At 40.3% G+C, this 72,089-nt stretch overlaps 4 protein-coding genes across 4 annotated transcripts in view; all 4 read right to left on the bottom strand.

Annotated features, from left to right (window-relative positions):
* The window catches only part of LOC306903096 (2-hydroxyacyl-CoA lyase 2-like), a gene marked incomplete at both ends in the record, with an annotated part of 7,831 nt that extends 3,011 nt beyond the window's left edge, over positions 1 to 4,820 (bottom strand). The window contains 8 exons of the mRNA XM_079472048.1: positions 1 to 11; positions 941 to 1,038; positions 1,256 to 1,355; positions 1,467 to 1,578; positions 1,744 to 1,882; positions 3,770 to 3,897; positions 3,984 to 4,185; positions 4,797 to 4,820. The exon at positions 1 to 11 is cut by the window's left edge and continues 126 nt beyond it. Coding sequence (XP_079328174.1) covers positions 1 to 11; positions 941 to 1,038; positions 1,256 to 1,355; positions 1,467 to 1,578; positions 1,744 to 1,882; positions 3,770 to 3,897; positions 3,984 to 4,185; positions 4,797 to 4,820 — 814 coding nt within the window. The remainder of the gene's footprint in view (positions 12 to 940; positions 1,039 to 1,255; positions 1,356 to 1,466; positions 1,579 to 1,743; positions 1,883 to 3,769; positions 3,898 to 3,983; positions 4,186 to 4,796) is intronic.
* A 2,175-nt stretch (positions 4,821 to 6,995) lies between these two features.
* On the bottom strand, positions 6,996 to 17,297 carry LOC306903090 (leukemia inhibitory factor receptor-like; the record flags this gene model as incomplete). Its single annotated transcript, XM_079472038.1, has 17 exons — positions 6,996 to 7,052; positions 8,201 to 8,497; positions 8,591 to 8,663; positions 8,791 to 8,872; positions 9,968 to 10,120; positions 10,262 to 10,420; positions 10,837 to 10,938; positions 11,363 to 11,539; positions 11,633 to 11,837; positions 11,912 to 11,988; positions 12,414 to 12,564; positions 12,775 to 12,908; positions 13,856 to 14,016; positions 14,775 to 14,976; positions 16,234 to 16,327; positions 16,459 to 16,598; positions 17,279 to 17,297. 17 exons carry the CDS (start codon positions 17,295 to 17,297, stop codon positions 6,996 to 6,998), a joined length of 2,283 nt encoding a protein of 760 aa, XP_079328164.1.
* A 21,328-nt stretch (positions 17,298 to 38,625) lies between these two features.
* Positions 38,626 to 46,426, bottom strand: LOC306903081 (2-hydroxyacyl-CoA lyase 2-like; the record flags this gene model as incomplete). The annotated part of the gene is made up of 15 exons (XM_079472024.1): positions 38,626 to 38,804; positions 39,237 to 39,342; positions 39,641 to 39,712; positions 39,858 to 39,928; positions 40,025 to 40,194; positions 40,319 to 40,433; positions 41,210 to 41,344; positions 41,465 to 41,601; positions 42,545 to 42,642; positions 42,860 to 42,959; positions 43,071 to 43,182; positions 43,348 to 43,486; positions 45,376 to 45,503; positions 45,590 to 45,791; positions 46,403 to 46,426. 15 exons carry the CDS (start codon positions 46,424 to 46,426, stop codon positions 38,626 to 38,628), a joined length of 1,788 nt encoding a protein of 595 aa, XP_079328150.1.
* Positions 46,427 to 48,098: 1,672 nt separating this feature from the next.
* Positions 48,099 to 58,364, bottom strand: LOC306903071 (leukemia inhibitory factor receptor-like; the record flags this gene model as incomplete). Its single annotated transcript, XM_079472014.1, has 17 exons — positions 48,099 to 48,155; positions 49,316 to 49,624; positions 49,718 to 49,790; positions 49,918 to 49,999; positions 51,095 to 51,247; positions 51,389 to 51,547; positions 51,860 to 51,907; positions 52,385 to 52,561; positions 52,655 to 52,859; positions 52,935 to 53,011; positions 53,442 to 53,592; positions 53,805 to 53,938; positions 54,849 to 55,009; positions 55,832 to 56,033; positions 57,299 to 57,437; positions 57,524 to 57,663; positions 58,346 to 58,364. 17 exons carry the CDS (start codon positions 58,362 to 58,364, stop codon positions 48,099 to 48,101), a joined length of 2,286 nt encoding a protein of 761 aa, XP_079328140.1.
* Between the last annotated feature and the right edge of the window lie 13,725 nt (positions 58,365 to 72,089).

The raw sequence follows: 72,089 nt of genomic DNA, 5'->3' as shown, positions 1-72,089 counted from the left end.
CTAGGGCCTTTCTGTAAGACACACATCCAAAAAGAGAGTTCAAACTTCAACCATGAGTTACATGTCCGGGTGCTATAAATCAATAATTGTTGCCGTTTTTGGCTCATGCTTACACAACTAAAGCATTATTCTATATGATCAATTTATTCAATACATACAGTAACTGTGTTGGTTGCATATGGAGCATAAAAACCCTTTGGACCTAAAGCAGTGGTTCTCGAACTGGGGGCCCCAAGATTGATCCAGGGGGACACGGAATTTGTATCATACTTTTCACGCAATCAAACACTAGAAAAATAACCAAAATTATTTATGTTTCAGCATTGTATAACTGAATATGTTTTTGGTTTCTTAAAATTCTAGTTTAGGATTATGCGACTTTATTTTGGGGAGGGTCGAAAATGCACTGTTACAACAAGGAAAACGTTTGAGAACTACGGACCTAAAGGGATAGTTCACACCAAGATTTAAACTCTTTTTTTGTAAGAAAAATAAATATTTGTATAAGATATTTGTTGGTAGCCAAACAACACCGCCCCATTGACTTGGCCCCAAAATGATTTCTCAACATATTTTCTTTTCCACATAAAAATGAACCAGAAGTTTTGAACCACATGAGAATATAATTTTTTGAGAAATTTTTTTTTGAGTGTTATTTTATACTTCTAATGCCCTTTATTGCAAAGAAAAATAAATAGTAAGCAGGTCTAAAGTAGCAGAACGGGTTTTTTCACGATATGATTTAAAAAAATGTAAAGGTGTCAACCAGTATATGTCAATATTAAATGTTTAATGTTTACTGTTTAATGAAGGAGGGGTGTCTTTAAATATCTAGACTGGCACCACAAAGACAATAGGTTTAATATCCAGAAGGGGATTGATGAACTACTCCATGAACGAGTATGACACAAACTGGGTAAAGACAGAATGGCTAAATGACCTGACATCATCTGCAGGTGTAGGCGGCAAGGTTGCTTGGCTGCCCAACAGTATGACGGGTTTCTTGGCTCGGCTCACCAGTTCCACACATCTTTGAATCTGGAAATGAATGAAACAACTTGAATACCGAGTCATGTAAATAAGATCTAATCTGCCGTGTCTGAAGTAAAAGTCACAGCTTTCTAGATCATTTCATTCTGCCCTGTTATGGTTCATGTTAAAGATGATGAGAATCAAATGAGATCTAATGTGACGCAACCATAAAAGCAATTAATAATACATCTCAAATGGCCATTAAATGATTGACAGGTCTCACCTCATCCTCTGTGGCCTGCGGGATGTGAACGGGAAGTGGGGAGGGATCACGGTTTTCCCAAGCTCCAGCAAATAAGTTAGATAAGTGATTTTTAAGATACCTGGCGGATAACAAACAAAAACACTTTCAACGTAAAAGTGATTGCCTTTCCTTTAATAATGAAATAAAGCGTAAGAAAATTGGAGGAAATAAAAAGTGAGAAATGTTTGACCATGCAGTGATTTTGCCCATAAGACCTTTGGGAGTGTTTTTAGGGGCAAACTCTTTTTCCACCACATGGAAAGGGTACAGCGTGTCTATGGGAAGCTCGATAAACACTGGGCCTGTGAAATTGTTATACACATCAAACTGTACTTATGCACACAGAGTCAGGTCATGTACTCTCTAAAAAGTGTGATTCACTATATCTTAACTTAAAAGTGACATGTTTCAATCACTCACAAAAATGATAAATGATTAAATGAAAAAATGGTCATTCGCAGCATTACCTGGTGTGCCAGACTGTGCCACGGCCAATGCTTTTCTCACAGTAGGAACGATTTCTCTCACTGTTCTCACTGAAGCACAGAACTTACAGAGGGGTTTAAAGAGAGACATCTGGTCAATATCCTTCAGGGCTCCTCTACCCTAAAAAACACAAAAATCGAATGTCAAGAGGAAGAGTGGTGGGTTATTCTTGTACAAATTTAGATTTTCATATTTATAACAGATCACAAAACCATCACATATGACACACACTTAAAATATTACTGTTCGCTGTATTAACATAAACAATTAATGTCTTAAGCTAGGATCTCTTCTACGTTACACACACGACTCAACAGAATGTTCATATCAAATGTATTTTACAGTAAGATATACTATGTCTGCAACTTTTCAGCACCAATGAGAATTTATGGGATCAGATTGACAACACATTCTTAGGAGGACAATACTCACATATTTATATCCACATCCTAATTTTATTTAAAAAAAGGAGTTTTATGTTCTTGCCATAAAGATCATCAGAAGTTAGAATAGCTTCACAGATGTTTTATACATGGGTCGAAATAAATTGATAAAGTGATTTTGTGTCCATAGAAAGCACATTAAATGCAAGTAAAATGTCTTTTTACTTACAACGTAAAGTTTCTTGGACAATAAAGTCACAATTTGGTTGAAATACTGTTACATTGTCATTCAGCGTAACACAATATGTACAAATTCAGAATTTTACTTATTAAAATATATAAAATAATTAGGGGAGCATTTACATTTTATTGTGCTTTAAATATGTAAAAAAGATTATTGACCATTGGCCGAATTTTTTTTTTTTACAAATCATTAGCATTTAGTGTGAAAGTAACTATTCTCTTTTTATATGTGATAAATAGATTTTTGTGATAAATAGACTTATTTATTTTATGCTTAAACCCTTTTTCGTCAAAAATATAAATTATTTTAGCAGTGCGGAATTTCATTTGAATATAATGATGATGATATAATGACATTCTTGTTCAGAGCAAGTCGAAACATTGAATGTCACAAGTATTCCGACAAATATAAAGTAACGACTTTATAATACAAGAATAAGTGTTCACAACATCATAATGCTAGCTAACAGTTTACTTTTAATAGCTTATTGTTTGGCATCATACGTCTTCCAGAAGGAAATATTATGCGCAAACAATGGTGTCAGAGACTCCTCTATATTAAATTATGAGCGAAAGAATCCCTCCACAATAATTGATCATTAATGTCACTCAACACATCGTGTTAATATATACATGAGAATGCGATGTGCTTGTTACACTGAAAGGTTTGATAGATAAGTATACTGTAAGCTCTTGACCGGGCAAGTAGAAACAAAGCATGTCATTTTATTCTTAAGAAAAAATGAAGCAAACATTGAAGTTTCTTCTTTAGCTCCGTTCCTTAAGCTTCATCCCTGTACACCTGTTCTTCTGTTCATACTGAAATGAGATCATTTGCTTTGTTATTTTCTTTCTAGTGCGTTTCTTCTCTTCAACATGCTTCGTAAGATCCCGGGTAGAGCGGTTCAATAATAATATAAAAGTAATTGCTGACTTATTTGCTCTCTGTGTGTACACTTGTACTGGGCGGGAGGAACCAGGAGAGTTAAGATAAGCCTTGAGGTGAGGTGATGAATACACATCCAGTTTACTGTGTCAGAGATACATGGAGATAAAACCCTGTAATTTCATCACTACCACAATCTCATGAGTGCAGAGAAAGCATGTTAAGCATTCTTATACACACAGTTGTTGACAGACTCAATATTAAACTCACAACTTGCGCATGAAATGTTATATTCAAGTTTTAGAATTAAATTCATAAAATGATTTCTACTTTCAGAGCCTCACTGTTGCGGTCAGGGGGCTACCTCTGTGACGGACAGTTACCTGATATAATCTCACACCAATAGCGATATGAGGAACAGATAAGGCAGAGGTGTTCCAGCACGCCAGGCTGAGCAGAGAGTATGTAAAGTGCACCTTGAAGTAACTTTCTGACCTGCAGTAGAGTAGCAGCTGCACCACCGATGAGAAGCAGAGGAGATTCGGCCATCTGAGCGTTCTTCACCGCAGTGACAGTGTTGGTCAGTCCAGGTCCGGCCGTGACTGCAGCCACACCCACTGTGCCTACAGGGGCAAAACACTAGATTATCACCATCTAACATCCTCATGCAACACGAAGGACCCTCTTGCTTTCTTAGATTTGTTCTTACCGGAAAGTCTTGCCACGGCATCGGCTGCAAACACAGCCGTGGCCTCGTGCCGCGTGTCTACGATGCGGATGCCCAGTTTCTCACAGGCCACCAGGATGGGCGAGATGTGTCCTCCCACCAACGTAAAGACGAATTTGACCCCGTGAGCCCGCAGGACCTCCGCCACGCTCTCTCCTCCATGCCGGGGACTCTTACTTTCTGTCTGGGTGTCACAGACGTTGACAGTTAGAATAACATTCCCTGGTGTATAATGCAACAATCTTTGTCACTGCGAGGGGAGGAGAATACGCCTCAAGAGAATAGAATAATAGACACATTGTCGGATTGTGGGAGTGGTGTTTCCCTGTCCTGATTTATGGATATCTGCCAAAACAGGTGTTCTGCACGAACGTGTTTACATGCAATGTTGCAGTAAAAACTTGCAGTGTTGGCAATACAACAAGAATGCTTAAGTGTCAAATAGGCGCATGAGATCAAAGACAGCAAGGCTTGTGATGCAGTGAGCTGCGCGTGCACACCTGTCTGCCATCCCCTGGGATCCAACCCACAACCTTGCGATGTTTACACAATATCTTCCTCTTACCACTGAGATACAGGAAAGCTAGATGCAGCGAAACCAGTTTACCGGTTTAGTCACGTGACATTGGACATATACCCTAACATTAGAAAACCAAATGCCAAGTGCTGCTGTGAATAGAGATTTCCCTCTTCTCCCTAACTTTTGTCTGTCTATCACCATCTATGTTAGAAACTAAATGTTTAACCGGCTGACACGAGAGAGCGTGAATGGCTGAGGTACAGACTCAGGTTTACCGGGAATGTCTTGGCTTCTCTCATGATAGATCCGACTATATGCTTGCAGATCTTATAGATCCAAACTCCAGTTTGGCTAGTTCTCTCTTCGTCAGGAAATGACTAAATCAGAAAATATGAATACTGTGAACGAACCACCAGGTAGATACAGAGATGAAGGGAAGAACAGCAGGCAGGAGATGATGTGATGTTGAATAAAATGAAAATGATTTATTTAATAATCTCAGTTGTGCTCAGTCTCTGACTGCACAAAGATTCAATAGGTATTATTATATGAACCTAATGTATGTATGTTTCTACTCAGACCTGTCACTCACCTGAGCCAGAAGAGGAACTTCACACCATGGAAGCACATTCAGTTCCTAGCATTGTAGAGTCTGTCGGTCATCAGGGGCCTGAAGTGATCCTGGACAGTATGGCTTTGACGGAGGAGGAACGGAAGGCCATTCAGGAGGCAACAATCGGTCAGCGCGACAATCCAAAATGGCTTTTATTTAGGAGAGGGAGGCTGACTGCCAGCAACTTTGGAGACGTCCTTATGTCAAGTGATGTGACTGGTTCACTTCTTGACAAGGTGTTGGGAAAGCATCAAGCCCTGGAGGGTAATCCAGCTGTACAGTGGGGTATTGAGAACGAGCGTAATGCCATCCAGACATTCACCACTTCAACTCAGAAGCAAGTCCAGGAGTCCGGCTTGTGGCTTTCTCCGTCAGGAGTGTTGGGAGCGTCTCCAGATGGTCTGGTGGGGTCATCTGAAATATTGGAGGTCAAGTGTCCCTACAATCCAAGAGACATGACAATAAATGATTCAGTGAAAATGAAGGGCTTCTGTCTCAGTAAGAAAGGAGATACTAACAGCTTGCGCAAAGACCATCACTACTGGCACCAAGTACAGGGGCAGCTACACCTCACTGAAAGACAAACCTGCTACTTCGTTGTGTGGACCACAAAAGACCACGTCATTATACCCGTAGCCCGAGATGACGCTTGGATGTCAAACCTGCAGGTCCTGGAAAACTTCTTTAAAACCAAGATGCTTCCAAAGATGATGTGAGAAAAGTCATTTTATAATAAATATATAGTTTAGAAAGAGTCCCCGTTATTAGAGAGTTGACTCAAATATGATTATCATAAAAATGTATGTAAGGTAATGTTATTTGGGATATAAGATGGTTATTGTTAATAGTTGGTGGGTGGAGTCTCCTGTTTGTGTTGTCGTGTAATCCATTTTGTTAAGATTAAAAAAAACATTTAAAAAAATCTGAATAAAAAAGCTGTTGAATGATAAATACACAATGTTTACTCCCCTGTTGAAAAATGGTGAAAAATAAAAGATGTGAAATCAGAATTCAGCTGTCAATCTCAATATTATAGTGGTTCAGTTGTGCAGTAATATGCTGTAAAGCATTTTCTTATATATTATCATGCAGTTTGATGACCAGTCACAAACCAAATCATAGTTTTTCTCTAAAATATTCATAATAACTTTTAACCTTAAACCTTGATGGAAAATACACATAGTGTTATGCTTTAGCTGGCCACGTGACATGCGTGTGAATTTCAGCGCTCAAGTGTGAACGGATCACATGTGTTTGGTGTTTGTCTTTAGTTCTGTTGTGTTTTAAGAGTTGACTGAGGTTCTGTAAGACTGAACCTCTCTTCACATGTTCTACAACATGACCTTTGACCTCACACACATACACCGGTTTCATGGTGTCTTTACGTAACCTTAGTTTTTATCATCATTAATAATCTTCAGAGAAAGTAAAATAAAGGTCCCCATCACATGCTTTTAACCATGATTTTTCCAATAGTACACAATGCACCAAAAAACATGGTTCATTTCCGTAAGGTTTTAAAACATTTAGTCATTCTCTTTCATAAAAACAGACCAAAAGGCTTCAATGCATCATCGCGCACAACACACATTTCTGCACCACAGAATGAAAATGTCCCTTATGAACGTCACGTACCTCTGAACAACCTCAACAGAGACATACGGACACAACAGAGCATTAAGGTTCTGAGCTTCCGCTGCTGTAGTAAAACTACATTTATCACAGATGTTTCACAATCTCTGTATCCGTTGCCACTTGGTTGGAGATGCATTTGTGCTTGTGTTCTGTATTTTTATTGTTATGTGATTCACTACTATGGTCCGTCATGACTCTTATATCGTCCGTGTGATGGTTTCCAGCGCTATCTAGTGGTGTAGCTCATGATGGGCTGCGGTAACGTGTCTGAATCTGAACGTTTCTAAAAACAAACACAACATATGTGCTCGCTGTAGTGAAATATTCCCTAAAGTGGTACAAATGTTAAACCAATGTGTCATCTACAATACTGTATATTGACTGCGCACGTACGAGGTGTTTATCACTGTAAACACTTAGCAACTCAAACATGCACTGAATTTTTACAGATACTGAAACTATGTCAGAGATGTATAAACATGTAAATAGAGTCTTGACGATATTTCCAAATATATGAATGATCAATATACACTACCCGTCCAAAAAAAGTCTTACCCCTATTATGAAGACCCTTCACTGGCTGCCCATCCAACACCGAAGAGTTTTTTAAATCCCTTTATATGTCTATAAGCCCCCAGTTATTTGTCAGAGCCGCTGCATTCCTACATGCCTCAGGAACTTGAATCTCCTTACGGTCCCCCAGTCCAGACTTAAATGCAGAGGAGACCGAGCATCTTCTGTAGCTGGCCCTATGCTTTGGAACACTAGAGGTCAGAGTGACCCCCTCTTTTTTCATTTTCATATCACGTCTAAAAACATATTTATTCGATCTGGCCCACCATTAAGGATGTTGATTTTCAGTTTTTTTATTGTATTTGCTTTTATTGCTGTTTTTAGTCTGAGGTCTAGACTGACTTTGGTCAGTCGTGTGCTCTATAAATAAATGAACTGATAGAAATATATGAGTATACTCTTTATGCACATTGAGAATGTTTAAAAACACGTTTAGAAAAACAAAGATAACGTTATTGTTAGATTGAAGATTTCATAAAGCTTTGCAGAATGAATGGAGTATATGAGGCACCTCACAGAAACATGCAGCGCAGTGGCAGATATCACGAGGATCTTACTGAACATCTGATGGCATTACACATGTGTTGGGCTGCTTTACATGTTAAACTAGTGCTGTTAATTCAATCTGTTTATGTAGTTTAGTATATTGATATATTTGTTCAAAACTACCACCTATAATGTCATAAAAATACTTTAAGTAAACAAACAATAAATTCTTCTTCTAAAGCAAATGTTATAATGCGATTATTTCATTGCCTCAGATTGAACTTTATGAAAGGTTTGTACAGCTCTGGTTGAAGTGATCACATTATAAATGTTTCAGAATGCTTCAGATGTGACGTAATCACTTATAAACACAGAGTTCTTGGCCTCCTGCACTTTTTCATCCGTCTCAAACATCTTATCAGATAAATCCTGCTGTTCAGAAGACACATAAGTGAAGTTTGTGAGATCTGTGTTCTGACTGTCCCATATTCCTGTAGTGAGCTGGTGGGAGGACGTTACTGTGACTTTATGAGAAATGAACAGATGATTCAGATCCTCAGTGTCGGTCAGCCGTGTGTTCTGTATCATGGTGCTGTGATGGGCGTCTAAAACCTCAACATCACACCAATGACACTCCTCTATACTGAATGTACGGATCTTTTCACTCGCCTTGAAAAAAACAACAACATGGCAACAGTGACATTGAAGCTTAGAAATAACAAGCATGAGTTACATTAAAATATGTTTATAGTTATGAATTACGTCATAAAGATCTTCATCCAGGTCCAGCGCTTTTATGTGCAGAAATCTGAATTCTTCATGAATTTCTCTCAGTCTGGAAAAGATGAAACATTGAAACGTCAACATGATGAAGAGAAGAAAACAATAGTAAGTGCTGCATTCAATCGCAGGACATGTGATGATATTCAAATGATGTTCTTTAAATATATTAGAAGACTCACTTTTTCTGGCAATAACACAGACAAATGCAACAGCCGACCAACACCAGGAGCGAAACTAAAATCTTAGCTGACAGCAGATAATCTGTTGACAGAAGAATTATCACACAAATATAGACATATTTACACTAAACCAGGAGTCTCATTTATCAACAGTGAGTAGAAAAGGTTTTATATTTTGTCCTACGAATGAAAATTACAATGTGCCTACGTACAAAAAAAACTGTATTTATCAAATTTGCTTGCGTGGTTCTTACGCACACCCGTAATGAATCATTGATGATAAATCCCACATGTTCTTAAAGTCCCAGTGAAATAAAAAATGACAATTTCAATTTTCCACAAAATATTGCAGCTTTTATAGTAAAAGGTTTATCAATGTGGGTCATTCTCTTTTAAAATTCATCATCTTTCATCATCATCGTTCAATATCAAAATGAACTTCCGTCCTGTAGTGACTATTCATCTTAAATGACGTATGTTAGACTGCTTGGGTGGAGCATCCGTTAACTCCTCCCCTTTCACTGTCAATCTGCTGCCATTTCCAAATGCAAAGGCGGTTTTTAAACATCCAATGAAATCGCAGAGAAAGATAAAAGACGCAGACACTATTTTTCTTGTTTCTTGTGACAAAAATGTCAACATACGGAAGTAAAATGATCTCAACTTCTGGTTCACGGGGACTTAAAGCACCGTGCTCGTTCACGTTCATTTGCATTAGGAAACGGCTCCAATAAAGCTTATATGGTGATGACACCTCCCTTTATAAATCTCCATAACATGTTCTGTGCTCTCACCAAACAGATCAACTCGCTCTTTGAAAACTTTTTTGGCGCAATGCATGGTTTGCTCAGTTTGGTTTTTATTGTTTATTTCATAATATTTCATAATAATTCTCCAAAAAATAAAATGGTCGGAAAAGAAATCAAATAAGCAGTTATTTTGGTGGAATTGCAATGTTAATATGATTTTGGGCTTTATATCTGCGGAATGATGCAGGTGATAATTGTTAATGTAGTTTGTCTCGTGTCACACGAGACTTGAGATCAACGGTGTAGTTTAAAACTCAATATAGTCTGTCACCATTATAAACATTTTAAACCCAGACAGAATCTTTAAGTGTTCATCCGAAACCAGTTCATCAGATTGAATGTGATTTTTCTACAGGGGTTAAGCTCACAGTTTGTTCTGGTTGTGATGGTGGTGGAGGTCTCTGGTCCACAGCCCGCCGATGAACACGCAGACAGATGAAACGTGTACGACCGGTCTTCCTTAAGATCACTGAATGTAAAAGATTTACTGTGGGGTTTATTTATCATCTGTCTGTGAGAACCTGCGATAACACAAAACAGTAATATAACAACTTTGACAGCACAGTTGCATCAATCTTACCTATAAAGTTTCTATATATAATAGATCAGTTTATAAAGCTAAGAACATAACAGAAACTGGTTGAGTCATTTTGAACACTTACTCCGGGAAATATCACCATCTAACTCATCATGTACTGTAATCTCATATCCTGTGATGAATGCGGTGTGAGTCGGGTCGTCCTCATTGAAACTCCATCTTAGAGTCACAGAAGACCACGTTACGCTTGGATGAGGGTCCAGTGTGGGGCCCTGCGTGGGCTCTTCACCCGTCAGAAAGACAAATCACAGATTAATCTCTCGTTTATTTCTCCTGCAGAAATCCCTGAGATCAAATGGAGAGCAAACTTTTGTTAAGTCTCATCTGTGTCTCAGATATTTCTCTTGAAAAAAAGAGTCAGAATGTCTCTGTCATTAGAGTTTGAGAAGAGATGTCAAACTGAGCTCAGATTTGTCAAGTCTGTAACCCAAAGTCATTATTATTGAATATCTCAATATGAACTTAAACATTTCTCATCAGATTTACCCAAATCCAGATTTCATTCATTTTACACCTCTGAACTTTCTCTGGCCACCAAATAAAAAGCTTCTCTGAGGTCGCACATGTTGAGCAATGTTTCAGTGACATTTCTTAACACAATGTGCTGAACAGGAAAAGGAGGATGTGTGTGTTTCTTACTTTGTTCTTCCAAGTATCCGATGAGTTTCTCGTGAGGTCTGTGTCCTTCTGCGTTACACCAGTAGACAGTAAAAGCGTATCTAACACCGGGTCTGAAATACTCTAGAAAAACAATCTTATTGTACAGTCATCTTGAACAATCATGGAAATTAATAAACATTTAACATGTGATTTCAATGACTTGTAGTTGTGATGCCAAACTTTTATTTTGTCTTTCTTGCGTGAAGTTTAAATAAGGAGAATTTAGATTTGATGGCGGCAGAGGAAAGACAAAAATCTTAAAGGATTTCAAATGTATATTGGAGTCTAAAAACAAACCTCAGGTAGAAAACAAAAGTTAGAAAGGGCAGATGGATGGTGCCAAGTTTGGTGGAGACAGTTTGAAGAATCAAAAGATTTACGGTCATTTTACGGTACAAAAATGTCTGTAGACGTTGACAGAATGTTGAGATTGTGTTGTGACTTGTGTCGTGATGGTGTTCGTACGGATGTGTACTATGAGACATCACATGAAAACACATCTAACCTGCTTCGAGTGATAAGTAAGTCTGGTTAACCGGGACTTTTCTCCACTGTAAGGAGCAAGCGACTCCCAGCATGCACCACTCTACGATGTAGTCGCACGTGGAGGCCGATCTCCTCGTCCAGTAGAGCTGAAATCCCTCTGCGTTACCCACAATCCTCTTCTCATTCATCACAGCCTCTGCAGGAACAGCATGTTTGGGATGCACAAAATGAACTACAGATTGTACCTTAAACGCTGTATGATAACGTAAAGAAAGAAACGTATGTTTACCTGTATACGCTGAAGGAATAGTTATCTGTGATGGTACAGATAAACCCGTCTGAGAGACCGCCCGCACCGTGAGGTCACACACGTGGACATCAACGGGTAAATCCACACGTGTCTGTGTGACATTGATGCACTTATCGCTCTGTGGATCTGTGTGGTTTTCACAAACCTCATAGGCCTCAATAGACACTTCTGGATGGCTTTGGACCTGAGAAACATGAAGTTGAGTGCGTGATAATGTCAGTGTATGTTGGGTTCAAAGGTTAAGAAACAGAAACATACAGTGCGCCAGAGAAGTGTGACGGTGCGAACCGGACCGTTTCTGATTTTCCTCCACACGTCCACCGTCACCAAAGGCCCTGTCCAGAAACTAGATTTACATGCTTGTGTAAAACATACAGCGCTGGTTCTTGAAGCGATGAGGTCATCATGTCGGAGGTCGGGTCAAGGTTTCACAATCTGGGATATTGTTTGGGTCGTTCAAGTTAACACATCAGTGGTTTTGATCCGTTTATGAACAGTAATAAAAGTAATGCCGAGTCAATATTATAAATGATAGAGACTCAGTGTTAATAATGTTTTTATTTCTGCTTTTTCAAATGTGTTTATAATGTTTTGGTCGTTTGAATGTCAATTCCATTCATATTTGTCTCTACAGGGCATCTTACAATTGTTATAAGTGGTGTGTTTCTATCATATTGTGACTCTAGTATTATATATTGTATTGAATTGTGAGCGGAGTGTATTTTTACAGACCTAAGTAACAGTGCTTCATGACTTCTACCTGTAAGAAAGGCTCTGGAAGGTGTCCATCGGCCCCAGTCATTGTCCTGTGTGGCGCAGCGACCCCTAGCGTTGTATCTCACGCTGGGCTGCAGTTTCTGTATCTCGAATGTGAAATGCTGAAGCGAATCTGAACCTTTCATCTGTAACTCCTGTTGGTACAGAACAAAGAACACATCATTGGACCGCTGACACTGGACGTTACTAGAGACGTACAAAACAAACGGGGGAAAAAGGTTCATTTTTGCTCTGAGGTTTGGTTTTCACAAGAGGTTTCACACGCTCAGCCGAACAGGAAACTGCTTCCTGTCGTAATTTTGATGAGAATGATATGACGGTCAACACACGATGAGATGTTTTACCTGTGTCATCCCTCCTGGCTCCACTTCAATCTGACAAGTAATGGAGAGACCTTTAAAGCTTCCGTTCAACTGTAAGTCCATCACAGCATCCAACACACCGGCCGTCACTTCAGAACGCTCAGGGAATGGAAAAACTGGAACACATTTATATTCATAAATTATATTTTTTGATACCTTTGATACTTCTCATATGAATAGAAACCTGCGTTCTTTCAAACTATCAAGCTAAACATGTTCCTTGATAAGAAACGAGGAGATTCATTCAACTGAGAAAAGCTGTGAAAACATCATTCTTTTACATTTTACATACACTGTGACTGTGAATAATATTATATTGTGTATGTCGGGGAGACTTTCCTGTATCTCAGAGGTCAGAGGATGGTGCTAAAGGTCATGGGTTCATCCCACGGATTGCACGTCCTCAGAAACACATGTATAGTATCATGCAATGTAAGTGGCTTTGGATAAAAGCGTCTGCCAAATGCATAAATGTAAATGTGATGTAAACGACAAGGGACGGTTGCTGCATGGTTTATTCCTCCGGTCAGGAATGAGCTGGTGTATGATGCTCATGGTTTGTTACTCTTTACTTTATAGAGTCAATTGAACTCTTCACACACGAACAAAAAAACAGAGTTCAGTTCAGTGCGCACAAGTATTTCAGTACATTTTCAGTATCTTGTTCTTTTATTTAAAATATTTTGCCAGTTTCACTTTTTAAAGACCCTGTTTGTTCACAAATAAAATAAAGAAATATCAAAATGATGTTATACAATAGTTTTATTACATATTAATGAATGTTGCAACCGTCCCCTGTTATGGGTCAGTTGACTTTGTATAAAGTGTATAAAGTGTGCGTATATTATCCTACATACACATGTTACAGAAGTGTAGGCGGATAGCTGACAGATGTGGGTTTAACAAATGATCGGCTTTCTACTAAAAACAGTCTCATAGAAACTGAAGGAAATACAAACACGTCCCCGGTCCGATGTGTATCACAATATCCACATTTCATGAATTTATAAGAATATCAGTGCCGGATCATGAACAGTTTGGATGAAGTTAAAATCATATTCACCTGTGTCTGTGATGTTGAATATGTAGTGTTCACTCTCTCGCCCCAAACTGTTTGTGACACATAAAGTGATGCTGTAAGTGACCTGCTGTTGGATGACTGGAAAACTGCAGGAGACCAGAAGATGACTGTTCTCCAGACTACACGTGACAACCTCAGAGTCCCTGTTCTCAAAAACAAAGTCATAGATAATAACCATTATTGGACTGAAGCTCGAGCAGCATTAAGGTTGTGGGGTTGATTCACACACGTACTGATGAATATATAACTTACTCAGTCGTCACTTTAGGTAAAAGCGTTTGCCAAGTGCATACATGTAAAAGACTAACTCGAAATGATTCATTTTACAGCCTTGCACGCTCTTTTAAATGATTCATATCTATCATGATGAAAAACAACAGATAACTGGATCAGGGTGCGTTTCGTCTTTGCTAGAATGTGTTTTTGTGAACCGTGATGAAATCTGAGTCACCTGATAAGTAATCTGTACTTCCTTTTGCGGCTTCCGCCGAGGTTTGGAGCTCTGCGTACTTTCCATGTGCAGGTGATGTTTCTCATGTCTGTGGTCTCACATCGAATACGATGAGGTTTCTCAGGAGGGACTAAAGAAGGAAATAAAAGTCAAGTGAAGTGTTTCGTAAATGCAGTGAGCACAAAAGTTACTGCACATTCAGTGACACTTCAAAACGCATGAATGCTGTTGCATTAGATAAGAAATTATTAAACCAGTTATTAAAAAAAGTGAAGACAAAACCTTTCTTACTGTAAAGGTAATGGTTAGATGTTAACGTGTCTACATATATTTAGGCGTTTACGAGGAATAATATCATTTTTATATGATTTATTTAAAAAGGTACTTACAGGTGACAAAGTTCAAAGCGACCCCAGAACTCTCTTTACTGCAGTTAAAACTGCGCCGTACAGGTTTGTGGCGTTGATGTTTTCCACTCGAATGGCTTTGACCCGTGAGCTTATGTTGATGACTTTGTATTGGGTTTTGTTGAAAAAGATATCCGTGATGTGAGCATCTTCTGAATAAACACAGCAGAACAGCAAAGTGGATCCTTCTTTCAGCACCTGGTGCTTTGGATACATCTTGACATCTCGAGACAAGTTCTCATCCCCTACAACACAAGCCAATAGAAAAGAACTACTGTAGGATAAACCACAGACATGAACTCATCACATCTTTTTAATATCTCAATTCTTTCTCATTGATGTGAATAGGATTTAATGGAAAGCAAATGGAAAATGTTGCTTAAAACTCATCTGCATCTCATATGTTTCTCCTGAGAAAATCTCACAAATGTCTCCATCAGAAGAGATCTCAATAATGTCTCAAACTGAGCTCAATAGTACTATTGAAGTTTTACTAAACTGACTCTCAATAGGCCTGTTAGGAGCTCAAGGTGTATCTGATAGCTCACGGGATCATTGTGTGATTCTAACAATCTAAAAAGACAACCAGCTTAGTTTTGTGTGAGGCGGGTCGACAAAAAAAGCTTATTCATCCCTGACAGTTGAGAGGCTCACAACAGACATGAACCATGTAAATGACAAAAAGAAGAAGTTCATATCCTACAACGTTACATCAGAAGTCAAATATGGTTTAGTGCTAAAAAAGTCTGGTTTGTTTGAACCCTTTGGGTAAAATATGGTTTATGGACATTTACATTTAGCCGACGCTTTTATCCAAAGCGACTTACAGACGGGTAAACAACGGAAGCAATTGGAACAAAATAAGGAAAACAAAAAGCACAAGTGCAATATAAAAGCTGGTCTCGCCTACCACAGTATACAGAGAAAAGACAGAAGTATTATTGTTTTTGTTTTAAAGAGTAAAAAAGAGATTGAAGTCAGAACTGATCGGTCAGGTGTTGGTGGAAGAGAATCTACAGATCTTGTAGCAGCGGGCAGATCCGATCCAGAGAAGGTACGTGAGAGAGATTAGAAAATGAACATTGAAAATGTCTGTATTTGACCCAAACTCGGTTTGAAACAACCCAACCTTTTTTTAAGCGTATTAATAATACTAAAAATATATTATTTATATACAATATATACAAAAACATATCAAATGTAGTTAACACGGATTCCATTTCAAACACCATTATGAACCATCAGTTGTTTACCATTAAAACTAGAACAACATTTCTTAATGTAATATGTGTTTTATTCCTGTAGGATTCAATGGTGCTCAATAGGTTCTCATCCACCCAATAAAATCCCACCAATAGAACACAACACACTACCAGTAGAGACCCCCAGATACCATTAAAGCTTCCTTTAAAACCAATACAGCTCTCACTGTGAACCTTTTTTTCAGCTGGGATGTGACGCACATTATTATCAGCACAGAAAACTGATTTTAAATTCCCCACCATAGTGAGTTTTCCATGCGCTCCAGGATCCAAGTGTTGAGTTATCAGAGATGCGTCTTATTCTCACAGAATGATCTGTGCAGTTCAGCGGCATCTGTGACGTCCAGATCACTGTGTCAGCAACAGCATTCAATGACATGTGTCAATGCACAGAAAATCATTACTGTCCATACGAATAAAAACACAAAACTCTGTGTCAGGAGGCAGTGGGACGGTTAAACTCACTCTGTCGATAGTTTCCATGTTTTTTGTGCGACCAACTTGTATTTCATACGTCTGATTTCTATGTTCTTCACTCGTCTTCATCTCCAGTCTCCACATGTCCAAAGCCCGAAGTTTGATGATGTTCGGCACAGTGATGTCATCTACAAGAACATCATCAAAATATGTAACATAAATAATGCTTTACATCGCTAGTCCTGGTGCTTTACATATTTAGTGTGAATGTAAACATTAATACAAACAATGTTTGAAGAAAAGCAGCTCGATAAAAGAACTAAAATGAGTATGTTTTAAGCAGAATGGACATAAGAAAAACAAATGATATAAAACAGCAATAAATTCATCTGACCTGAAGAATCACATCTCTTAACATGTTGAAAGATGATGATGAACATAAGTATGTTTGTCCAAGAGTAAATCATCTCGGTGGATGTACAAGACCTCATGTTGGATTCATCTCTGCTCTTCTGTTCCATGTGTCACTTTCTCCGCCTCCTGCTGTCTGCTCTTTACATTAAAGCCATAATGCCTGTGGAATCACATTGATATCACTTTGTATGAGTCAGAAAGTGTTTCAATGATGTTTATTGTTTGGTGTTGAATGTTATTATATTCTGGTGTCGATCATTGATATGCTTTTAAACTCAACGCTATTATATGGATCCTTTATATAAACGAAGAGCTCCATCCACCGGTCATTAATGGAAATGCGTTTGAAGAATATTAATACATCATCCATTAAACTCATGAAAATACCAACAAACAACCCACAGATCTCACGAATGAACAATGTTGATCTTTAAGACGTTGTAAAAGCGCAGACTTTGGGGTTTGGACGACATGACGGTGCGTAAATAATGACTTCGAGGGGAACAAGGACGATCAGTGGAACCAAAACACTCGTGTGATTCCGTGAAAACTCACTAGATGTCAGCAAATGAACCGAATCACGAGGCTTGTTTTGGAGGAGAGAGGTTTGTGAAGCCTTCGGTTGTTTGGACAGATCATCGACGCGGTCTTTGCTTTGTACCGGCCGATGATCACGTGATAAATAGGTCAGGATAACCAAAGTGGTGTGAATGGAGCAAGGTGGGCTTTACGAGCCTTTGCGCATGCCCAGTAGCTACAGCGAGCTGAAAGTGTGTTTAGTGTCTGGTTAAACTGAAAGTGGCCATTATAAGAGACATTACAGATACTTAGCCGATTGCAGAGACTTTAGTATGACCCGGGTCAGATAACATCCTCCCAGAACACCTTAGCAACGCCTTAGCAACACTCTGCAGGTGCGGGCGGTTATTGTAGGGGTTTCTATTAATAACACAATAAATGATGATCATATTTATTAATAAACTTTTTTAGTACCAAACCAGCGATTCTCTCCAGTTAACTAAAGCCTCACATCTTCCACCTGTTTTTTTAACAGGGCCTAAAACACTCTTAGCTGTTATAAATACACTTGTAGCCCACTGCTTCTTAGGGCTTATTGCAAAGAAGCGGTTATTCCATATGCTTAGCAAGGTTTCATGAAATAAAGTAAATAAGTGATATTTAGGCTATGTAATGCAGCCAGCACTTATTAATCTGGATATTTTATAACAGCTCATAACACTCTGCTCAGCCAATCAGAATAAAGGACCAGAACTGACCGTTTTATCATTTTGTTTTAGAAGCCCCTAATGGACAAAACACTGGACACAGTTCCCCCCAAAATTTATCTCATATTGGGAATAGCCTTCGTTCAATGTAGACTGTTTTACAAAAACTTTTCAAGTGTGCATCTTGTAACAAATCAATGGCTCTGGTATATTTTAAGATATATTATTTTAAGGTAAGGTTTGTCATGTGTATCTATATGATTGTGTGTGTTAGACTTTGGTTCTCTTGTTCTTTGTGTCAGAACACATTACATGTTTCCTAACCATGTGTTCACATCTATCACCATCTATAACCAAGTCAACACTCACACACACACACACACACACACACACACACACACACACACACACGACACAGGACAATTCTGAAAATAGACTCAATGTCATGAAACCTGAGGAAAAACACCCCAAAAGAAATTATGTAAATATGTTTTTGTTTTACAGAAAGCTGAATCAAATTGTATACAGTATACGACTTAATGATCTGTATGTGAAATAAAACATCTAAACAACGGAAACAGGAAGTGCTTTGGTACTAGTGTTGTTTACGTCTTGTGAAATGCTCTATAGGAATGAAGAAGCTGTTTTTTGGTTGGAGGGGGCTTTGCGTTTTTAATAATAAAGTATATTTCAAAACGGTAAAGAAAAACTTGTTCTATTAAAAGCAACTTCATCTCTTTAAGTGGAATGACCTTTGATCAGAAGTATTGTGGATGATGCACGATTGTAAATTAAATGCGTTTCTTTGACTGTAAACAACACTATTATCATGACCATCAGAGAGCATTTCAGGATTTATTGCTGTGAGACTGTCAGATTGTAAGTCAGCGTAGTATGACGTATCCAACACGAGGAAAGTGAATATGCCTTTATGGGAAAAGGACTCAAGTAACAGTTTAAAAGTTGCTGATGTACTTCATGTACAGTGTTATTTGAAGCACGGTGAAGTGAAAAGTATAAATGATTATAGTGATGGTAATGGCAGGGTGCAGGTCTTTTAGCGTGCCGATATGACTACAGGTAGGAATTCTGGTCCATAGCCCTTGACTTCAATAATCAAAAGTAATCTTTTAGCCTTTATCTTGTTCAGATGTCCTGTGTGGGATGGGTTCTCCTCCGCAGTAGATATTTCTCATTTGATAGGAAACATCTACTGGTTTAAACTTTTGCTTTACCTTTTCAGGAGTGACATGCCAAGTCTGTTCGCCGTTGAACATGGTGAACCTCAGGACTTCTCGCCCGAGGCTTTATAATATCTGCTGTGAGAGTTTGAGACAGGAATGAGTTTGTCTAGTGTTGAATGAGATAAGAGACGGACAGAGATAACACTTTCATCAGGAGACAAGATGACTTTGAAGAAAAGAGTCTAATGTGGGCCAATCTGAATCTAGGAGTTGCTCTCAGTTCATGCACATCTCAGCTTCCATCGGAGTTATTTCTTTGTGATTTGATGACAGAACAGTGATATTGAGTATAGATTGTGAAAATCAGTGATGAATCAGATTCTGTGTGTTTTGATTGTCATGTCATGAGTGTTTGTAGGTAAAGCTGGTACAGAACACGCACTTGTGTCTCTTTTGCACTCTTCTGTGAAATAACCTCAAAAACTAGCGAGACGTTTGTAATGTTTCTAAACTCACACGCTATGTCTGGTCTCTTCTGTGCACCGGAAACAACAACTTTTTCTGCCACGATATGGCACGACACGGATAATTCACAACACGGCAACAATGAGAACACTGCTTTTCTGTCTGATGTAATCCACAGATATCTGTGTAATGATGTTTTATTGGATTCTTGGACTTGTGGTTTTTGGAACAGCATTAAATGGTCAGAATGAATAAGTGCCATCATTTTCCTTTTTTACAGAATACACGGTTTCACTTTTTTGTAACTACGTCACATGTTCGATGGTACAATAGCTTGATCCTGAACAATGAGAAAGGGATTTGTTGAGATACAACATGGCTTTTGAAACACTTTAAACTTGAGAACCGCTTTGCATTGCCTGATGGGTCATTTTTGTTATTTCCATGGTGTTGATGGAGAACTTTTATTAAAAGCCCATAAATGTGTTCTATAGTTATTTGTTCTGTAACAAAGGGGCTAAATTTAGCCATTTAGTGAATAACTGTTGTAAAGAAATCACACTGTACAAGTTCAATCCAATGAGTTAAATTAAAACAAATATGTGTTTAACAGCCATCTGTGTCCGGGAGTGATAACATACATCCAAACTGTGTTTAAAGACATTTTCAATTTGTTATATTTATTTATTATATTGTTGAGAAGCAGATTTACAGGAAACATATATGAGAGAACCGTATGCATAAAATTAAAAATACAAAAATGTAACTAAATATGTTTAATATATTAAGAGTTTCATTCATAACTTTCATTCACAAATTTCAAACATGTATTTTTTTATTATTGTGCATTCCAATGAATATCAATCAAACTGCAGTTGGTTTGTTAAGCCATAATGACTAAAGAAATTCAGCCAACTACACAATAAAACAATAAAAACACAACAATAATGAAAAACAATGAGTTTTCTCATTATGAAACCAAACTCATCGTAGATACATATATTGCACATAAAACACATTTTTGCTCTCTAAGGATTTACCATAAACTAGTATATTATTAGCCGACCAACGTTACCAGCTGTCACCCGTTTGTCGCTTCATAAGCCTTCGTGCGGGTAAAGTAATTCCACATCATAATAGCAAACGTGAACTAAAACATCATAACTCGAAAACCATAAAAATAAACACTTAGTTTTACAGCGTCTATGAAAAAAACAACCCCTGTTTCTTTAAGAGCTCGTGACTCGCGCTTGTTACATTTCGTTATGACGTCATCAGAGGCATTTATATAGACGCGCTGAGCTTCGACTCTTCAGTTCTTAGCAGCGCTCGAGACGAGATCTCTACTGGTGACAAATGGTGTGTGACAGCACGTTCAACCGTTGCATCGCTGGTTCGAGGAGAAAAGGAAAATCATCCTGGTGTATGAAAATCCATCCACGAGCTTGAAGAAACACCTAAAGAACAGCGGGGGATTTCTGCATGAAGCGGAAGCACGTCTCTTATTAAAGCAGGCAGCTGAAGGTGTAAAACACACCCTGGACCACAGCGTTTTTCACCAGCAGATCTGGTCCAGAAAATTCTATATAGACAAGAGGACAAAGCTGCTCAAATTAAACCTCTTTGGCCGTAAGGAATTCCTCCCCTCCCTCGAAGAAATCCGCGCATTCAAGGGTAAGTGTGAAACAACGTTTTGAACATCATGTACATCACATCCAAGCTTAGTGCTGCAACAATAACACTGTTGGAATTGACTGTGGGTTGGGTGCCATGACATATCCAATAGATATTCTCTAATCCAACAAGAGACTGATATCTCACTGTTGGCTGTCGGGCTAAACTGTGAAAATCTCTTAACTATGTTAACAGGTCGAGACATCGAGCTCGGCCACATGGAGGCCGAGAGACTCGATGCAGAAACATTAACAGTTTGGTGTCTTGGCAAACTGGCCTATGAAATGATGCATGGGCACGAGCCCTATAAAACCAAGAAGGGGAAAAAGACCAAGACACTAGACCTGGACTCCAGTTTATCCAGAGGTGAGAAACATACATGACAACATTAATGTGCCACATGAAGAGAACATGAGACGCATAACTAATGATCTTTTGTAAATTCTTTCACAGAGTGCCGTGATTTCCTCACCAAGTGCCTGAAGAAAAATCCAGTGTGCAGAATGGATCTGCAGGAGATGATGGCACACGAGTGGATGAATGAAGTACAGGAAGGTAAAGAAATATTGGCAGTGTAATATACAGTTTAACATTCAACCAGTGGCGGCTGGTGAAAAATATTTTAGGTGGGGCTGTTTGTGTGTGTGTGTGGGCATCTGGGGGGATCCTCCCCCAGAAATTTTTTAATTTCAAAGATGTGATTTCCTGCATTCTGGTGCATTTTAGTCCATGTCCCTTGCCTATACCAATAAAAGAACTCAAACCAGTCAATACCAATGGTCTAAAAAGACAATATTAATTGAACTGCCATGTAGAAATCAAGTCTCACAGGTAATGATAATGAACAAGTTACATCGCTCAGTGTCCAGATAGGAAAAAGTGAACAAAAAAAAACAAAGCAAGCATAGTTACATTACTATTAAGATCAATATTTTAATGGCAAATGTGTGTGAAATGTGGTGTGGTGAGTGAGAGACTGAGTGAGTAAGAGAATGACAGCGTGTGTGTGTGTGTGTGTCTTTCAAAGTGAGTGAGTTGGAGAGATAGATGGAGGGTGAGTGTGTGTGTGTGAGAGTGTGTGTGTGTGTGAGTGTGTGAGAGAGTGTGTGTGTGTGTGTGTGTGAGTGTGAGTGAGAGAGAGAGAGAGAGAGAGAGAGTAAAGAGTAGAGAGAGAGAGAGAGAGAGAGAGAGAGAGTGAGAGAGAGAGAGAGTAAAGAGTAGAGAGAGAGAGTAAAGAGTAGAGAGAGACTAAGATATGGTGTCTGTGACAGATTTGTGTATGAGAGAGGTAGATGGAGTGAATGCGGGGGGGGGGGGTGAGTGAGTGAAGGGGATGGAGAACTCTTATTTGTACAGGAACTTTGCTCGTCTATCTTTCTGAGTGGCAAATCTCTCAATGACCCTTGTGTTGAAATCTGGAATGTCCCGTGTGAGTTTCTTCTCTATAGAGAGCATAGCCAGAGCGTCGAGGCGATCTTGTGCCATAGTGTTCCTAAGGAACGTTTTGATCCTCTTTAAAGTAGAGAAGCACCTCTCTGATTCTGCTGTTGTCATTGGTGTGGTGATGAGGATCTTGAGAAGACTTACAGTTTCAGTGAATGTGTCTTGAAGGTTATTTTCCATTACAACCTGAAAGAGAGCCAGTGCACCACTGCAACCCTGGAAGTCCTCATTTTCATAGATAAGGGACAGTTCTGTTTTAAGTCTGGCTTTGTCCAACATGGGATAGGCTTCCACCGTGGTTCCTAGTGCTGAATCTGGGAACTTTCTGCTGTGTTGTGGGAACAAGTCTCCTTGCAACAGAGTGGCACTGATGAGATGATTGGTGAAAGAAAACCTCTCCTTGGCATGGCTCATAATGGTATCACACACCTATGAAATTATACATAATTGTAGAAGAGTAAGCACAGAAAACATTAAGTTTTCACATTTCTCAGTTCAACAATACAATAAAATCAGCATATTCATAGCAGTTACAATTTTGTTATGAGCAAGTAAGTTTTATTAATTACAATACAGACACTAGCTCTCACTCACTCACTCGCTCGCTCTATTGGCGGTCTCTATCACTCTCTCACTCACTCGCTCTATTGGCGGTCTCTATCACTCTCTCACTCACTCGCTCTATTGGCGGTCTCTATCACTCACTCACTCACTCGCTCTATTGGCGGTCTCTATCACTCACTCACTCACTCGCTCTATTGGCGGTCTCTATCACTCACTCACTCACTCGCTCTATTGGCGGTCTCTATCACTCACTCACTCACTCGCTTTATTGGCGGTCTCTATCACTCTCTCTCTCTCGCTCACTCACACATACAAACCATATAGCACTAATTAATAAAATCACAAATGTGAAAAAAAAAGTAGATAGATTTGACAATTCAGAATACAAAAATGTGCAAACAAACACAAATACATATAGGCTATAGAATACAGAAACAGAATTTCTGTTACTGCTTACCTCTATTGCCAGATGCTGTTGCGTTTCTTCTCCCATTGCCCTCCGTCTCTTCGGGGGTGGTTCCTGTACGGGTCCCCTATACTCCTCATCCTCAACTAGAGAAGGAACGGAGTCCCTGATCCAAAATAAGTTTCACAAGTCACTGTCCACCCTGAAATTACTGTATCAGAAACCAACTTGCTAGAGATATAAACATAATTTTAATAAAACTGTATTAAAATATGTGCTATTGTTGTGTTGGGCCTAGTCAATGTTATCTAGATTCATCACAAATAAATTCACTAGTCTAACATGGTGGCGAAATTGTAATATTTATGATAGGTTCTGTTGTGCTAAGCCATGTGGATTTATGTTTTTATTCTTTAGGCTGCATAAGCATGTTTTTAGCCAATATGCAAAATCGTAGCCTACCTGATCACCTGTATGCTGTGAGTGAACCTCTGGGTGATCCCTGCGATGAAGACAGAGTCTATGTTCCTCTTCTGCAGATGGTTAAACAGCATGTCTACATGTGGCATGATTTTGTGGAATAACGCCAGGATGAAACAGAAAACCTCATCTTCCAACATTCTCATACAACCCCCGGCCTCTCTCTTCGATATGGCATCAAAGTCTCCTCTGTCTCGAATGGTTTGGAAGCACTTAACCAGTTCATCTTTGTGCTCGTAAACTGTGTTAACAGCACGACTGTGGAAGTTCCATCGCGTTGTTGAAGCACCTGGAAGTCTGTGTGCCACCACTTCATCCAGCACTGCCGTTCGTTTGAATGACTTGGAAAAAAATGTAGAAAACCCCCCAATGTCTGAAAAAAACTGCCCGATCTTTGGGATGTTGCCTGCTGCATAATGAGGTTCAACTGATGCGCATAACAGTGAACGTAGTATGCACTCCCGTAGACGTCTTGCACTATACGCTGCACTCCACCTGTAGCACCCCTCATCACTGCGGCACCATCATAGGCCTGGGCAATTAATTTTCTCTCTTGTCCCGCAGGAAGGATGGTGCTCAGCCTTTCCAATAATGCAGTGGCAATCGTATCAGCGGTCGCATTTGGAAGCGCGATAAACTCAAAAAAACGTTGTTGAATGTTGTTGTGGCCATCTATGTACCGTAGCACAAGCACAAGCTGACAATGAGTGCAGATGTCGGTTGTCTCGTCTGCCTGAATGGCAATATAGTCCGACTGTTTCACCTCTTCCAGAATGCGGTCTCTGAGAACTGACAACATGCGCAGTCTAACAGTTCATTTTGCACGGTCTTCGAAGTGCCTTTAAAAACAGTGGCGTTCTCCAGGTGCACCTCCAACTCACGGTCGATTGAGGCCATAAGATCAATTAGACCCAGGAAAATGCCAGGGTTTTCTGATGCGTCACTCTCATCGTGACCACGCAAAGCAAGTTCGAAGGCACCACAACATTTCACGGCATCAATGATCTTTGACAAAATATGCCGATTCCTGTCCACCTCCTCGTTGTGCCTTCTTATGGCAATGCGGTGTCCCTCATCTAGCTGTGTGGCTATACTAATTCGGCCTAGCATGGCTAGCTTCACAGAGTTGTCCATATGCACTCTTGCCCGTTCATGTTTCTTAATGCGTTCTGACATATGTTCAGGTCTGTCACCCCTGTCTGTGTCCACCAGCTATCACAAGCACTTGTTTTAAACAGTAAGCAAGGGAAGCAAAAGATTGCATTGGTGTAACCACAGCTAGTAAGCCAAACCTTTCGATCGAACCAACCTCGGGAAAAGGTTCTCTTGTAGGTTTTCTCCTTTTCTCGCGCCTTTTGCGTTATATTCACTTCTGGCTTGTCTGGTCCGAGTTCTTTTACAATTAGTTTTTCCGCTAATGTTCTTCTTTCGAATGGATACAGGTGTAGAGATTTTACTGAATTTCGCACTCCGCTCTGAGGTAAAAGGTAAAAAGTGGTGCACTGCTCTAATCTTGGTACTACGGGCGATATTTTCAGAGCCCCTGTATCCATTGTAGAGTATTTTCTCCATATATTTACCAAAGACGGTTTAAAAAATGCTGTTTGAAACTGCCTCTGTTTACAACTTCATGTGAGGCATAGATGTGGATGGTGCATATACTACATACAGTATATAACCATCACTGATGTTTCAGCTCTGCTTCTGCAACACCAGCACACGCTGCTCACACGTCAAATGAAGCATCTATGTATACAGTACAAATGTTACATTTCAGCCTTTTTAAGGCATGAATAAATCATAATCACAGGAAAAAACCTTTTACAGATGCTATTTCAGTGCTAAAAGATGAGTGACACAACGACACATTATTGAATGCGGTGGGACTTTGAGTGAATTAGCTAACCAAGCAACATACAATAGATTTTGTGTTTCAAAGCCTTTTTTTTCGCAGAAATGTATGGCAGCTGTTCATGGTGATCCTTACATGTTTCAACTTGTTTGACATCCCTTTGGACATGGCCTTTGAGGATATCCACGAAAGGTCAAACAAGATTTGGATGTCTGTTAATGTCATCTCAGACGTAGTGTGTTGTTTTGACATCTTGATAAACTTTCGAACGGGATTCTTCAATGAACATACTCGGGTAGGAAACCAGCCGTAACAGCGTTCTGGGTGAAAAACAAGAAACGAAATGAAAACTAAACCTTTGCATTAGCCAGATTACTGATGAACGCCTTAATAATGCCAATCACACATTTTTAGAAATAGTCCAGTTTAACTGATGACAACAACGTAAATATGATTATCTTACTTAGCTGCACCTGTCTATGTTTTTATATTCAAAACAGATTTTCAGTCCGCACTTTTTTGTTCCGTCTAGGTGCCCGTTCTTGATCCTCAGCTGATAAAGAAAAACTATCTAAGATCGTGGTTTGTTCCAGACCTGCTGGCTGCGTTTCCGGCTGATGTCTTCATCATAATTTTGGTGAGTTTGCTTATTCGGCCTTATTAATATCAGTCACATTGATGATATCAACTATTCGACGTCTTACTATAAAACCATATTTGATTTGTTTCAGGAAAACTATCACGTTGACACGAGCTCGCTGACGGCCTCAAAGATCATGAGGATCCTCATGTTTGTGAGGATTCTGAGCATGATACGTCTGCTCCGTGTCCCGAAACTCACCAGGTGTTTCTTGAAACTTGAAGAAGTAAGGAATAGCCAGTTTCTTGCATACAAAAGTAGACATTTTTGTTGTTGTATGGAGAGTGATTGTAATGGTTGCATGGTGTTTTCGTACGTGCTTGTGTGGTTTTACACATCCAGCTTGTAGCAGTGAGAAGACTCTTTAGAACCTTGTTTGGTGCAGTGGCGCTGTTTCTTATTATGCACTGGAACGCCTGCATCCAGTTTTTCCTCTCCGCGCTGGGTGATTTTCCACCTGATAGCTGGGTCACACAAGAACACCTCCTGGTACGTGGTACATGGTTTTTAATATGGTGAGAAGTCACGTGAATTGAATGCCTGTTTTATTCTTTTTTTTGACACATTACGTAGAATGCCTCAATTGGAGAGAAGTACTCATCTTCTTTCTTTCGTGCATTCTGCCAAATGACCGGGACACTGTATGGAGCTTCTGACCCTCCGACACGTACGTCACACTTCCAACATGCATTCGAAATACTTAAATTCAGCGATGCTTGTGTTACACTTTTAAGAATGAAGCGATGTCATTTCCTTGGGCAACACGTTTATTTCTGTAGAAAACAGATAGAAAATACAGGTGAAATAAAGAGCAATTTCTCCGCACGTTCACCGCAATACATCTGGTGCTGAATACTACGTTCACTCTACTATCAGCGACTGATGCATGGTGTAAAAACAGGGTACATAACACTAGACACGTTACTCTCAAGAAATACATGCTCTAATTATATAAACAACACAACATAGGTCTGAACATGTACTGTGCCCTCTCTCACATGATAACGTGACAAATAATGCAATTAACGTACCACAGACTCTCTTAGCATGCATACGAGCGAGTTATAGGTTTAAACTCAAATATAACCCTGTCAATAGCACTTAGAATGAGTAAAATACAGACATTTACAATATTTTAGTCTAAATGCACATAACTAGTATTGATAATAACTGTACATATCTCTTAATACTCCTTCCAATCACTGTTTTAATTGTCTTCAATTCCGTTTTTTTATCTTCCAAGGAATATGCTAATGAACTAGATTTTAACAGATTAACGTTTACCGTGTTCTCACTATTAACGTACAAAATGATTAAATAAAAGCATTTTACCACTGTATCTGACTGGAGTTCTTGTTAACCGTATTGAATGCGCTTTTACATGTAATGGCTGACAAAGTTACGCTAAATGAGGGTTCACAGGTTATTTGTGGACTAAAAATAGACACGTGCGCCTGCTGAACTCAAACTGCCCAGACTTGCGCCTACACACGACTTAATCAATGTTCGTCCACATCTATTTGGTTGATTATCCCTCTTCTCACACTCCTCTCGAGTATGTATCATTTTAGGCTTTTATTCCTCCGTTTTGCTCACGTTAAAAGTTACTAGTTCTTCTCGTGAGTTATGAACACTCTCGTCCGCCATTTCACGCACGACACTCTTAATTACAGCTAACATTAAACTTTTCTCAACGTACCAGACACGAAATACAGCTCCATAAAAATATAACATTATTAGGCATCAATAATATAAAGATTATTGTCAGCTTACCTGTAGAAAACAGATAGAAAATACAGGTGAAATAAAGAGCAATTTCTCCGCACGTTCACCGCAATACATCTCGTGCTGAATACTACGTTCACTCTACTATCAGCGACTGATGCGCGGTGTAACTCTCGGGTGCCCTCTGCTGACGACTCTAAGGTTTGCCAAATTGAACAAAGTGTAATCAAGAAATGCAAGTAACTACCTAACAAGAATGATCACATTTGAGATTTAAAGGGGGTGCAATGTTATTTGTCCATTTTTACGTTCTTAGGGCTACACTCTCCCCCACAAAATTAAATGTCTCTTGACATTTCCGGGAACAAATCAACCGGTTCTTTAGAACACCTCAGCCATCCAAGGCCTCCAATAACCCCTAGTCTGTGTTACCTGACTCTCTGTTACCTTACAGTCTCTCTTTACCAAGGACGGTTGACCCAATGTATCATAACTCAGTACAACAGGCTGCTGTCTCAGTCTCTGTGGACGCTGTCTTTCTCCTTGCATCAGAACCAGCGGGTTGGCCTCTGATTCACTATTCTCAGGCCTGTCAGAACTCAAATCAGGTCTCTGAGATTGTAGTGGCACATCCTTTTCGCTATGTAGTGGCACATCCTCTTCGCTATGTAGTGGCACATCCTCTTCGCTATGTAGTGGCACATCCTCTTCGCTATGTAGTGGCACATCCTCTTCGCTATGTAGTGGCACATCCTCTTCGCTATGTAGTGGCACATCCTCTTCGCTATGTAGTGGCACATCCTCTTCGCTCTGCTGAGGGTGGAAGGGCTCTGCCAGGGGATTCAGTGAAGGATGTCTCTGTTGTCTCCCCCTACCGGGTCTCAGATTCCACTGGTAGGTACCCCTGCATTCATCCTCAGAGGTTTCACTTGGCTCTGGCTGCTGCCGGTGCTGTCGTCGTGACTTGGTTCTTTCCTTTGGGGAGCTCAGGCAGTCTTTGCATGGCTGACGCAGCCCTGTCGGTGTCTGATCAACGGGTAGGAAATCACAGGGCAGCAGCAGGTTTCTATGAACCACTCTGTCCCTTCCTTTGCCATTCTCTGGCACGATCTCATAAACAGGACTACCATCACCTTTCCTCTCTTTCACCTTGTACACTTGACTTTCCCAATAGGACTGAATCTTTCCAGGCCCCCCTCTGGGAGTTAGGTTTCTGAGTAGAACTCTATCACCTGGGTGAAGGTCTCTTCCCTGTACTTTCTTGTCGTAGAGGGCTTTTCCACGACTTGCACCTTTGACAGCTGCTTTAGCCGCAATCTCGTATGCCTCTTGCATTCTTTTCTTCCAATGACTCACATAGTCATCATAGGTGTCATGGGCCTCATCTTTTTCAAGTTTGAAAAACAGATCTATGGGCAGGCGAGGAGAACGTCCAAAGGTAAGGTAATAAGGCGCGTAACCCGTTGCCTCATTCTTTGTGCAGTTGTACGCGTGGACAACTTTAGCGAGGGACTCCTTCCAATCCTCCTTCTCCTCGTCCTCCAAGGTACGCAGCATGGATAACAGGGTACGGTTAAACCTTTCCACCTGCCCGTTACCCTGGGGGTGGTATGGTGTAGTGTGCGAGCCCTGGATGCCAGAGAGTTTCTTCAAGTTAGCCATCAGTTTGTTTTCAAACTCTTTGCCCATGTCGTGATGTAGTCTGCTTGGGAACCCGAACTTAAGTGCAAAGTCGTTGAAAATCTTGTCAGCTACCGTTTTGGATGATTTATTCCTTGTCGCATAGGCCTGCGCAAACCTGGTAAAGTGGTCCATGACCACTAATATGTACTCGAAGCCATGCTTGCATTTCTCCAAATGCAGGAAGTCTATGGAGACAAGCTGGAAGGGATAAGTGGTCTGGATGGACACCATAGGTGCACGGCTCTGCTTACTCGGCTTCTTCTTCTTGAGACATTCGCACACCTTACTGACAAAATGTTCAACATCCCTGCTCATCTGGGGCCAGTAGAACCGTTCTCGAATCAGGTCGAGTGTCCTCTCGACCCCCAGGTGACCCATGTCCTGGTGCAGTTCTTTAAAGACCAGCGGATGGTAAGCTTTGGGGAGCAGCAGTTGTTCTCGATGAGATGTTTTGCGGTGCAGGACACCATCTGGACCAACTTGAACCTTGAGCCACTGTTTCAGCAGTATGGCCACTGCAGGGCTCTCTGCTTTCACTTCAGTTCTACTTGGCCTCCTGTTTTGTAACTTGTACCAGAGGACTCTTGACAGGACTTCATCCTCCTCCTGAGCTTTGCGGATCTGATCTGGGGTGAGAGGTGTGCTGGTTTCACTGTCTTTCACCAGGCTCAAAGCACTAATCTGGATCAACCCAACACCCCGGCAAGGGTTTATCCTTTCCACCGCAACTCTCTCCATCGATGCACTTATGACCTCTTGACTGGCCTCAGCTGTGCAGCTACACATGTAGTCCTCAATTTCCAATGGCATCCGTGACAAACCATCTGCATCAGAGTTTTTTTTTGCCTGGGCGGTATCTGATCGTGAAGTTATAATCGGCCAACTCTGCCACCCATCTGTGTCCTGTAGCATTTAGTTTTGCGGTGGTGAGTACATATGTTAGTGGGTTGTTATCAGTATATACCACAAATGACGGGGCATTGTAAAGATAATCCCGGAACCGCTCACATATGGCCCACTTCAACGCCAAAAACTCCAGTTTTCCAGAGTGCAGATGGTACCTTTTCTCCGCTGGGCTCAGGGTGCGGGAGCCATAGGCGATCACTCTCATTTTCCCCTGCTGTCTCTGGTACAACACCGCACCCAGACCAACTTGGGATGCATCACAATGTAGTACAAATGGTTGGGTGAAGTCTGGATATCCGAGGACAGGGGGCTTTGTGAGTGCGTCTACCAGCTGATTCAATACTTCCTGGTGGGAGTTGGTCCACTGTATAGACGTCTGTGATGGTAAGTGACCCTTTTTTCTTTCGGTTTTGCTGGACCTCTTTATGCTCTGCTCTAAAGTGCAACTTTTTGGGTTTGGGATGGTGAGTAGGTTATACAGTGGGTGGGCCACGCAGGAGAAATTGGGGATGAAGGGTCTGTAGTAGGAGAGGAATCCAAGAATCTGGCGTACATCACCCACAGTTGCAGGGATCTTCTCTTTTAATGCGTGCACTGGAGCCATCTCTGCGGGGTCCATTGTATATCCCTCTCCTGTCACCAACTTGCCGAGAAACCTCACACTTGATTTAAACAGCTCACATTTCTTTGGGGTCAGCTTCACACCATGTTCCTTGTAACGCTGGAGAACTAGACGGATGTGCTCCAAGTGCTCCTCGAAGCTTCTACTGTGTACCAGGTTGTCATCAAGGTACGGAAGGCAAATTGTGTCTCTCAGGTCCGCCAAACAGTGCTCCATACTCCTCTGAAACTCTGCCGGTGCCGAACTCAGGCCAAAGGGTATGCGCACCCATTCATAAAGCCCCCAGGGTGTGATGAAAGCTGTGAGAGGGCGGCTTTTCTCATCCAGATAACCCTGGTGGTACGCTTTACCCTGGTCTAAGACCGAGAACCACGAGCTCCCACCCAAAGCATCCAACATATCCTGAATCCTCGGTATTGGGTGGCGGTCCGGGACTGACTTACGGTTGAGTTCTCTGAAGTCAACACAGAGACGAAGACTGCCGTCCTTCTTGCGGACACACACCACCGGCGACGAGTAAGGAGATCGAGAATGTGTGATCCACCCTCTTCTCAGTAGATCCTGTAAGTACTGCTTGACTTCATTGTGAAGAGGCTTTGGGACAGACATGTAGGTTTTTTGGACTGGGCTGGTATCTTGGAGGGTTATATGCATCTTGAGAGATGGTATACTGCCCACATCATCACCGTCAAAGGAAAAGGCCTCACATTCCTCCCTCAACACTCTCCTCACCGCCTCCTGCTGTCCCTCTGGGAGATGACAAAGCTCTACAGGGGGGTCCCATGACTTCGGTTTTCCTGCTTGCTTGTTATCTGGCTGTATGCTACTTGCTTTGCTAGGTTTTGTCCCTGTGTTGTCCATCATTATGGCTGTCGTCTCGTTCTCCTCTGTTAGTACAGGTGCTGAGTAAACGGTCTTGATGGGTTCCAGGTGTCCAACCACTCTGTGACGGTCCAGAAAGATTGTGTGATCAGTAGTGTTGGTCACGGAGATGGGTATGTATGGCACTCTCTTTTCTGGGATCTGCACCAGTACATCATTGTATATCACGCCTTCTGGTGAAGGATTAAGCATGTCGGGTGAAAAGAACATGTGTTGGCCTTGGGCTCGTGAACTCACATGCGCTCTTATATAGACGGTGGTGACTTGTTTCGCTGGAACGGGTACTCTTTTCCCGCCAGTACGAACTACACCAGTCTCTGAATCACCGTTCTGCATCAACTTCACCAAACGATGAGCCGTTTTTACTGTTATCGCAAAAGCTTTACTCACTTTGTGTGTCAACTGCTTCCTTTCACCGTCCGTGTTTTCCCCTTTTCTGTTGATGATGGCCTCAATGACGTTGTAACCGATGATGGGGTCACTGGCAACTGCTGGGTCGCTTGACACTAGTACTGGCACTTGTAAATCGTTTGTTTTGGTGTGGTCACTGTCTAGCCTGAAACTGACTTCAATCCAGCCGATATATGGAATGGGTGTGTCATTAGCAGCAACAACTGTCAGTGTCTCTTCCCCCAATAACTCTGAAATGGGTTTGACAACAGTGTGGGGGAGGTGGTTCAGTCGCCAGAGGTCATTCACAATGCTGGATTGTGCTCCCGTGTCCCACAGGGCTCTAACTAGGCAATTGTCCATAAAGCAATTCACAATACACCGGCTACCCACAAGGCTTATCAACTGTGGCTGGTGTCAAGATGGTATGTAGTTAATTGAACTTACAGCTGATGGGGTGCCAGGTGCTCTCTTTTCAAAGGCTGTTGTTGGTTGCATGACTGGGCTGGGTGATGGTCGCTCGTTTTGGGGCAATCGGCATTGGACTACAGCTGGCCCCACCTCAGTAGTCCCTGCCCGTTTCCCGACGTGGTTCTGCACCCGCGAGAGAAGTGGCCCTCCTGCCCACATTTAAAACAGTGCGAACAGTTCTCACCCGTTCCTTCATCCTTACACTTTTTACAGCCTCTCACTCCCTGCTTCAGTCCATGAGGGCGGGGACTCGCCTCCATTACAGTCCGAAACATCTGCCGCATCTCGTTGCGGAGCTCTTCCATCATCTGCTGCGCATTTATGCTGTCAGACTTAGTCTCATTCCGCCTTACAGTTTTAATTGACGTTGTTGAGTCGGACTCCATGTGTTTAGAGGGGTTCTGGCCAGGTGTGGATTTTAGATGAGAGTCTGCTTGAAGCTCCTGTACTTTGGGGGATTTACCAGCAGTGGATCTTTTCCGTTTCTCTTGTCTCTCACTTTCGACTTTTGCCGCCTCATCAACTTTCTGTATCAGTTCCTCATCTGTTATGCTCACATCGCTGAGATGGGGTAGAATTTGGAACTTCACAGAATCACTCAACAGTCCAGTTTCGATGGAGCGGAGGAACTTGCGCTGAATGACGGCTCCGCTGTACTCCTCATCTGTGTCTTCGTTCGCAGCTTTCCATAACAGTTTCTCTTTCAGCTCGATCGCACGGAATACAAAGTTCAGGGCAGTCTCTTTAGGCTCTTGGGAGATGTTAAGAAGCTGGTGGTAAAGCTCTGTTGAACTGTCTACTCGATAGTGGCCCTTCAAGATGGTGAGGAGTGCACTGAGTGTTAACCCCCGCTTGATTTCTAACATGTCTCTCAACGGCAGTCCTGGACTAACAGCCCTGATTACAGCCTCAACCACTTCAGTCTGTGTGTGCCCCTTCTGTGTTCCCAGCTCAATCTGGCGGACTAGACTGAGATACGACAATTTATCCCTCTGACCACTCTCTCCAATTTGCCCACAGATTTTAAACTCCCTTCGCAACGTTACCTCAGGCAATGGGCCAATTGGCTCTAGCCGGCTCTCGAATGGTGACCCCGTCTTTAAAAGAGAGTTGTGTGGTGAGACATACATTTTTTGTCCTTCTTTTGGAGCTTGCTTCTCTGATGGGTACACTTCATCTGGTTTACCACTTACTTCACTTTGTCTTTCAATGAATGTTAATAAATCAGCACAGTACCGTTCACCTTCATCGCCATCAAGTTTCTCCTCAAGCGCATCCAATTGACACTCGGCCATCCTGATGAGCGCCCTCCGTGTCCTGCTGAGGGACTCTTCACTATCCAGGCTATCACATTTCAGATACCGGCAGACATCCACGAGAGACTTTTCCCCTAGCTGCCACAGAGCTGCACTCACTTCATCACGTACGTTCTGACTGGAGTCCATCTTGTTAAAGGTTCGACTCTTTGGGAAGGAGGGGGTTAGTAGTGCTGGTCACTCTGTCGCCTCCTCCTGGCTGGCTCGCCAAAATATGTTACACTTTTAAGAATGAAGCGATGTCATTTCCTTGGGCAACACGTTTATTTCTGTAGAAAACAGATAGAAAATACAGGTGAAATAAAGAGCAATTTCTCCGCACGTTCACCGCAATACATCTCGTGCTGAATACTACGTTCACTCTACTATCAGCGACTGATGCGCGGTGTAACTCTCGGGTGCCCTCTGCTGACGACTCTAAGGTTTGCCAAATTGAACAAAGTGTAATCAAGAAATGCAAGTAACTACCTAACAAGAATGATCACATTTGAGATTTAAAGGGGGTGCAATGTTATTTGTCCATTTTTACGTTCTTAGGGCTACACTTGCATTTAGACGAACTCAGGGCTTTGACCAAATCCTTAACAATAAAACTTACCACAACCTAGTAAAAGCAAGCAGCACTCAAAAAGGATGTAAAAAGATGCAATAATGGCGTTTGCATGGATGTGTTTCTCTGATTTGTAGGTATTGAAGAACAATGGGCCGCCATCATAAGTACTGTGATTGGCCAATCGATGTTTATTGCACTTGTTGCATGGCAGATAGCAACATTTGCAGCTAGCAATGCGAACGTAAAAGAGGTGCTCTTTTGTAACATTTGCTCATTTTTATTAAATGAACTGAAGGTACGTCAGATAATATAATGGCATATTTGATATGTTACATCTGTAGCTGAAAAACTTCGAACATCTGCCCAAGGCATTGCGCAAGCGTGCCATTGCAGGCTACAGATGGCAACAGAAAAGGAGCTGTCTTGGCCTCCTGCAAGAATCGCTAAAAAAGGTTTGTCAAATTGAGAAAGTTAGATTTTTTAAAATATGAACTGATGTGTGCAGTTATACCATTTTGTCAAATGTTGTCACTGACCGATCAAAAGAGTGTAAATGTGTATACCTTCTAAACGTTTATTTTGTTCATGTGTAGGAGCAAATTAGCATATTCATGAGCTCAAAGCTAAAAGACATTCATGTTTCGTACTGTAGGATGTTATGAAAGTCATGTGCCCAAACTTGATGAAGGGATGGCTGTTTGCTAGTGGCGATATCACGCTGATCGAGGCCGTTCTGATGAAGCTGGAGTGCGAAATCTTCCAGACAGGCGACATCATCATCCAACGGAACGGTCCTGCTGACAGGATGTTCTTCATCGAGCGTGGACGGGTACACGAGGAGATCAAGTCTTTCCAGCAGGAGCTCTTGTCTGGAGAGTACTTTGGAGGTGGTGTATGAGAAACTTGCTTTAATTCAGTTTGAACTTTACAGAGACACACATCATATCATTTTTACCAAGAACTTCCTACTTTTGACAGGAAGCTGGTAGTATGTGTGAAAGAATTCAGACATAATTCGGACAACTTGGAAAACGACCGAAAAACCTTTAAGTGTGCCATTGGTATATTTAAAAGAAAATATACATACAGTATATACTGTACCGCCAGTCTACTTTTTATGTTGACTTACTGTAGATCTACTTGTTTTCATCATTTGATGGAGAAATGCCGTACTCTATAAAAGTGTTATGACGTATTTGGCTTGTAGTTAAGTTTCTTGCTTATATATTGAATGTTTTTTCTATTTGGATTTCTCTGTTATGTCTTTGCAGAGATCAGTTTGCTCTTGGGAGGACAGCAGCCTGCTCAACTTCGTGCCTTAAGTTCCTGCACACTTTTTTCCTTGTCTGTGGACAAGCTGCAGGAACTTGAGAGGAGCTTTCCTGATGTGATCGCTGATCTGCGGGAAGCGGCTCATCAGCACCTTTCAGATATCGAGCGTACGAAGCCTTTTCAAAGCAGTCAGACTGGGTGTAGTGGCTTTAAAAAAAGTCTTTATGCTGAAAAAACAATGCGAGTGACGTTACAGTCCATTTAGCAATGCTCAAAACAAAGCTCAGAAGTTCAGCTTATGTTGGTGTATTATGTGTGCATTAACTCTCTGCTAAAGTGTTTTGTTTGTGTGCTTTACAGAAGGTGCTGCGGAGGATGAAAATGAAGATCAAGTGTGAAGAAGATGGAGTGCTTATTAATTAAAACTAAGAAACGTTCACACACTTGTCTCTGATTTTTTGGGCTTCGTTGGTTCTTGTCAATACTAGTGTTAACATATGGAAACATTTAGTGGTTTGCCCTTTAGTGCTCAAGTCACAGTTTTGGCCATCTTATCTTTTAATTTGACATTATTTGAAGATGAAAATACCTTTGCAGTAGTGTAATGCTATGGAGGAAGGAGAAAGTAAGCGGGATTATAAATCCACATTTGGTGGTTATGACCTAAATCAGCTTTAAAGCGATCCTGGTTAAGGCCTTTGGTCCTAAAGCGGCTTCTTCAAATGCTCCAGAGACTCAGCTTGAGGCCGGACCAAGGAGACCAGGTTGTCCAGCAACCTTTACCAGAATCATCTTCTCCACTGGGAGCCCACTCACAAGCCCCAGAAGCTTCTGAATATCAGAAGGCGTGAAATAAGATGCTGTTCTCAATGATGTTTATGAGTCTTTCGTGATTTTATTGCAATCAAAACATCTTGATGAATTATATGACAATACCTAAATGATTCTGTGAATCACAAACCTGAGGAAAAGAACTGTGATATAGAAAGGTCTCAGATTGAAAAAATACAGACTACTTATTTCCAGAGGTTCTTATAAATATATTTTACGGTAATACTTAGATTAAAACTAACATGTTTCTAAACTTCAATTTGATGATCCACTGATTCCGTCATACAGTAAGCATGCACAATAACTGTAACTGCAAAGTCATGGTCTTCAGCTTCAGGCACACCATGCATATATCACACAAGCAGCCACACTAACACACAGATCAGTCCTTCATTGTCATATATTAATGTGCTTGGAAAACATGAAATAAATATTGAAAGGACCACAACATTTCTGATCTTCCAAAGCGACACACTAAGGCACTGCTGCTCCTTAAGGAAATGGGTGAACTTCAAGAAAAAAAACATGTCCAGGCCACCGTATACAACTTATATTTTTCTTAAATAAATAATTTTTGCGATTGTGACATTGTGACCTACTTTAAGTACATTAATAAAAAAAATTCATTGTTATGGGTCCTGTATAGGAGGTTTCAATAATTCTCATTATTCTAAATGGTGATTCTCATACTGTAATACAGTACGTAATATAAATAAAATAAGCATAAATTAAAGCCAGTACAACAAATTCTACAACATGGTACTTGTCAAATTAAGTATTACAAGAAAAAAATAAGCCTTATTTCCCCAATACAACACTGAGACATTGGGTAAATGTATGTGCTTACTTATAAAATAATGTCACAATGTAAAAATGTATTAAACATCAGCTCTCTTTGAGCGAAATATTGTCTTATTTCTGGTGGAGAGAAAGATGACCACAACATGTCCTTTTTCTGAGTTTCACCCAATTTAACTTTAAAAACTGTCCTAGTTACAACACCGCTGCAATCTGGTATGTTGTTGCACACATTTGATACTCTGCTTCCATTCCAATAACTTAACTTCTTTTTGTTTTAACAAGTCAGTCTGTAAATGTACTGAAATGTGCACCGCATATAAATTAATTAGGCTTTAAAATTAAAACATAAAATTGAAATGTAAAACATAAAAGAGAACTTTGGGTTTCTAGGCAGGATCGTGCACAGTGTCGCTGTTTAGACGGAGATAGAGCCCTCCCTGAAGTTGGTTTTCCCAATCAGAACGTTTAACAGAATGGCTTTTCGCTCTCTACTTTCCTTCTGTGCCTTTTTAATGATGTCATCAAGTTGTGACTCATCCTGTCGCCCAACCAGGTAACCCTTGCCCCCATAGCCATCAGCTACGATGTGATAATCTGCAAGCAGAAAAAAAAGAAAAAAACGAATTCATACTTTTGTATCCAAATACAGTATAGAAGAAAGTCAAATGTCAGTGCTGCTGTATTCCTTGAGTGTACAACTGCTGGACACTATGCAATCCTATAATGTCACAGGTGCTACGGAAGACTCAACAATAAATTACTAAATAACAAAAATGGTAAATAACTGTGACCCAGACTTCTCTTTTAAAGCGATTTTACACGTAGTTGAACTGTACGGTACAACAACATTCAAGTAAATCATTTCCCTGGTTAGTAATATGACATCACAGGTCAAAGAACATACATGCAACAATATCCTTTTTCTGAAAAACATCTTGATCCACATATTTTTTTGAAGACTCGGGAGGTGTAAATCCTACATTTATGACAACATTTTGAAAATATTATTAGAGTAAACCATCTCACCTGTGAAGGCGAGACCACAGGCTACATTGCTCCCGAGCAAAGGCACTTGTTCTCTGGAGATCTGACTCCAGCAGGCATCATTTCCGACCAGAGCGATCACCGGTGTCTGACATGACGTGAAAAAACAGCTCATTTACAATCGTTCTGGCTTATATACTGCATTTATGCATTATGCACTTACAATATAAGTCTATGGGGACAATCACATAACATGCTTCATCTGCTGTTGATCGCATATGGAAAGGGTTAAAAATGTTATGATTTTTTAATTCATTTGTAAATAAATCAAATGTAATCCAAAACCCTATTACGCCCTGTCCTGTCTTTTAAATAGATATGTAAACTACTTTGTCCCCAGTACATAAAAGGGATTTATATGTGAGGTTTGGCCGTGTTTTCCCCACCTTGTGGCGTGTAAAGGTATCAAATTCAGCTACACTGTATCCAAGGGAACCATCACCGTAAATGATCCAAACCTGTAACACACACATCGCACCACGTGGGAAAAGCTGTTTCAATAACTGGGGCAAATGTCACTACAGTCAGGTCAGCTAGGTCCTCTGGTCAAACAGAGATCAATATCAAAGCATTCAATACAATTTAACTTCTTTACAGTCTTACCTCAGAGTCAGGTCGACAGAGCTTGGCCCCCAGAGCAAAACCTCCTCCAACACCCAGAGTCCCAAAAGCTCCTGGAGTGAATAGCAGAAAACAGAATCATCAATTCCTTCAAAACGGTGCTTTAGATGTTCACAAACAGGTCAAAAAATATCGATAGTCCTGCTAAACTGGGCCTAGCCAGTGCAGCGGGCCCCGCGGCCTCATGATATAAGCAGCACTGCCGACAAAATCTCCCCCGGCGGCCACTATGATGCTGTCCTCATTCAAAAGCTCATCCACCCGGTGCAGAACATTCAGAGGATTCAGATGCATCTCTGTCTTCTCATCTGCTTTGGCTCTGAGATAAACAAATAGGCAGCGAGATGAAACTAAAGGGAGTTATAGGTCATAGGTTTACACATTCAGTCTCCTGAGACAAAGCTGACATGCAAGCAAGAATAGAAAAGGTGGGGAAAGTTCACCTGTTAGTTTTCTCTTTGACGTAATCTCCTTCTTTCAGACTTTGAGGCCATTCCTCTGGGCATCTGTGTCCCTTGAGGGCTTTAGAGAGACGCAGGAGGAAAGAGCCAGCATCGCCTGAAACATTTGGAAAATAAATTGTCAGTGTAGAACCCCTTTTTTAGTAGTGTATATGTACTGTATGTATACACAGGTTATAACTTAAGTTATACAAATATGATGTAGCTGTAATCCGCTGAGCGGCTAAACTGGGAGTGCTGTATTTGTGACGCATCAAAAAGGACATCATACATACAAAAAACAGAAAGCTTTCCAATACTCCAATTATTACTCCACAAACATGTTGCAAAAATAAATTGCTGGTCAACAAAGAGTACACTTACTCCCCATTCACCCCCTCCTGACCCACAACAGGTGAGCAGGTGCCCGATAACCACTTCCTACATATCTCACGACCCCTCCCAAATCATGTGACGCATTTACCATTTCATGTCCACTACAGATGGATTTTGATTCTAGTTTATTTAGTGCAGAGCTTTTTAAACTTCAAAAGGTCCCAAAAGATATACATATTTTATATACATATAATATACACAATAAAGTACAGTCTCTTTACAAAACATTGATCACAAGATTGTAAGTGTGTAATGTAAATGATGTGCCCAAATGATAAAATACTGTAGTAGAGTATACTATAATATTTACTATAGTAAACTGTAGTAAAATGTCAAGATACTCCGGTATAGGGTGTTCAATTAAGTATAGGCCTATTACAGTTAATGAATTAAAACTAGTTAGATACTATAGTTAATACTATAGTACAGAGAATTTTATTTTCATTAATGTATTATACATTATGTATTCAGGAAAGAAATTAAACTGCACTTCTTCACCTTGAATGGCCACTGTTGGTTTCCAGAACATGTCCGAGTTCTTCAATAGCTGACTTCTGTCTCTGTTAACTGCAATGATTTTACTCCGTCGGTTCAGCACCCTTCCATAACCCAATCTGAAGTCACACACTGTGCCTACAAACCAAAACAAATCATGTATTGACATCTAGAAAAAGAATAGCTTAGTTTTCTAAGCATTCCGAACAGTATAAAACCATAGAAAATAAAAAGACACTAGATGGCGCTGTTACTCACCTGCCAGCAGCACAAGATCAGCATCTTTCAAGGCATCTCTCCTGTTCTGTCTGATGTGCAGTGGACTGTTCTTTCCCAGCATGCCCCGAGACATCCCACCCAGGAAGCAAGGAATGCCTAAAGACTCTAGGGCCTTTCTGTAAGACACACATCCAAAAAGAGAGTTCAAACTTCAACCATGAGTTACATGTCCGGGTGCTATAAATCAATAATTGTTGCCGTTTTTGGCTCATGCTTACACAACTAAAGCATTATTCTATATGATCAATTTATTCAATACATACAGTAACTGTGTTGGTTGCATATGGAGCATAAAAACCCTTTGGACCTAAAGCAGTGGTTCTCGAACTGGGGGCCCCAAGATTGATCCAGGGGGACACGGAATTTGTATCATACTTTTCACGCAATCAAACACTAGAAAAATAACCAAAATTATTTATGTTTCAGCATTGTATAACTGAATATGTTTTTGGTTTCTTAAAATTCTAGTTTAGGATTATGCGACTTTATTTTGGGGAGGGTCGAAAATGCACTGTACAACAAGGAAAACGTTTGAGAACTACGGACCTAAAGGGATAGTTCACACCAAGATTTAAACTCTTTTTCTGTAAGAAAAATAAATATTTGTTCTGCAGAATACAAAAGAAGATATTTGTTGGTAGCCAAACAACACCGCCCCATTGACTTGGCCCCAAAATGATTTCTCAACATATTTTCTTTTCCACATAAAAATGAACCAGAAGTTTTGAACCACATGAGAATATAATTTTTTGAGAAAAATTTTTTTGAGTGTTATTTTATACTTCTAATGCCCTTTATTGCAAAGAAAAATAAATAGTAAGCAGGTCTAAAGTAGCAGAACGGGTTTTTTCACGATATGATTTAAAAAAATGTAAAGGTGTCAACCAGTATATGTCAATATTAAATGTTTAATGTTTACTGTTTAATGAAGGAGGGGTGTCTTTAAATATCTAGACTGGCACCACAAAGACAATAGGTTTAATATCCAGAAGGGGATTGATGAACTACTCCATGAACGAGTATGACACAAACTGGGTAAAGACAGAATGGCTAAATGACCTGACATCATCTGCAGGTGTAGGCGGCAAGGTTGCTTGGCTGCCCAACAGTATGACGGGTTTCTTGGCTCGGCTCACCAGTTCCACACATCTTTGAATCTGGAAATGAATGAAACAACTTGAATACCGAGTCATGTAAATAAGATCTAATCTGCCATGTCTGAAGTAAAAGTCACAGCTTTCTAGATCGTTTCATTCTGCCCTGTTATGGTTCATGTTAAAGATGATGAGAATCAAATGAGATCTAATGTGACGCAACCATAAAAGCAATTAATAATACATCTCAAATGGCCATTAAACGATTGACAGGTCTCACCTCATCCTCTGTGGCCTGCGGGATGTGAACGGGAAGTGGGGAGGGATCACGGTTTTCCCAAGCTCCAGCAAATAAGTTAGATAAGTGATTTTTAAGATACCTGGCGGATAACAAACAAAAACACTTTCAACGTAAAAGTGATTGCCTTTCCTTTAATAATGAAATAAAGCGTAAGAAAATTGGAGGAAATAAAAAGTGAGAAATGTTTTACCGTGCAGTGATTTTGCCCATAAGACCTTTGGGAGTGTTTTTAGGGGCAAACTCTTTTTCCACCACATGGAAAGGGTACAGCGTGTCTATGGGAAGCTCGATAAACACTGGGCCTGTGAAATTGTTATACACATCAAACTGTACTTATGCACACAGAGTCAGGTCATGTACTCTCTAAAAAGTGTGATTCACTATATCTTAACTTAAAAGTGACATGTTTCAATCACTCACAAAAATGATAAATGATTAAATGAAAAAATGGTCATTCGCAGCATTACCTGGTGTGCCAGACTGTGCCACGGCCAATGCTTTTCTCACAGTAGGAACGATTTCTCTCACTGTTCTCACTGAAGCACAGAACTTACAGAGGGGTTTAAAGAGAGACATCTGGTCAATATCCTTCAGGGCTCCTCTACCCTAAAAAACACAAAAATCGAATGTCAAGAGGAAGAGTGGTGGGTTATTCTTGTACAAATTGTAGATTTTCATATTTATAACAGATCACAAAACCATCACATATGACACACACTTAAAATATTACTGTTCGCTGTATTAACATAAACAATTAATGTCTTAAGCTAGGATCTCTTCTACGTTACACACACGACTCAACAGAATGTTCATATCAAATGTATTTTACAGTAAGATATACTATGTCTGCAACTTTTCAGCACCAATGAGAATTTATGGGATCAGATTGACAACACATTCTTAGGAGGACAATACTCACATATTTATATCCACATCCTAATTTTATTTAAAAAAAGGAGTTTTATGTTCTTGCCATAAAGATCATCAGAAGTTAGAATAGCTTCACAGATGTTTTATACATGGGTCGACATAAATTGATAAAGTGATTTTGTGTCCATAGAAAGCACATTAAATATAAGTAAAATGTCTTTTTACTTACAACGTAAAGTTTCTTGGACAATAAAGTCACAATTTGGTTGAAATACTGTTACATTGTCATTCAGCGTAACACAATATGTACAAATTCAGAATTTTACTTAATTAAAATATATAAAATAATTAGGGGAGCATTTACATTTTATTGTGCTTTAAATATGTAAAAAAGATTATTGACCATTGGCCGAATTTTTTTTTTTTACAAATCATTAGCATTTAGTGTGAAAGTAACTATTCTCTTTTTATATGTGATAAATAGATTTTCGTGATAAATAGACTTATTTATTTTATGCTTAAACCCTTTTTCGTCAAAAATAAAAATTATTTTAGCAGTGCGGAATTTCATTTGAATATAATGATGATGATATAATGACATTCTTGTTCAGAGCAAGTCGAAACATTGAATGTCACAAGTATTCCGACAAATATAAAGTAACGACTTTATAATACAAGAATAAGTGTTCACAACATCATAATGCTAGCTAACAGTTTACTTTTAATAGCTTATTGTTTGGCATCATACGTCTTCCAGAAGGAAATATTATGCGCAAACAATGGTGTCAGAGACTCCTCTATATTAAATTATGAGCGAAAGAATCCCTCCACAATAATTGATCATTAATGTCACTCAACACATCGTGTTAATATATACATGAGAATGCGATGTGCTTGTTACACTGAAAGGTTTGATAGATAAGTATACTGTAAGCTCTTGACCGGGCAAGTAGAAACAAAGCATGTCATTTTATTCTTAAGAAAAAATGAAGCAAACATTGAAGTTTCTTCTTTAGCTCCGTTCCTTAAGCTTCATCCCTGTACACCTGTTCTTCTGTTCATACTGAAATGAGATCATTTGCTTTGTTATTTTCTTTCTAGTGCGTTTCTTCTCTTCAACATGCTTCGTAAGATCCCGGGTAGAGCGGTTCAATAATAATATAAAAGTAATTGCTGACTTATTTGCTCTCTGTGTGTACACTTGTACTGGGCGGGAGGAACCAGGAGAGTTAAGATAAGCCTTGAGGTGAGGTGATGAATACACATCCAGTTTACTGTGTCAGAGATACATGGAGATAAAACCCTGTAATTTCATCACTACCACAATCTCATGAGTGCAGAGAAAGCATGTTAAGCATTCTTATACACACAGTTGTTGACAGACTCAATATTAAACTCACAACTTGCGCATGAAATGTTATATTCAAGTTTTAGAATTAAATTCATAAAATGATTTCTACTTTCAGAGCCTCACTGTTGCGGTCAGGGGGTTACCTCTGTGACGGACAGTTACCTGATATAATCTCACACCAATAGCGATATGAGGAACAGATAAGGCAGAGGTGTTCCAGCACGCCAGGCTGAGCAGAGAGTATGTAAAGTGCACCTTGAAGTAACTTTCTGACCTGCAGTAGAGTAGCAGCTGCACCACCGATGAGAAGCAGAGGAGATTCGGCCATCTGAGCGTTCTTCACCGCAGTGACAGTGTTGGTCAGTCCAGGTCCGGCCGTGACTGCAGCCACACCCACTGTGCCTACAGGGGCAAAACACTAGATTATCACCATCTAACATCCTCATGCAACACGAAGGACCCTCTTGCTTTCTTAGATTTGTTCTTACCGGAAAGTCTCGCCACGGCATCGGCTGCAAACACAGCTGTGGCCTTGTGCCGCGTGTCGACGATGCGGATGCCCAGTTTCTCACAGGCCACCAGGATGGGCGAGATGTGTCCTCCCACCAACGTAAAGACGAATTTGACCCCGTGAGCCCGCAGGACCTCCGCCACGCTCTCTCCTCCATGCCGGGGACTCTTACTTTCTGTCTGGGTGTCACAGACGTTGACAGTTAGAATAACATTCCCTGGTGTATAATGCAACAATCTTTGTCACTGCGAGGGGAGGAGAATACGCCTCAAGAGAATAGAATAATAGACACATTGTCGGATTGTGGGAGTGGTGTTTCCCTGTCCTGATTTATGGATATCTGCCAAAACAGGTGTTCTGCACGAACGTGTTTACATGCAATGTTGCAGTAAAAACTTGCATTTTTGGCAATACAACAAGAATGCTTAAGTGTCAAATAGGCGCATGAGATCAAAGACAGCAAGGCTTGTGATGCAGTGAGCTGCGCGTGCACACCTGTCTGCCATCCCCTGGGATCCAACCCACAACCTTGCGATGTTAACACAATATCTTCCTCTTACCACTGAGATACAGGAAAGCTAGATGCAACGAGACCAGTTTACCGGTTTAGTCACGTGACATTGGACATATACCCTAACATTAGAAAACCAAATGCCAAGTGCTGCTGTGAATAGAGATTTCCCTCTTCTCCCTAACTTTTGCCTGTCTATCACCATCTATGTTAGAAACTAAATGTATAACCGGCTGACACGAGAGAGCGTGAATGGCTGAGGTACAGACTCAGGTTTACCGGGAATGTCTTGGCTTCTCTCATGATAGATCCGACTATATGCTTGCAGATCTTATAAATCCAAACTCCAGTTTGGCTAGTTCTCTCTTCGTCAGGAAATGACTAAATCAGAAAATATGAATACTGTGAACGAACCACCAGGTAGATACAGAGATGAAGGGAAGAACAGCAGGCAGGAGATGATGTGATGTTGAATAAAATGAAAATGATTTATTTAATAATCTCAGTTGTGCTCAGTCTCTGACTGCACAAAGATTCAATAGTTATTATTATATGAACCTAATGTATGTATGTTTCTACTCAGACCTGTCACTCACCTGAGCCAGAAGAGGAACCTCACACCATGGAAGCACATTCAGTTCCTAGACCATCACTACTGGCACCAAGTACAGGGGCAGCTACACCTCACTGAAAGACAAACCTGCTACTTCGTTGTGTGGACCACAAAAGACCACGTCATTATACCCGTAGCCCGAGATGACGCATGGATGTCAAACCTGCAGGTCCTGGAAAACTTCTTTAAAACCAAGATGCTTCCAAAGATGATGTGAGAAAAGTCATTTTATAATAAATATATAGTTTAGAAAGAGTCCCGGTTATTAGAGAGTTGACTCAAATATGATTATCATAAAAATGTATGTAAGGTAATGTTATTTGGGATATAAGATGGTTATTGTTAATAGTTGGTGGGTGGAGTCTCCTGTTTGTGTTGTCGTGTAATCCATTTTGTTAAGATTAAAAAAAACATTTAAAAAAATCTGAATAAAAAAGCTGTTGAATGATAAATACACAATGTTTACTCCCCTGTTGAAAAATGGTGAAAAATAAAAGATGTGAAATCAGAATTCAGCTGTCAATCTCAATATTATAGTGGTTCAGTTGTGCAGTAATATGCTGTAAAGCATTTTCTTATATATTATCATGCAGTTTGATGACCAGTCACAAACCAAATCATAGTTTTTCTCTAAAATATTCATAATAACTTTTAACCTTAAACCTTGATGGAAAATACACATAGTGTTATGCTTTAGCTGGCCACGTGACATGCGTGTGAATTTCAGCGCTCAAGTGTGAACGGATCACATGTGTTTGGTGTTTGTCTTTAGTTCTGTTGTGTTTTAAGAGTTGACTGAGGTTCTGTAAGACTGAACCTCTCTTCACATGTTCTACAACATGACCTTTGACCTCACACACATACACCGGTTTCATGGTGTCTTTACGTAACCTTAGTTTTTATCATCATTAATAATCTTCAGAGAAAGTAAAATAAAGGTCCCCATCACATGCTTTTAACCATGATTTTTCCAATAGTACACAATGCACCAAAAAACATGGTTCATTTCCGTAAGGTTTTAAAACATTTAGTCATTCTCTTTCATAAAAACAGACCAAAAGGTTTCAATGCATCATCGCGCACTACACACATTTCTGCACCACAGAATGAAAATGTCCCTTATGAACGTCACGTACCTCTGAACAACCTCAACAGAGACATACGGACACAACAGAGCATTAAGGTTCTGAGCTTCCGCTGCTGTAGTAAAACTACATTTATCACAGATGTTTCACAATCTCTGTATCCGTTGCCACTTGGTTGGAGATGCATTTGTGCTTGTGTTCTGTATTTTTATTGTTATGTGATTCACTACTATGGTCCGTCATGACTCTTATATCATCCGTGTGATGGTTTCCAGCGCTATCTAGTGGTGTAGCTCATGATGGGCTGCGGTAACGTGTCTGAATCTGAACGTTTCTAAAAACAAACACAACATATGTGCTCGCTGTAGTGAAATATTCCCTAAAGTGGTACAAATGTTCAACCAATGTGTCATCTACAATACTGTATATTGACTGCGCACGTACGAGGTGTTTATCACTGTAAACACTTAGCAACTCAAACATGCACTGAATTTTTACAGATACTGAAACTATGTCAGAGATGTATAAACATGTAAATAGAGTCTTGACGATATTTCCAAATATATGAATGATCAATATACACTACCCGTCCAAAAAAAGTCTTATGACCACATCACCCCTATTATGAAGGCCCTTCACTGGCTGCCCATCCAACACCGAAGAGTTTTTTAAATCCCTTTATATGTCTATAAGCCCCCAGTTATTTGTCAGAGCCGCTGCATTCCTACATGCCTCAGGAACTTGAATCTCCTTACGGTCCCCCAGTCCAGACTTAAATGCAGAGGAGACCGAGCATCTTCTGTAGCTGGCCCTATGCTTTGGAACACTAGAGGTCAGAGTGACCCCCTCTTTTTTCATTTTCATATCACGTCTAAAAACGTATTTATTCGATCTGGCCCACCATTAAGGATGTTGATTTTCAGTTTTTTTATTGTATTTGCTTTTATTGCTGTTTTTTAGTCTGAGGTCTAGACTGACTTTGGTCAGTCGTGTGCTCTATAAATAAATGAACTGATAGAAATATATGAGTATACTCTTTATGCACATTGAGAATGTTTAAAAACACGTTTAGAAAAACAAAGATAAAGTTATTGTTAGATTGAAGATTTCATAAAGCTTTGCAGAATGAATGGAGTATATGAGGCACCTCACAGAAACATGCAGCGCAGTGGCAGATATCACGAGGATCAAACTGAACATCTGATGGCATTACACATGTGCTGGACTGCTTTACATGTTAAACTAGTGCTGTTTATTCAATCTGTTTATGTAGTTTAGTATATTGATATATTTGTTCAAAACTACCACCTATAATGTCATAAAAATACTTTAAGTAAACAAACAATAAATTCTTCTTCTAAAGCAAATGTTATAATGCGATTATTTCATTGCCTCAGATTGAACTTTATGAAAGGTTTGTACAGCTCTGGTTGAAGTGATCACATTATAAATGTTTCAGAATGCTTCAGATGTGACGTAATCACTTATAAACACAGAGTTCTTGGCCTCCTGCACTTTTTCATCCGTCTCAAACATCTTATCAGATAAATCCTGCTGTTCAGAAGACACATAAGTGAAGTTTGTGAGATCTGTGTTCTGACTGTCCCATGTTCCTGTAGTGAGCTGGTGGGAGGACGTTAGGAACGGCGCTACTGTGACTTTATGAGAAATGAACAGATGATTCAGATCCTCAGTGTCGGTCAGCCGTGTGTTCTGTATCATGGTGCTGTGATGGGCGTCTAAAACCTCAACATCACACCAATGACACTCCTCTATACTGAATGTACGGATCTTTTCACTCGCCTTGAAAAAAACAACAACATGGCAACAGCGACATTGAAGCTTAGAAATAACAAGCATGAGTTACATTAAAATATGTTTATAGTAATGAATTACGTCATAAAGATCTTCATCCAGGTCCAGCGCTTTTATGTGCAGAAATCTGAATTCTTCATGAATTTCTCTCAGTCTGGAAAAGATGAAACATTGAAACGTCAACATGATGAAGAGAAGAAAACAATAGTAAGTGCTGCATTCAATCGCAGGACATGTGATGATATTCAAATGATGTTCTTTAAATATATTAGAAGACTCACTTTTTCTGGCAATAACACAGACAAATGCAACAGCCGACCAACACCAGGAGCGAAACTAAAATCTTAGCTGACAGCAGATAATCTGTTGACAGAAGAATTATCACACAAATATAGACATATTTACACTAAACCAGGAGTCTCATTTATCAACAGTGAGTAGAAAAGGTTTTATATTTTGTCCTACGAATGAAAATTACAATGTGCCTACGTACAAAAAAAACTGTATTTATCAAATTTGCTTGCGTGGTTCTTACGCACACCCGTAATGAATCATTGATGATAAATCCCACATGTTCTTAAAGTCCCAGTGAAATAAAAAATGACAATTTCAATTTTCCACAAAATATTGCAGCTTTTATAGTAAAAGGTTTATCAATGTGGGTCATTCTCTTTTAAAATTCATCATCTTTCATCATCATCGTTCAATATCAAAATGCACTTCCGTCCTGTAGTGACTATTCATCTTAAATGACGTATGTTAGACTGCTTGGGTGGAGCATCCGTTAACTCCTCCCCTTTCACTGTCAATCTGCTGCCATTTCCAAATGCAAAGGCGGTTTTTAAACATCCAATGAAATCGCAGAGAAAGATAAAAGACGCAGACACTATTTTTCTTGTTTCTTGTGACAAAAATGTCAACATACGGAAGTAAAAGGATCTCAACTTCTGGTTCACGGGGACTTTAAGCACCGTGCTCGTTCACGTTCATTTGCATTAGGAAACGGCTCCAATAAAGCTTATATGGTGATGACACCTCCCTTTATAAATCTCCATAACATGTTCTGTGCTCTCACCAAACAGATCAACTCGCTCTTTGAAAACTTTTTTGGCGCAATGCATGGTTTGCTCAGTTTGGTTTTTATTGTTTATTTCATAATATTTCATAATAATTCTCCAAAAAATAAAATGGTCGGAAAAGAAATCAAATAAGCAGTTATTTTGGTGGAATTGCAATGTTAATATGATTTTGGGCTTTATATCTGCGGAATGATGCAGGTGATAATTGTTAATGTAGTTTGTCTCGTGTCACACGAGACTTGAGATCAACGGTGTAGTTTAAAACTCAATATAGTCTGTCACCATTATAAACATTTTAAACCCAGACAGAATCTTTAAGTGTTCATCCGAAACCAGTTCATCAGATTGAATGTGATTTTTCTACAGAGGTTAAGCTCACAGTTTGTTCTGGTTGTGATGGTGGTGGAGGTCTCTGGTCCACAGCCCGCCGATGAACACGCAGACAGATGAAACGTGTACGACCGGTCTTCCTTAAGATCACTGAATGTAAAAGATTTACTGTGGGGTTTATTTATCATCTGTCTGTGAGAACCTGCGATAACATAAAACAGTAATATAACAACTTTGACAGCACAGTTGCATCAATCTTACCTATAAAGTTTCTATATATAATAGATCAGTTTATAAAGCTAAGAACATAACAGAAACTGGTTGAGTCATTTTGAACACTTACTCCGGGAAATATCACCATCTAACTCATCATGTACTGTAATCTCATATCCTGTGATGAATGCGGTGTGAGTCGGGTCGTCCTCATTGAAACTCCATCTTAGAGTCACAGAAGACCACGTTACGCTTGGATGAGGGTCCAGTGTGGGGCCCTGCGTGGGCTCTTCACCCGTCAGAAAGACAAATCACAGATTAATCTCTCGTTTATTTCTGTCATTAGAGTTTGAGAAGAGATGTCAACAAGGATTTGTCAAGTCTGTAACCCAAAGTCATTATTATTGAATATCTCAATATGAACTCAAACATTTCTCATCAGATTTACCCAAATCCAGATTTCATTCATTTTACACCTCTGAACTTTCTCTGGCCACCAAATAAAAAGCTTCTCTGAGGTCGCACATGTTGAGCAATGTTTCAGTGACATTTCTTAACACAATGTGCTGAACAGGAAAAGGAGGATGTGTGTGTTTCTTACTTTGTTCTTCCAAGTATCCGATGAGTTTCTCGTGAGGTCTGTGTCCTTCTGCGTTACACCAGTAGACAGTAAAAGCGTATCAAACACCGGGTTTGAAAGACCCTAGAAAAACAATCTTATTGTACAGTCATCTTGAACAATAATGGAATTAATAAACATTTAACATGTGATTTCAATGACTTGTAGTTGTGATGCCAAACTTTTATTTTGTCTTTCTTGCGTGAAGTTTAAATAAGGAGAATTTAGATTTGATGGCGGCAGAGGAAAGACAAAAATCTTAAAGGATTTCAAATGTATATTGGAGTCTAAAAACAAACCTCAGGTAGAAAACAAAAGTTAGAAAGGGCAGATGGATGGTGCCAAGTTTGGTGGAGACAGTTTGAAGAATCAAAAGATTTACGGTCATTTTACGGTACAAAAATGTCTGTAGACGTTGACAGAATGTTGAGATTGTGTTGTGACTTGTGTCGTGATGGTGTTCGTACGGATGTGTACTATGAGACATCACATGAAAACACATCTAACCTGCTTCGAGTGATAAGTAAGTCTGGTTAACCGGGACTTTTCTCCACTGTAAGGAGCAAGCGACTCCCAGCATGCACCACTCTACGGTGTAGTCACAGGTGGAGGCCGAGCTCCTCGTCCAGTAGAGCTGAAATCCCTCTGCGTTACCCACAATCCTCTTCTCATTCATCACAGCCTCTGCAGGAACAGCATGTTTGGGATGCACAAAATGAACTACAGATTGTACCTGAAACGCTGTATGATAACGTAAAGAAAGAAACGTATGTTTACCTGTATACGATGAAGGAATAGTTATCTGTGATGGTACAGATAAACCCGTCTGAGAGACCGCCCTCACCGTGAGGTCACACACGTGGACATCAACGGGTAAATCCACACGTGTCTGTGTGACATTGATGCACTTATCGCTCTGTGGATCTGTGTGGTTTTCACAAACCTCATAGGCCTCAATAGACACATCTGGATGGCTTTGGACCTGAGAAACATGAAGTTGAGTGCGTGATACTGTCAGTGTATGTTGGGTTCAAAAGGGGAAGAAACAGAAACATACAGTGCACCAGAGAAGTGTGACGGTGCGAACAGGACCGTTTCTGATTTTCCTCCACACGTCCACCGTCACCAAAGGCCCTGTCCAGAAACTAGATTTACATGCTTGTGTAAAACATACAGCGCTGGTTCTTGAAGCGATGAGGTCAACATGTCGGAGGTCAGGTCAAGGTTTCACATTCTGGGATATTGTTTGGGTCGTTCGGTGTAAGTTAACACATCAGTGGTTTTTATCCGTTTATGAACAGTAATAAAAGTAATGCCGAGTCAATATTATAAATGATAGAGACTCAGTGTTAATAATGTTTTTATTTCTGCTTTTTCAAAAGTGTTTATAATGTTTTGGTCGTTTGAATGTCAATTCCATTCATATTTGTCTCTACAGGGCATCTTACAATTCTTATAAGTGGTGTGTTTCTATCATATTGTGACTCTAGGATTATATATTGTATTGAATTGTGACCGCAGTGTATTTTTACAGACCTCAGTAACAGTGCTTCATGACTTCTACCTGTAAGAAAGGCTCTGGAAGGTGTCCATCGGCCCCAGTCATTGTCCTGTGTGGCGCAGCGACCCCTAGCGTTGTATCTCACGCAGGGCCGCAGTTTCTGTATCTCGATTGTGAAATGCTGAAGCGAATCTGAACCTTTCATCTGTAACTCCTGTTGGTACAGAACAAAAAAAACCATCATTGGACCGCTGACACTGGACGTTACTAGAGACGTACAAAACAAACGGGGGGAAAAAGGTTCATTTTTGCTCTGAGGTTTGGTTTTCACAAGAGGTTTCACACGCTCAGCCGAACAGGAAACTGCTTCCTGTCGTAATTTTGATGAGAATGATATGACGGTCAACACACGATGAGATGTTTTACCTGTGTCATCCCTCCTGGCTCCACTTCAATCTGACAAGTAATGGAGAGACCTTTAAAGCTTCCGTTCAACTGTAAGTCCATCACAGCATCCAACACACCGGCCGTCACTTCAGAACGCTCAGGGAATGGAAAAACTGGAACACGTTTATATTTATAAATTATATTTTTGATACCTTTGATCCTTCCGTTATGATAAGAAACCTGCGTTCTTTCAAACTCTCAAGCTAAATATGTTCCTGGAGATTCATTCAACTGAGAAAAGCTGTGCAAACATCATTCTTTTACATTTTACATACACTGTGACTGTGACTAGTATTATATTGTGTATGTAGGGGAGACTTTCCTGTATCTCAGTGGTCAGAGGAGCATGGTGCTAAAGGTCATGGGTTCATCCCAGGGATTGCACGTCCTCAGAAACACATGTATAGTATCGTGCAATGTAAGTGGCTTTGGATAAAAGCGTCTGCCAAATGCATAAATGTAAATGTGATGTAAAAGACAAGGGACGGTTGCTGCACGGTTTATTCCTCCGGTCAGGAATGAGCTGGTGTATGATGCTCATGGTTTGTTACTCTTTACTTTATAGAGTCAATTGAACTTTTCACACATGAACAAACAACAGAGTTCACAAGTATTTCAGTATCTTGTTCTTTTATTTAAAATATTTTGCCAGTTTCACTTTTTAAAGACCCTGTTTGTTCACAAATAATATAAAGAAATATCAAAATGATGTTATACAATAGTTTTATTACATATTAATGAATGTTGCAACCGTCCCCTGTTATGGGTCAGTTGACTTTGTATAAAGTGTATAAAGTGTCCGTATATTATCCTACATACACGTTACAGAAGTGTAGGCGGGTAGCTGACAGATGTGGGTTTAACAAATGATCGGCTTTCTACTAAAAACAGTCTAATAGAAACTGAAGGAAATACAAACACGTCCCCGGTCAGATGTGTTTCACAATATCCACATTTCATGAATTTATAACAATATCAGTGCCGGATCATGAACAGTTTGGATGAAGTTAAAATCATATTCACCTGTGTCTGTGATGTTGAATATGTAGTGTTCACTCTCTCGCCCCAAACTGTTTGTGACACATAAAGTGATGCTGTAAGTGACCTGCTGTTGGATGACTGGAAAACTGCAGGAGACCAGAAGATGACTGTTCTCCAGACTACACGTGACAACCTCAGAGACCCTGTTCACAAAAACAAAGTCATAGAAAATAACCATTATTGCGTTGGACTGAAGCTCAAGCAGCATTAAGGTTGTGGGGTTGATTCACACACGTACTGATGAATATATAACTTACTCAGTCGTCACTTTAGGTAAAAGCGTTTGCCAAGTGCATACACGTAAAAGACTAACTCGAAATGATTCATTTTACAGCCTTGCACGCTCTTTAAATGATTCATATCTATCATGATGAAAAACAACAGATAACTGGATCAGGGTGCGTTTCGTCTTTGCTAGAATGTGTTTTTGTGAACCGTGATGAAATCTGAGTCACCTGATAAGTAATCTGTACTTCCTTTTGTGGCTTCCGCCGAGGTTTGAAGCTCTGCGTACTTTCCATGTGCAGGTGATGTTTCTCATGTCTGTGGTCTCACATCGAATACGATGAGGTTTCTCAGGAGGGACTAAAGAAGGAAATAAAAATCAAGTGAAGTGCTTCGTAAATGCAGTGAGCACAAAAGTTACTGCACATTCAGTGACACTTCAAAACGCATGAATGCTGTTGCATTAGATAAGAAAATATTAAACCAGTTATTAAAAAAAGGACCTGCACACGTTAATACATTTCATGAGAGTAATAAAACAAGAGACAAACTTTTCTAAATGAAGACAAAACCTTTCTTACTGTAAAGGTAATGGTTAGATGTTAAAGTGTCTACATATATTTAGGCGTTTACGAGGAATAATATCATTTTTATACGATTTATTTAAAAAGGGACTTACAGGTGACAAAGTTCAAAGCGACCCCAGAACTCTCTTTACTGCAGTTAAAACTGCGCCGTACAGGTTTGTGGCGTTGATGTTTTCCACTCGAATGGCTTTGACCCGTGAGCTTATGTTGATGACTTTGTATTGGGTTTTGTTGAACAAGATATCCGTGATGTGAGCATCTTCTGAATAAACACAGCAGAACAGCAAAGTGGATCCTTCTTTCAGCACCTGGTGCTTTGGATACATCTTGACATCTCGAGACAAGTTCTCATCCCCTACAACACAAGCCAATAGAAAAGAACTACTGTAGAATAAACCACAGACATGAACTCATCACATCTTTTTAATATCTCAATTCTTTCTCATAGACGTGAATGGGATTTAATGGAAAGCAAATGGAAAATGTTGCTTAAAACTCATCTGTGTCTCATTTATTTCTCCTGAGAAAATCTCACAAATGTCTCCATCAGAAGAGATCTCAATAATGTCTCAAACTGAGCTCAATAGTAACTATTTACTATTGAAGTTTTACTAAACTGACTCTCAATAGGCCTGTTAGGAGCTCAAGGTGTATCTGATAGCTCACGGGATCATTGTGTGATTCTAACAATCTAAAAAGACAACCAGCTTAGTTTTGTGTGAGGCGGGTCGACAAAAAAAGCTTATTCATCCCTGACAGTTGAGAGGCTCACAACAGACATGAACCATGTTAATGACAAAAAGAAGAAGTTCATATCCTGCAACGTTACATCAGAAGTCAAATATGGTTTAGTGCTAAAAAAGTCTGGTTTGTTTGAACCCTTTGGGTAAAATATGGTTTATGGACATTTACATTTAGCCGACGCTTTTATCCAAAGCGACTTACAGACGGGTAAACAACGGAAGCAATTGGAACAAAATAAGGAAAACAAAAAGCACAAGTGCAATATAAAAGCTGGTCTCGCCTACCACAGTATACAGAGAAAAGACAGAAGTATTATTGTTTTTGTTTTAAAGAGTAAAAAAGAGATTGAAGTCAGAACTGATCGGTCAGGTGTTGGTGGAAGAGAATCTACAGATCTTGTAGCAGCGGGCAGATCCGATCCAGAGAAGGTACGTGAGAGAGATTAGAAAATGAACATTGAAAATGTCTGTATTTGACCCAAACTCGGTTTGAAACAACCCAACCTTTTTTTAAGCGTATTAATAATACTAAAAATATATTATTTATATACAATATATACAAAAACATATCAAATGTAGTTAACACGGATTCCATTTCAAACACCATTATGAACCATCAGTTGTTTACCATTAAAACCAGAACAACATTTCTTAATGTAATATGTGTTTTATTCCTGTAGGATTCAATGGTGCTCAATAGGTTCTCATCCACCCAATAAAATCCCACCAATAGAACACAACACACTACCAGTAGAGACCCCCAGATACCATTAAAGCTTCCTTTAAAACCAATACAGCTCTCACTGTGAACCTTTTTTTCAGCTGGGATGTGACGCACATTATTATCAGCACAGAAAACTGATTTTAAATTCCCCACCATAGTGAGTTTTCCATGCGCTCCAGGATCCAAGTGTTGAGTTATCAGAGATGCGTCTTATTCTCACAGAATGATCTGTGCAGTTCAGCGGTATCTGTGACGTCCAGATCACTGTGTCAGCAACAGCATTCAATGACATCTGTCAATGCACAGAAAATCATTACTGTCCATACGAATAAAAACACAAAACTCTGTGTCAGGAGGCAGTGGGACGGTTAAACTCACTCTGTCGATAGTTTCCATGTTTTTTGTGCGACCAACTTGTATTTCATACGTCTGATTTCTATGTTCTTCACTCGTCTTCATCTCCAGTCTCCACATGTCCAAAGCCCGAAGTTTGATGATGTTCGGCACAGTGATGTCATCTACAAGAATATCATCGAAATATGTAACATAAATAATGCTTTACATCGCTAGTCCTGGGTGCTTTACATATTTAGTGTGAATGTAAACATTAATACAAACAATGTTTGAAGAAAAGCAACTTGACAAAAGAACTAAAATGAGTATTTTTTAAGCAGAATGGACATAAGAAAAACAAATGATATAAAACAGCAATAAATTCATCTGACCTGAAGAATCACATCTCTTAACATGTTGAAAGATGATGATGAACATAAGTATGTTTGTCCAAGAGTAAATCATCTCGGTGGATGTACAAGACCTCATGTTGGATTCATCTCTGCTCTTCTGTTCCATGTGTCACTTTCTCCGCCTCCTGCTGTCTGCTCTTTACATTAAAGCCATAATGCCTGTGGAATCACATTGATATCACTTTGTATGAGTCAGAAAAGTGTTTCAATGATGTTTATTGTTTGGTGTTGAATGTTATTATATTCTGGTGTCGATCATTGATATGCTTTTAAACTCAACGCTATTATATGGATCCTTTATATAAACGAAGAGCTCCATCCACCGGTCATTAATGGAAATGCGTTTGAAGAATATTAATACATCATCCATTAAACTCATGAAAATACCAACAAACAACCCACAGATCTCACGAATGAACAATGTTGATCTTTAAGACGTTGTAAAAGCGCAGACTTTGGGGTTTGGACGACATGACGGTGAGTAAATAATGACTTCGAGGGGAACAAGGACGATCAGTGGAACCAAAACACTCGTGTGATTCCGTGAAAACTCACTAGATGTCAGCAAATGAACCGAATCACGAGGCTTGTTGAGGAGGAGAGAGGTTTGTGAAGCCTTCGGTTGTTTGGACAGATCATCGACGCGGTCTTTGCTTTGTACCGGCCGATGATCACGTGATAAATAGGTCAGGATAACCAAAGTGGTGTGAATGGAGCAAGGTGGGCTTTACGAGCCTTTGCGCATGCCCAGTAGCTACAGCGAGCTGAAAGTGTGTTTAGTGTCTGGTTAAACTGAAAGTGGCCATTATAAGAGACATTACAGATACTTAGCCGATTGCAGAGACTTTAGTATGACCCGGGTCAGATAACATCCTCCCAGAACACCTTAGCAACGCCTTAGCAACACTCTGCAGGTGCGGGCGGTTATTGTAGGGGTTTCTATTAATAACACAATAAATGATGATCATATTTATTAATAAACTTTTTTAGTACCAAACCAGCGATTCTCTCCAGTTAACTAAAGCCTCACATCTTCCACCTGTTTTTTTAACAGGGCCTAAAACACTCTTAGCTGTTATAAATACACTTGTAGCCCACTGCTTCTTAGGGCTTATTGCAAAGAAGCGGTTATTCCATATGCTTAGCAAGGTTTCATGAAATAAAGTAAATAAGTGATATTTAGGCTATGTAATGCAGCCAGCACTTATTAATCTGGATATTTTATAACAGCTCATAACACTCTGCTCAGCCAATCAGAATAAAGGACCAGAACTGACCGTTTTATCATTTTGTTTTAGAAGCCCCTAATGGACAAAACACTGGACACAGTTCCCCCCAAAATTTATCTCATATTGGGAATAGCCTTCGTTCAATGTAGACTGTTTTACAAAAACTTTTCAAGTGTGCATCTTGTAACAAATCAATGGCTCTGGTATATTTTAAGATATATTATTTTAAGGTAAGGTTTGTCATGTGTATCTATATGATTGTGTGTGTTAGACTTTGGTTCTCTTGTTCTTTGTGTCAGAACACATTACATGTTTCCTAACCATGTGTTCACATCTATCACCATCTATAACCAAGTCAACACTCACACACACACACACACACACACACACACACACACACGACACAGGACAATTCTGAAAATAGACTCAATGTCATGAAACCTGAGGAAAAACACCCCAAAAGAAATTATGTAAATATGTTTTTGTTTTACAGAAAGCTGAATCAAATTGTATACAGTATACGACTTAATGATCTGTATGTGAAATAAAACATCTAAACAACGGAAACAGGAAGTGCTTTGGTACTAGTGTTGTTTACGTCTTGTGAAATGCTCTATAGGAATGAAGAAGCTGTTTTTTGGTTGGAGGGGGCTTTGCGTTTTTAATAATAAAGTATATTTCAAAACGGTAAAGAAAAACTTGTTCTATTAAAAGCAACTTCATCTCTTTAAGTGGAATGACCTTTGATCAGAAGTATTGTGGATGATGCACGATTGTAAATTAAATGCGTTTCTTTGACTGTAAACAACACTATTATCATGACCATCAGAGAGCATTTCAGGATTTATTGCTGTGAGACTGTCAGATTGTAAGTCAGCGTAGTATGACGTATCCAACACGAGGAAAGTGAATATGCCTTTATGGGAAAAGGACTCAAGTAACAGTTTAAAAGTTGCTGATGTACTTCATGTACAGTGTTATTTGAAGCACGGTGAAGTGAACAGTATAAATGATTATAGTGATGGTAATGGCAGGGTGCAGGTCTTTTAGCGTGCCGATATGACTACAGGTAGGAATTCTGGTCCATAGCCCTTGACTTCAATAATCAAAAGTAATCTTTTAGCCTTTATCTTGTTCAGATGTCCTGTGTGGGATGGGTTCTCCTCCGCAGTAGATATTTCTCATTTGATAGGAAACATCTACTGGTTTAAACTTTTGCTTTACCTTTTCAGGAGTGACATGCCAAGTCTGTTCGCCGTTGAACATGGTGAACCTCAGGACTTCTCGCCCGAGGCTTTATAATATCTGCTGTGAGAGTTTGAGACAGGAATGAGTTTGTCTAGTGTTGAATGAGATAAGAGACGGACAGAGATAACACTTTCATCAGGAGACAAGATGACTTTGAAGAAAAGAGTCTAATGTGGGCCAATCTGAATCTAGGAGTTGCTCTCAGTTCATGCACATCTCAGCTTCCATCGGAGTTATTTCTTTGTGATTTGATGACAGAACAGTGATATTGAGTATAGATTGTGAAAATCAGTGATGAATCAGATTCTGTGTGTTTTGATTGTCATGTCATGAGTGTTTGTAGGTAAAGCTGGTACAGAACACGCACTTGTGTCTCTTTTGCACTCTTCTGTGAAATAACCTCAAAAACTAGCGAGACGTTTGTAATGTTTCTAAACTCACACGCTATGTCTGGTCTCTTCTGTGCACCGGAAACAACAACTTTTTCTGCCACGATATGGCACGACACGGATAATTCACAACACGGCAACAATGAGAACACTGCTTTTCTGTCTGATGTAATCCACAGATATCTGTGTAATGATGTTTTATTGGATTCTTGGACTTGTGGTTTTTGGAACAGCATTAAATGGTCAGAATGAATAAGTGCCATCATTTTCCTTTTTTACAGAATACACGGTTTCACTTTTTTGTAACTACGTCACATGTTCGATGGTACAATAGCTTGATCCTGAACAATGAGAAAGGGATTTGTTGAGATACAACATGGCTTTTGAAACACTTTAAACTTGAGAACCGCTTTGCATTGCCTGATGGGTCATTTTTGTTATTTCCATGGTGTTGATGGAGAACTTTTATTAAAAGCCCATAAATGTGTTCTATAGTTATTTGTTCTGTAACAAAGGGGCTAAATTTAGCCATTTAGTGAATAACTGTTGTAAAGAAATCACACTGTACAAGTTCAATCCAATGAGTTAAATTAAAACAAATATGTGTTTAACAGCCATCTGTGTCCGGGAGTGATAACATACATCCAAACTGTGTTTAAAGACATTTTCAATTTGTTATATTTATTTATTATATTGTTGAGAAGCAGATTTACAGGAAACATATATGAGAGAACCGTATGCATAAAATTAAAAATACAAAAATGTAACTAAATATGTTTAATATATTAAGAGTTTCATTCATAACTTTCATTCACAAATTTCAAACATGTATTTTTTTATTATTGTGCATTCCAATGAATATCAATCAAACTGCAGTTGGTTTGTTAAGCCATAATAACTAAAGAAATTCAGCCAACTACACAATAAAACAATAAAAACACAACAATAATGAAAAACAATGAGTTTTCTCATTATGAAACCAAACTCATCGTAGATACATATATTGCACATAAAACACATTTTTGCTCTCTAAGGATTTACCATAAACTAGTATATTATTAGCCGACCAACGTTACCAGCTGTCACCCGTTTGTCGCTTCATAAGCCTTCGTGCGGGTAAAGTAATTCCACATCATAATAGCAAACGTGAACTAAAACATCATAACTCGAAAACCATAAAAATAAACACTTAGTTTTACAGCGTCTATGAAAAAAACAACCCCTGTTTCTTTAAGAGCTCGTGACTCGCGCTTGTTACATTTCGTTATGACGTCATCAGAGGCATTTATATAGACGCGCTGAGCTTCGACTCTTCAGTTCTTAGCAGCGCTCGAGACGAGATCTCTACTGGTGACAAATGGTGTGTGACAGCACGTTCAACCGTTGCATCGCTGGTTCGAGGAGAAAAGGAAAATCATCCTGGTGTATGAAAATCCATCCACGAGCTTGAAGAAACACCTAAAGAACAGCGGGGGATTTCTGCATGAAGCGGAAGCACGTCTCTTATTAAAGCAGGCAGCTGAAGGTGTAAAACACACCCTGGACCACAGCGTTTTTCACCAGCAGATCTGGTCCAGAAAATTCTATATAGACAAGAGGACAAAGCTGCTCAAATTAAACCTCTTTGGCCGTAAGGAATTCCTCCCCTCCCTCGAAGAAATCCGCGCATTCAAGGGTAAGTGTGAAACAACGTTTTGAACATCATGTACATCACATCCAAGCTTAGTGCTGCAACAATAACACTGTTGGAATTGACTGTGGGTTGGGTGCCATGACATATCCAATAGATATTCTCTAATCCAACAAGAGACTGATATCTCACTGTTGGCTGTCGGGCTAAACTGTGAAAATCTCTTAACTATGTTAACAGGTCGAGACATCGAGCTCGGCCACATGGAGGCCGAGAGACTCGATGCAGAAACATTAACAGTTTGGTGTCTTGGCAAACTGGCCTATGAAATGATGCATGGGCACGAGCCCTATAAAACCAAGAAGGGGAAAAAGACCAAGACACTAGACCTGGACTCCAGTTTATCCAGAGGTGAGAAACATACATGACAACATTAATGTGCCACATGAAGAGAACATGAGACGCATAACTAATGATCTTTTGTAAATTCTTTCACAGAGTGCCGTGATTTCCTCACCAAGTGCCTGAAGAAAAATCCAGTGTGCAGAATGGATCTGCAGGAGATGATGGCACACGAGTGGATGAATGAAGTACAGGAAGGTAAAGAAATATTGGCAGTGTAATATACAGTTTAACATTCAACCAGTGGCGGCTGGTGAAAAATATTTTAGGTGGGGCTGTTTGTGTGTGTGTGTGGGCATCTGGGGGGATCCTCCCCCAGAAATTTTTTAATTTCAAAGATGTGATTTCCTGCATTCTGGTGCATTTTAGTCCATGTCCCTTGCCTATACCAATAAAAGAACTCAAACCAGTCAATACCAATGGTCTAAAAAGACAATATTAATTGAACTGCCATGTAGAAATCAAGTCTCACAGGTAATGATAATGAACAAGTTACATCGCTCAGTGTCCAGATAGGAAAAAGTGAACAAAAAAAAACAAAGCAAGCATAGTTACATTACTATTAAGATCAATATTTTAATGGCAAATGTGTGTGAAATGTGGTGTGGTGAGTGAGAGACTGAGTGAGTAAGAGAATGACAGCGTGTGTGTGTGTGTGTGTCTTTCAAAGTGAGTGAGTTGGAGAGATAGATGGAGGGTGAGTGTGTGTGTGTGAGTGTGTGTGTGTGTGTGAGTGTGTGAGAGAGTGTGTGTGTGTGTGTGTGTGTGAGTGTGAGTGAGAGAGAGAGAGAGAGAGAGAGAGTAAAGAGTAGAGAGAGAGAGAGAGAGAGAGAGAGAGTGAGAGAGAGAGAGAGTAAAGAGTAGAGAGAGAGAGTAAAGAGTAGAGAGAGACTAAGATATGGTGTCTGTGACAGATTTGTGTATGAGAGAGGTAGATGGAGTGAATGCGGGGGGTGTGTGTGTGTGTGTGTGTGAGAGAGAGAGGTAGATGGAGTGAATGCGGGGGGGGGGTGAGTGAGTGAAGGGGATGGAGAACTCTTATTTGTACAGGAACTTTGCTCGTCTATCTTTCTGAGTGGCAAATCTCTCAATGACCCTTGTGTTGAAATCTGGAATGTCCCGTGTGAGTTTCTTCTCTATAGAGAGCATAGCCAGAGCGTCGAGGCGATCTTGTGCCATAGTGTTCCTAAGGAACGTTTTGATCCTCTTTAAAGTAGAGAAGCACCTCTCTGATTCTGCTGTTGTCATTGGTGTGGTGATGAGGATCTTGAGAAGACTTACAGTTTCAGTGAATGTGTCTTGAAGGTTATTTTCCATTACAACCTGAAAGAGAGCCAGTGCACCACTGCAACCCTGGAAGTCCTCATTTTCATAGATAAGGGACAGTTCTGTTTTAAGTCTGGCTTTGTCCAACATGGGATAGGCTTCCACCGTGGTTCCTAGTGCTGAATCTGGGAACTTTCTGCTGTGTTGTGGGAACAAGTCTCCTTGCAACAGAGTGGCACTGATGAGATGATTGGTGAAAGAAAACCTCTCCTTGGCATGGCTCATAATGGTATCACACACCTATGAAATTAGACATAATTGTAGAAGAGTAAGCACAGAAAACATTAAGTTTTCACATTTCTCAGTTCAACAATACAATAAAATCAGCATATTCATAGCAGTTACAATTTTGTTATGAGCAAGTAAGTTTTATTAATTACAATACAGACACTAGCTCTCACTCACTCACTCGCTCGCTCTATTGGCGGTCTCTATCACTCTCTCACTCACTCGCTCTATTGGCGGTCTCTATCACTCTCTCACTCACTCGCTCTATTGGCGGTCTCTATCACTCTCTCACTCACTCGCTCTATTGGCGGTCTCTATCACTCTCTCACTCACTCGCTCTATTGGCGGTCTCTATCACTCACTCACTCACTCGCTCTATTGGCGGTCTCTATCACTCACTCACTCACTCGCTCTATTGGCGGTCTCTATCACTCTCTCTCTCACTCGCTCTATTGGCGGTCTCTATCACTCACTCACTCACTCGCTCTATTGGCGGTCTCTATCACTCACTCACTCACTCGCTCTATTGGCGGTCTCTATCACTCTCTCACTCACTCGCTCTATTGGCGGTCTCTATCACTCACTCACTCACTCGCTCTATTGGCGGTCTCTATCACTCACTCACTCGCTCGCTCTATTGGCGGTCTCTATCACTCTCTCACTCACTCGCTCTATTGGCGGTCTCTATCACTCTCTCACTCACTCGCTCTATTGGCGGTCTCTATCACTCACTCACTCACTCGCTCTATTGGCGGTCTCTATCACTCACTCACTCACTCGCTCTATTGGCGGTCTCTATCACTCACTCACTCACTCGCTTTATTGGCGGTCTCTATCACTCTCTCTCTCTCGCTCACTCACACATACAAACCATATAGCACTAATTAATAAAATCACAAATGTGAAAAAAAAAGTAGATAGATTTGACAATTCAGAATACAAAAATGTGCAAACAAACACAAATACATATAGGCTATAGAATACAGAAACAGAATTTCTGTTACTGCTTACCTCTATTGCCAGATGCTGTTGCGTTTCTTCTCCCATTGCCCTCCGTCTCTTCGGGGGTGGTTCCTGTACGGGTCCCCTATACTCCTCATCCTCAACTAGAGAAGGAACGGAGTCCCTGATCCAAAATAAGTTTCACAAGTCACTGTCCACCCTGAAATTACTGTATCAGAAACCAACTTGCTAGAGATATAAACATAATTTTAATAAAACTGTATTAAAATATGTGCTATTGTTGTGTTGGGCCTAGTCAATGTTATCTAGATTCATCACAAATAAATTCACTAGTCTAACATGGTGGCGAAATTGTAATATTTATGATAGGTTCTGTTGTGCTAAGCCATGTGGATTTATGTTTTTATTCTTTAGGGTGCATAAGCATGTTTTTAGCCAATATGCAAAATCGTAGCCTACCTGATCACCTGTATGCTGTGAGTGAACCTCTGGGTGATCCCTGCGATGAAGACAGAGTCTATGTTCCTCTTCTGCAGATGGTTAAACAGCATGTCTACATGTGGCATGATTTTGTGGAATAACGCCAGGATGAAACAGAAAACCTCATCTTCCAACATTCTCATACAACCCCCGGCCTCTCTCTTCGATATGGCATCAAAGTCTCCTCTGTCTCGAATGGTTTGGAAGCACTTAACCAGTTCATCTTTGTGCTCGTAAACTGTGTTAACAGCACGACTGTGGAAGTTCCATCGCGTTGTTGAAGCACCTGGAAGTCTGTGTGCCACCACTTCATCCAGCACTGCCGTTCGTTTGAATGACTTGGAAAAAAATGTAGAAAACCCCCCAATGTCTGAAAAAAACTGCCCGATCTTTGTGATGTTGCCTGCTGCATAATGAGGTTCAACTGATGCGCATAACAGTGAACGTAGTATGCACTCCCGTAGACGTCTTGCACTATACGCTGCACTCCACCTGTAGCACCCCTCATCACTGCGGCACCATCATAGGCCTGGGCAATTAATTTTCTCTCTTGTCCCGCAGGAAGGATGGTGCTCAGCCTTTCCAATAATGCAGTGGCAATCGTATCAGCGGTCGCATTTGGAAGCGCGATAAACTCAAAAAAACGTTGTTGAATGTTGTTGTGGCCATCTATGTACCGTAGCACAAGCACAAGCTGACAATGAGTGCAGATGTCGGTTGTCTCGTCTGCCTGAATGGCAATATAGTCCGACTGTTTCACCTCTTCCAGAATGCGGTCTCTGAGAACTGACAACATGCGCAGTCTAACAGTTCATTTTGCACGGTCTTCGAAGTGCCTTTAAAAACAGTGGCGTTCTCCAGGTGCACCTCCAACTCACGGTCGATTGAGGCCATAAGATCAATTAGACCCAGGAAAATGCCAGGGTTTTCTGATGCGTCACTCTCATCGTGACCACGCAAAGCAAGTTCGAAGGCACCACAACATTTCACGGCATCAATGATCTTTGACAAAATATGCCGATTCCTGTCCACCTCCTCGTTGTGCCTTCTTATGGCAATGCGGTGTCCCTCATCTAGCTGTGTGGCTATACTAATTCGGCCTAGCATGGCTAGCTTCACAGAGTTGTCCATATGCACTCTTGCCCGTTCATGTTTCTTAATGCGTTCTGACATATGTTCAGGTCTGTCACCCCTGTCTGTGTCCACCAGCTATCACAAGCACTTGTTTTAAACAGTAAGCAAGGGAAGCAAAAGATTGCATTGGTGTAACCACAGCTAGTAAGCCAAACCTTTCGATCGAACCAACCTCGGGAAAAGGTTCTCTTGTAGGTTTTCTCCTTTTCTCGCGCCTTTTGCGTTATATTCACTTCTGGCTTGTCTGGTCCGAGTTCTTTTACAATTAGTTTTTCCGCTAATGTTCTTCTTTCGAATGGATACAGGTGTAGAGATTTTACTGAATTTCGCACTCCGCTCTGAGGTAAAAGGTAAAAAGTGGTGCACTGCTCTAATCTTGGTACTACGGGCGATATTTTCAGAGCCCCTGTATCCATTGTAGAGTATTTTCTCCATATATTTACCAAAGACGGTTTAAAAAATGCTGTTTGAAACTGCCTCTGTTTACAACTTCATGTGAGGCATAGATGTGGATGGTGCATATACTACATACAGTATATAACCATCACTGATGTTTCAGCTCTGCTTCTGCAACACCAGCACACGCTGCTCACACGTCAAATGAAGCATCTATGTATACAGTACAAATGTTACATTTCAGCCTTTTTAAGGCATGAATAAATCATAATCACAGGAAAAAACCTTTTACAGATGCTATTTCAGTGCTAAAAGATGAGTGACACAACGACACATTATTGAATGCGGTGGGACTTTGAGTGAATTAGCTAACCAAGCAACATACAATAGATTTTGTGTTTCAAAGCCTTTTTTTTCGCAGAAATGTATGGCAGCTGTTCATGGTGATCCTTACATGTTTCAACTTGTTTGACATCCCTTTGGACATGGCCTTTGAGGATATCCACGAAAGGTCAAACAAGATTTGGATGTCTGTTAATGTCATCTCAGACGTAGTGTGTTGTTTTGACATCTTGATAAACTTTCGAACGGGATTCTTCAATGAACATACTCGGGTAGGAAACCAGCCGTAACAGCGTTCTGGGTGAAAAACAAGAAACGAAATGAAAACTAAACCTTTGCATTAGCCAGATTACTGATGAACGCCTTAATAATGCCAATCACACATTTTTAGAAATAGTCCAGTTTAACTGATGACAACAACGTAAATATGATTATCTTACTTAGCTGCACCTGTCTATGTTTTTATATTCAAAACAGATTTTCAGTCCGCACTTTTTTGTTCCGTCTAGGTGCTCGTTCTTGATCCTCAGCTGATAAAGAAAGACTATCTAAGCTCGTGGTTTGTTCCAGACCTGCTGGCTGCGTTTCCGGCTGATGTCTTCATCATAATTTTGGTGAGTTTGCTTATTCGGCCTTATTAATATCAGTCACATTGATGATATCAACTATTCGACGTCTTACTATAAAACCATATTTGATTTGTTTCAGGAAAACTATCACGTTGACACGAGCTCGCTGACGGCCTCAAAGATCATGAGGATCCTCATGTTTGTGAGGATTCTGAGCATGATACGTCTGCTCCGTGTCCCGAAACTCACCAGGTGTTTCTTGAAACTTGAAGTAAGGAATAGCCAGTTTCTTGCATACAAAAGTAGACATTTTTGTTGTTGTATGGAGAGTGATTGTAATGGTTGCATGGTGTTTTCGTACGTGCTTGTGTGGTTTTACACATCCAGCTTGTAGCAGTGAGAAGACTCTTTAGAACCTTGTTTGGTGCAGTGGCGCTGTTTCTTATTATGCACTGGAACGCCTGCATCCAGTTTTTCCTCTCCGCGCTGGGTGATTTTCCACCTGATAGCTGGGTCACACAAGAACACCTCCTGGTACGTGGTACATGGTTTTTAATATGGTGAGAAGTCACGTGAATTGAATGCCTGTTTTATTCTTTTTTTTGACACATTACGTAGAATGCCTCAATTGGAGAGAAGTACTCATCTTCTTTCTTTCGTGCATTCTGCCAAATGACCGGGACACTGTATGGAGCTTCTGACCCTCCGACACGTACGTCACACTTCCAACATGCATTCGAAATACTTAAATTCAGCGATGCTTGTGTTACACTTTTAAGAATGAAGCGATGTCATTTCCTTGGGCAACACGTTTATTTCTGTAGAAAACAGATAGAAAATACAGGTGAAATAAAGAGCAATTTCTCCGCACGTTCACCGCAATACATCTGGTGCTGAATACTACGTTCACTCTACTATCAGCGACTGATGCATGGTGTAAAAACAGGGTACATAACACTAGACACGTTACTCTCAAGAAATACATGCTCTAATTATATAAACAACACAACATAGGTCTGAACATGTACTGTGCCCTCTCTCACATGATAACGTGACAAATAATGCAATTAACGTACCACAGACTCTCTTAGCATGCATACGAGCGAGTTATAGGTTTAAACTCAAATATAACCCTGTCAATAGCACTTAGAATGAGTAAAATACAGACATTTACAATATTTTAGTCTAAATGCACATAACTAGTATTGATAATAACTGTACATATCTCTTAATACTCCTTCCAATCACTGTTTTAATTGTCTTCAATTCCGTTTTTTTATCTTCCAAGGAATATGCTAATGAACTAGATTTTAACAGATTAACGTTTACCGTGTTCTCACTATTAACGTACAAAATGATTAAATAAAAGCATTTTACCACTGTATCTGACTGGAGTTCTTGTTAACCGTATTGAATGCGCTTTTACATGTAATGGCTGACAAAGTTACGCTAAATGAGGGTTCACAGGTTATTTGTGGACTAAAAATAGACACGTGCGCCTGCTGAACTCAAACTGCCCAGACTTGCGCCTACACACGACTTAATCAATGTTCGTCCACATCTATTTGGTTGATTATCCCTCTTCTCACACTCCTCTCGAGTATGTATCATTTTAGGCTTTTATTCCTCCGTTTTGCTCACGTTAAAAGTTACTAGTTCTTCTCGTGAGTTATGAACACTCTCGTCCGCCATTTCACGCACGACACTCTTAATTACAGCTAACATTAAACTTTTCTCAACGTACCAGACACGAAATACAGCTCCATAAAAATATAACATTATTAGGCATCAATAATATAAAGATTATTGTCAGCTTACCTGTAGAAAACAGATAGAAAATACAGGTGAAATAAAGAGCAATTTCTCCGCACGTTCACCGCAATACATCTCGTGCTGAATACTACGTTCACTCTACTATCAGCGACTGATGCGCGGTGTAACTCTCGGGTGCCCTCTGCTGACGACTCTAAGGTTTGCCAAATTGAACAAAGTGTAATCAAGAAATGCAAGTAACTACCTAACAAGAATGATCACATTTGAGATTTAAAGGGGGTGCAATGTTATTTGTCCATTTTTACGTTCTTAGGGCTACACTCTCCCCCACAAAATTAAATGTCTCTTGACATTTCCGGGAACAAATCAACCGGTTCTTTAGAACACCTCAGCCATCCAAGGCCTCCAATAACCCCTAGTCTGTGTTACCTGACTCTCTGTTACCTTACAGTCTCTCTTTACCAAGGACGGTTGACCCAATGTATCATAACTCAGTACAACAGGCTGCTGTCTCAGTCTCTGTGGACGCTGTCTTTCTCCTTGCATCAGAACCAGCGGGTTGGCCTCTGATTCACTATTCTCAGGCCTGTCAGAACTCAAATCAGGTCTCTGAGATTGTAGTGGCACATCCTTTTCGCTATGTAGTGGCACATCCTCTTCGCTATGTAGTGGCACATCCTCTTCGCTATGTAGTGGCACATCCTCTTCGCTATGTAGTGGCACATCCTCTTCGCTATGTAGTGGCACATCCTCTTCGCTATGTAGTGGCACATCCTCTTCGCTCTGCTGAGGGTGGAAGGGCTCTGCCAGGGGATTCAGTGAAGGATGTCTCTGTTGTCTCCCCCTACCGGGTCTCAGATTCCACTGGTAGGTACCCCTGCATTCATCCTCAGAGGTTTCACTTGGCTCTGGCTGCTGCCGGTGCTGTCGTCGTGACTTGGTTCTTTCCTTTGGGGAGCTCAGGCAGTCTTTGCATGGCTGACGCAGCCCTGTCGGTGTCTGATCAACGGGTAGGAAATCACAGGGCAGCAGCAGGTTTCTATGAACCACTCTGTCCCTTCCTTTGCCATTCTCTGGCACGATCTCATAAACAGGACTACCATCACCTTTCCTCTCTTTCACCTTGTACACTTGACTTTCCCAATAGGACTGAATCTTTCCAGGCCCCCCTCTGGGAGTTAGGTTTCTGAGTAGAACTCTATCACCTGGGTGAAGGTCTCTTCCCTGTACTTTCTTGTCGTAGAGGGCTTTTCCACGACTTGCACCTTTGACAGCTGCTTTAGCCGCAATCTCGTATGCCTCTTGCATTCTTTTCTTCCAATGACTCACATAGTCATCATAGGTGTCATGGGCCTCATCTTTTTCAAGTTTGAAAAACAGATCTATGGGCAGGCGAGGAGAACGTCCAAAGGTAAGGTAATAAGGCGCGTAACCCGTTGCCTCATTCTTTGTGCAGTTGTACGCGTGGACAACTTTAGCGAGGGACTCCTTCCAATCCTCCTTCTCCTCGTCCTCCAAGGTACGCAGCATGGATAACAGGGTACGGTTAAACCTTTCCACCTGCCCGTTACCCTGGGGGTGGTATGGTGTAGTGTGCGAGCCCTGGATGCCAGAGAGTTTCTTCAAGTTAGCCATCAGTTTGTTTTCAAACTCTTTGCCCATGTCGTGATGTAGTCTGCTTGGGAACCCGAACTTAAGTGCAAAGTCGTTGAAAGTCTTGTCAGCTACCGTTTTGGATGATTTATTCCTTGTCGCATAGGCCTGCGCAAACCTGGTAAAGTGGTCCATGACCACTAATATGTACTCGAAGCCATGCTTGCATTTCTCCAAATGCAGGAAGTCTATGGAGACAAGCTGGAAGGGATAAGTGGTCTGGATGGACACCATAGGTGCACGGCTCTGCTTACTCGGCTTCTTCTTCTTGAGACATTCGCACACCTTACTGACAAAATGTTCAACATCCCTGCTCATCTGGGGCCAGTAGAACCGTTCTCGAATCAGGTCGAGTGTCCTCTCGACCCCCAGGTGACCCATGTCCTGGTGCAGTTCTTTAAAGACCAGCGGATGGTAAGCTTTGGGGAGCAGCAGT

Source organism: Barbatula barbatula (assembly GCF_947034865.1).
Source record: "Barbatula barbatula genome assembly, chromosome: 2".
Lineage (NCBI taxonomy): Eukaryota > Metazoa > Chordata > Actinopteri > Cypriniformes > Nemacheilidae > Barbatula > Barbatula barbatula.
This window is presented reverse-complemented; position numbering and strand designations above follow the sequence as displayed.